The 72,089-nt window shown below is 36.6% G+C and overlaps 2 protein-coding genes across 2 annotated transcripts; one reads left to right on the top strand and one right to left on the bottom strand.

The window, feature by feature from the left end:
- Positions 1–11,986: 11,986 nt before the first annotated feature.
- LOC127101747 (uncharacterized) lies at positions 11,987–12,475 on the top strand. Its single transcript, XM_051039194.1, has one exon. The coding sequence runs from the start codon at positions 11,987–11,989 to the stop codon at positions 12,473–12,475; it is 489 nt and encodes a 162-aa protein (XP_050895151.1).
- A 14,333-nt stretch (positions 12,476–26,808) lies between these two features.
- Positions 26,809–27,793, bottom strand: LOC127101748 (uncharacterized). The gene is made up of 2 exons (XM_051039195.1): positions 27,573–27,793; positions 26,809–27,466 (listed from the first exon to the last, which is right to left on the bottom strand). The coding sequence occupies exons 1-2, from the start codon at positions 27,791–27,793 to the stop codon at positions 26,809–26,811; spliced, it is 879 nt and encodes a 292-aa protein (XP_050895152.1).
- Positions 27,794–72,089: the final 44,296 nt, after the last annotated feature.

Raw genomic sequence — 72,089 nt, forward strand, 5'->3', positions numbered from 1 at the left:
TGCTTCACCTAGGTCCTTCATAGAAAAGCATTTCCCCAACCAAGACTTTACTTGTTGCAGGGTAGGGACATCGTTTCCAATGAGTAATATGTCATCTACATATAATACTAGGAACACGATCATGCTCCCACTAACCTTCTTGTAGACACAAGGCTCATCTTCGTTCTTGATGAATCCATATTGTTTTACTGTTTCATCAAAACGAAGATTCCAGCTTCTGGAAGCTTGCTTCAATCCATAGATTAACCTTTGTAACTTACATATCTTTTGGGCTTCTTCTGGTCTGTCAAATCCTTCAGGTTGTGCCATGTACACATCCTCAAGAAGATTCCCATTAAGGAAAGCAGTTTTGACATCCATCTGCCATATTTCATAATCATGATATGCAGCGATAGCAAGTAAAATCCGAACAGATTTAAGCATTGCAACTGGTGAAAAGGTTTCATCATAGTCAACCCCATGAATTTGTTTATATCCTTTTGCAACCAGTCTTGCCTTATATGTATGTACCTTACCATCCATGTCAGTCTTCTTTTTGAAGACCCACTTGCATCCTATAGGGTTAACTCCTACAGGAGGCTCTACCAAGGTCCAAACTTGGTTTGTGTACATGGAATCCATTTCAGATTTCATGGCTTCTAGCCACTTCTCAGACTCGGGACCAGTTATGGCCTCTTTGTAGGTCACAGGCTCATCTTGATCCATGAGTAATACATCACCTTGATCAGTTATGAGATATCCATATCTCTCAGGTATGTGACGTATCCTGCTTGACCTACGCTGGTCTTGTTCTACTTGAGCAGGTTGCTCTTCCACAACTACTTGTGTTTCCTGCTCTAATTCCTCCATAGGTGTATCGATGCTTTGTGATTCTTGAATTTCTTCAAGCTCTACTTTCCTCCCACTGATTCCTTTTGAAATAAAATCCTTTTCTAGGAAAACTCTAGTTCGAGCGACAAACACTTTGCCCTTAGAATGATTGTAGAAGTAATACCCTCTTGTTTCTTTAGGATACCCCACAAATAAGCATTTTTCAGATTTGGGCTCAAGCTTAGTTGAAATTTGTCATTTCACATAAACTTCGCAACCCCAAATCTTCATGTAAGACATATGTGGTTTCTTACCACTCCATATCTCATATGGTGTCTTCTCAACCTTTTTGGATGGAACACGGTTAAGTGTGTAAGCTGCTGTCAATAGTGCATGTCCCTAAAAGGAGTTTGGAAGATCGGCGTGACTCATCATGGATCGGACCATGTCTAACAGGGTTCAATTTCTTCTCTCAGATACACCATTCCATTGGGGTGTTCCAGGAGGAGTAAGTTGGGATAGGATCCCACACGCTTTCAGATGGTCATCAAACTCTAGGCTTAAATACTCACCACCTCGATCTGATCGAAGAGTTTTAATATTCTTACCTAGTTGGTTTTGTACTTCATTCTTGAATTCCTTGAATTTTTCAAAGGACTCTGATTTGTGTTTCATTAAATACACATAACCATACTACTGAAATCATCAGTAAATATGATGAATTACTGAAAACCTCCTCTGGCTGGTATGTTCAGTGGTCCATATACATCAGTATGTATGAGGGCCAAAAAATCATCAGCTCTTTCACCTTTTCATGTGAATTGAGATTTTGTCATCTTCCAAGTACTTTGGGCAGTTTCTCTTCCAGTGTCCGGTCTTACCGCAATGGAAGCAGGTGTCTGCCTTTGCTATGCCTCCACTAGGCTTCAAAGCAGCAACAATGGGTTTGGGTTTGGCAACTACCTTGCCTTTCCCTCTATCACCCTGCTTGATGGGCCTTTTGTTCTGTCTCTTTCCATTTCCGATCATCAGAATGGACTTCCCTTTTGACTTCAGGTTCTGCTCAGCAGTTCTTAACATGCCTAGCAGTTCAGGAAGCAATCTGTCCATATCATTCATATTGAAATTTAGGACAAATTGACTGAATCCATCTGGCAACGATTGCAAGATCAAATCAGTCGCAAGTTCATTTCCAAGGGGAAAACCCAATCTCTCAAGATTTTCCACATACCTAATCATCTTGAGCACATGGGGACCTACAGGGGCTCCCTCAGCTAACTTGCCTTGAAAAAGGGCTTTTGAAACTTCAAACCTTTCATGCCTTGCTTGCTCTTGATAGAGCATCTTCAGGTGTTCGATCATATCGAACGCTGTCATGTTCTCATGTTGCTTTTGCAGCTCTGAGTTCATGACATCCAGCATGAGACAAGCAGTTTCATTGGCATCATCGACATGCTTCTTATAAGCATCTCTTTCTGCCTTAGGTGCAGAACTAGGAGGTTCCTCTTCAGGAACAGGTGTCTCCAAGACATACAGCTTTCTATTATGTTTGAGGATAATCCTCAAGTTTTGGTACCAATCCAGAAATTTGTCCCAGAAAATTTATCTTTGTCAAGGATTGATCGCAAAATGTTTGTTAGAGGTGTTTGTTGAGATTAATGAAAATATAAGTATCATTGACATATTTAATTAGGTCTTTAATTAAATATGCTCCCACTATTTTACTCAAAACAAATGACCCTCATCATTTGATTCGGAAAATCCCGTTGGAAGATTTTCTAGTGGGTCGAGATCCATATTTCACTTCGTTCTAAGTCCGCGTAGGCGGATTACACAAAACTAGGTTATTTAGGTAGGAGCTCCTTCCAATTTTATCTCATACAACTCTCGAAAATTTCAGTTGGGTGAATAACTCCTTATTCCAATCCATCATATGGATCATTCCCAACTCTTACTTCTAAACATATATAATATTATTATAATTAAGTTTGACCCATCGTTTTAGCAGTTGAATATTACAATTATCCCATCGCATCTTACTAATATAGAACATGCACCTCGCGTAGGCGAAACCTACATTATCCGATACCAGTCTTGATGAGTGCTAAAACTTGGAAAGCAAACATATATAATATTATTATAATTTGTTTAGTTAAGTTTGACCCATTGTCTTAGCAGTTGGATATTACAATTATCCCATCGCACCTTACTAATATAGAACATGCACCTCGCGTAGGTGAAACCTACATTATTCGAGACTAGTCTTGATGAGTGCTAAAACTTGGAAAGCATAAACTTAATATTTTAATTTGAGGGAATTTGCAATTATTCTGATCTCACCGGCTTATTTATCATATAAATCGTCTCTCACATGCATCAACATACATTCACATGCATCAACATACATATATAATGAAACACTTATGGCCCCTAGCGCAATTGTTCTCCCAAGCCAATGAGAGAACCTAAGCTAACCTAATAACGATCTAAGCTTCTCCAAGCAAGATCTTCAAGGTTGTCCTCCTTTAGCACTGACTTCTTTGCTTTCTTCATAACATTACATTACATAAAGAAACTCATTTTACATACGAGGGAGTGAGATGAGAAAAGAAGTTACATTGAGAGATTAAAAGAGAGGCACGACACGCAGGTCGTATTTTAAAACCCAAAACAAAATAAAGGAAAACTAAGGCCATAACTGATCACCACAAGACAATAATAATAAATACATTATTATTATTATTATTATTAATTTTTTAATTCTTTTAATTAATTAAAACCAAATTAAATCTCGACGACCGATCACACTACGCAGAGTTAGCCGAACGGGTGTATTCTGTCTTGCGTTAACCGGTTAACCAAATGCGTTAACCGGTTAACACTGTTGAAAAACTATTAGAAAATTGTATTCCGTCTTGCGTTAACCGGTTAACCAAATACGTTAACCGGTTAACACTGTTTGAAAATCTGTTAGAAAGCAGTATTCCGTCTTGCGTTAACCGGTTAACCAAATACGTTAACCGGTTAACACTATTTGAAAATCTGTTAGAAAGCAGTATTCCATCTTGCGTTAACCGGTTAACCAAATACGTTAACCGGTTAACACTGTTTGAAAATCTGTTAGAAAGCAGTATTCCGTCTTGCGTTAATCGGTTAACCAAATACGTTAACCGGTTAACACTGTTTGAAAATATGTTAGAAAGCACAACTCTTGTGCAGTCACAACCCCAATCGCATAACTCTTTGACAACACAACCCTTGTGCCGTCACTAACCCTAATGCACCAATTTCAGACCGTCAAACACATCTCGATTGTTGATTTAGTATGATTGATCAACACGTCATTGCTTCACCATACTAATGTCGGATCAAGAAGCAAACGACCATTGATCGCTCAAAGGAAAACAACCATTAAGTGTTTGAATGAATGAAACAGGAACAGTATATCATATATACCGTATTTTGCATCAGGATTACTTATATCATATATAAAACTTGATCGATCTCGATTTAATTACTCGTTTATTCTTTGATTCATTCTGTCTTTAATTGTATTATTACAGAAAAAAAACAGTTATCAGATTCATGGTTTTGTAAGTGGCTCTGATACCACTGAAGGAGAATGGTGATCCAAAACGCAGCGGAATTTAAAATTTCTCCTTTAATGATCCTTACGAATGGGCATGATCAGTGATAGAATCGTTACCTCTTGTGGCGATCATGAACGTTGAACGATGACAACGCCTCTACTCAGTCCACACGAACGGATTCCTTCAATCTCGGTGCTAGCTGCTATGAATGAAGACTTTGAGTGAGAGAGAGAGAAACGAAATTGCAAGAGTGACAATGCTTCTACCCAAGGGTTCTATTTATAGAACCACTTGCGTGGGCTGCAAGCTAAAAAGCCCACTCAAGTGTATATGGCCCATATCTTATAATATGCCAAAATCACTTGAGCTCGTGGTACCTTACCATATTTCGTATTCTACTTAAGTACACCGTACCTTACGATGTTCTATAATTCACTTAAGGGCACCGTACATTACGGTATTCCTTAATTACTCTATCTCTCATCAATCCGTCCTTTGTGTGTGACCCTATAGGTTTTCGTGGCATTGATAATTATATTAAATCACGTATTTAACATGATAAACAGTGAGCGGTATCTAGCAACATATCACTACTACCCAAGACACAAAAATGTCATGTGATCTGACACATCCTTCTGTGATAATAATTATGTGTATAATTACCCTTTTGCTCCTATGTCTATATTGAACACAAGGCATAGACCGTGTCATCCTTGTCCAGTTCAATATTGGGCCCATAGACATTTATCATGTTACGCAGGATGGGCAAATTCCATCTAGGTCACTCATGTCCCTTAGCATGCTTCGTGGAGTACCCATCAACTGTCTTTATGGTTATCCAGTTACGGACAATGTTTGATCAGCAATAAAGCACTCGACTCTACATCTAGGGTCCATAGTGGTTTTAGGTCGAAGAGTGGTATACACCATTATCACCATGAGAATAACTTATGATACTTTGCATAACTTTCTATGTAGTATTCTCATAGCGGGTCAATCCGGTATAAATATTACTCTTAATATTCATACCTATGTTTGAGACTTGATAACTCCTTATCCATGATCCATGAGATGTGATCATCAGTCTATAAACATAATAGTCTTCATGCTTTAATGTTATCCCACTTCACAATAAAGCTCGACTATGGATACTTTAAGAATAGTATCCTTATGTTTAATGTGATCTCATGATTAAGTCACACTTGATACATTAAATGGACTAGCTATTCTAGGGACTTTATTAAACAAACATAATAAAGAAAAAGCCTTTTATTATTAATAAATAATTCGATACAAGTACCAAAAGTATTGGCCTCTAGGGCTTACACCAACAAATATACAAGTATGATACATTCACAAAGTACTTGGTGATCTCTCCCAAAACAAACCCAATGAAAGAGGGGTAAGGAGGATGCCAAGATATGATCCCAATGCTAATGCTTATGATGAAATTGCATGAGGGATCTTAGGATCAAAATTGGGGTCTTACAGCAAACATACTCTCTTTTTGGTATATATCTTTTGATCTGCTAGGGACATAATGCAAAATGTAATGAATTCTAGTATGATGATTTATGATTAATGATAAATATGATATGTAGGAAATTATGGAGATAAAGTATAATGTCAATAACCATGAGCAACAACTCACTGGGGATAACATATACTGGAAAAAAACAAACTGGGGAAAATTCAAAGTGGTTGATCACTAAGTTCAGGCATGACCGGATGACACTGAGAATAACAAGAAATAAATAAACTGGAAATATTTAAAGTGATTGATCACTAGGTTCAGGCATGACTGGATGACACTAAGAAAAGAAAACTGGAAGTATTCAAAGTGATTGATCAACAGGTTCAAGCATGACCGGTTGACACTAAAAATAGCAAACTAGAAGTATTCAAAGTGATTGATCAACATGTTAAAGCATGACTGGTTGACACTAAAAATAGAAAAATGGAAGTATTGAAAGTGATTGATCAAAAGGTTCAAGCATGTTCGGTTGACACTAAAAAGTGCAAACTGGAAGTATTCAAAGTGATTAATCAACAAGTTCAAGCATGTCCGGTTGATACTTATAAATATCCTCATTGGAGTTTTTAAACAAGATAAAACATCCAATCCTCTGGAAATTCCTTATAATGAAGAGTTCAAACATAACCTTCAGGAACCATCAGGAAGAATACATGGTAATTAAACTCTTTTGTATGTGCCAAATCAAATTGGACTTTAGTCCGCAAGAAAAGGTATTACGACTAGTTTCTAACTGATTTAATGTCAGCAACAACTGGACTTTAATGCCAACAATAATTGGACTTTCAAAGTAGAATGCCAACAACAACTGGACTTCAAGGGGAATATTGGGGTTAACCAATTGGACTTTCATAAGGGACACCAATAACTAAGTGGGAAAAAAACATTGGTCATGTCCAAACTTTGAGGTACCAACAACAATTGGATTTTCATCTGGAGTGCCAGTGATATCTGAACTTTTTGGAGTTATAAGAATGACAACTAACAACGAGAATTTAGATTAAATGTCAATTGCACATGATTGAGCATGATGCAAATGATCATATGCAAATGCTGACTCTGGAGAGACAAATAGTTTTGTGGAGACTCAATAGGGAATACATCCTCAACACCAGTAACTCAAATAAGTATCACAAGATGGACACTAGAGAGATCCTCAAACTTGGGAGTTACACACAATCAAAGGATTTATCTAAGTGCGCTTGTCAGTTTAGACTTCAATGGGGATTTTTGTAATGACAGTGTAAAAGTGCTTATGCAATCTTGAGACTTATTGGGGAGACAAAAGATTTCCCTTTATATGTTTCCATATGTCAAAGAAAAATTATATTTTTCAAAGTTTTTCAAAACATTTTCTTTTCAACACCTTTTCATTTTCAAAAATCATTATTAACAAACAAATCATGTTTTGCATAACAAGGAAAGGTAAGAGAAGTGAAAATGAAAAAATTGATAGGCAAAGTTTGTTTTTATTCAAGAATGGTAGCTTACAAGTGATAAAAGTTCCATGGAGTGTTACATTTTGAAGATGGCAATATGAAAAGGTTTACATTGAATCCAATAACCACTACTATCCCTAATAACTAAGATTTTCTCAAAAAAATTCTTCTGACAAGAGCAACTGGATTGACCTTCAACTTTGATTCTTTAGTAATGGTAAACACCATTTGATATAGTCAAATTGCTTTTGTCTCTAATTTTTGCCTGGACTGCCCTTTCGGGCTTTCAATCCACCGAGATGCTCTTTTTTTCCTAAGCCTCCCTTTCGGGTTTCAACTTAGCTAGCTTCCATTTTTTTATTTTTACCCCTAACTTTTGCCTGGATCTCCTTCATATGTTATGATCCACCGGGATACCCATTTTTTCCTAAGTCGCCTTTTCAGGTTTTTGACTTAGTAGGTTTTATTTAGACATAATATTTTTTGACCGCATCAGAGTTCACAGAGTGTGCAAGCTCTTCACCATCCATAGTTATGAGAATCAAGGAACCTCCTGAGAATTCTTTCTTCACAACATATGGGCCTTCATAGTTGAGACTCTACTTTCCACACATATCCTTGTGTACTGGCAAGATCTTCTTGAGTACGAGATTTCCTTCTTTGAATTCATAAAGACATACTTTTTTTTGTCAAACACCCTCTTGATCTGCTTCTGGTACAATTGACCATGGCACATAACATTCATTCTCTTCTCATTAATGAGGTTCAATTGGTCATATCTATTATAGATCCATTCAGCTTCCACTAGCTTGGTCTCCATCAGGACTCTCAAAGGTGGTATCTCTACTTCAATTTGGAGAAGTGAATTCATCCCATACACTAGAGAGAAACGGGTTTCCCCTGTTGAAGTGAAAATTGAGGTTTTGTATCCATGCAAAGCAAGGGGTAACATTTCATACCAGTCTTTGTAAGTTTTCACCATCTTTTGCAGGATTTTCTTGATATTCTTACTTTCGGCTTCAACAGATCCATTCATCTGTGGACAATACAGAGAAGAGTTGTGATGTTCAATCTTGAAGGTCTCACACATCTCTTTCATTGTTTTAATGTTCAGGTTTTTCCCATTATACGTGATGATTCTGCTTGGAACTTCATAGTGACAAATAATTTGGTTCTTGATGAAGTGGGCAACCACTTGTTTCGTCACGTTGGCGTAGGAGGCAACTTCTACCCATTTGGGAATTAGTCAATTGCAACCAAGATGAAACGGTGACCATTGGAAGCTTTAGGCTCAATTGCCCTGATCATGTCAATGCCCCACATTAAGAAAGGCCAAGGTGATGATAAAAGATTCAACAGTGTCAGAGACACGTGCACCTTGTCAGCATAGATTTGACATTTGTGACATTTTCTGGCATAGTTGAAAGAATCAGAATCCATGGTCAATGATCAGTCACGATTTTCATTAGGTTTTCGTTACTGATCCGACAAGAAACCGAGGATTTTGAGATACTGTGCAAGTATTTTGGTACTTTTGAAGTCAATTTTAATTCCTGTATGATATTTTAGCATTTCCATTCATTGTCATGTTTACTTTATATTTTCGTGATTTTATACGTAGGATGTTTTTGTTTTTGTCCAACGGGTTCAGGTGGAAGAACTGAGGAACTCGGAGCAAGACAATGCGGAATTTCGGCTAGCGAAGGAATGAAAAATATTCAGTACATGAGGCCTGACACGGCCACCCGTGTCACCTAACACGGGCCGTGTCAAGCAGAAGGAGGATAGCAGAAGAAACACCAGCCTAACACGGCCCGTGTCAGACCTTTCCCCATCCGTGTCACTCCTCCATGGGCGTGTCAAGCTAAGCAGTGAGCTGACACGACCAGCCATGTCAGCTGACACGGGCCGTGTCAGCCCAGACCCATAATTTCCCTTTTTTCTAGGCTTTCTATATCGGGCTTTTGAGGATATTGGTGGCGTTATACACCTCTTGGTTGGAATTGTCACTATATAAGGGAACATTCTACCAAATAAAATAGCATCTTGGAACTAGGCAAACACCAGAATTGTCGAGCAATCAAGTATTACAGAGATCAAGGAATTCGGAGAGCGGGAGGTTTTCATGAGCGGAAACGATTGAATATCCAAGTCATCCAATTACTTGTAATGTGTAATTTTTATCTTGCATTCATTTTGAACAATATGAGTAGCTAAACCCCCCAATGCTAGGGGGTGTCCCTGATTTAGAATTGTAATGACTTTGAGTTTACATTTGCATTTATAATATTATTCTAACGGTAACCTTTTGATGTGTTTAATGCTTTCTCTTTCGGACCAATCGAGATTGTTCTACGGTTATCAATTAGGCTGGACCGCCATTGGTAAGGTTTTCATAAGGTTACTCTGCAGTAGATATCACCTAGGACTAGGGATACCCTATATGAATCAGAGCATTCTTGATATAATAAAGCTTAACTTCACCATAATTGCCTATGGACATAGAAATTAGGGTAGAATAATTAAAGGTTTTCTTACCAAGGACTTGGGAGAAAAAACCCTTAAGAACTGGTAGTAATTGATATTTGTTGATGCAATATTGACTCAGAGTTGTTACAGGGATAAATCATACACCTTCCCTGACATTGTTCCTCTTACCTTGCAAACCCTTATTTTTTATCATTATTTTCTTTTGCCTTTATTTTTATAATTTTGAATTTAAAAACCCCAATTATAATTTTTGTTTAATTGAACGATGAATTGAACTCAATATTAACGTGCAGTCCTTGAGATCGACATTCGGGGAATTTCCCTTTTATTACTATAATAGGCAAAATAGTACACTTGCTATTTTTCCGATCATGTTTTTGGCGCCATTGCCCGGGAGTGCCAAAATATAGAGTTTAATTTTAAAAATAAATTAAAATTGTGTTGCTTTGCAATAAAATTATTTTTCTGTCATTTATAATTTACTAATTTGTGTATGCGAGAAGAACCCGCAGTTGAATTTCTTTTTGACGCAGAAATCGAGAGGGCCCTTTACCGAAGACGCAGGAACGCAAGAGTGAATTCCAAAGAAGAGAGTACCTCTGATCACTCTGAATTCAAAGAACCAATGGCTGATAATCCTCTGATTCCACCTCCTCCACCTCCGGAAAGACTCCTAGGGGACTATGGAGGTGCAAACGCACCGGGTGGTCGACTGACCATTGTCAACCAACCGGTAAATGTGATGAATTTTCAACTACATCCTAGCACAATCAATCAATTGGAAAGAAAACCTTTCACTGGAAAGGTTAATGAAGATGCCAACAAAGACCTACAAAGATTTCTGACCATGAGCACCACTTTGAAAATTGATAGCCATACTGATGAAGCAAAAAAATTAAGAATGTTCCCGTTCACTTTAGCTGAAGATGCAAGAGAATGGTTCTACTCTCTCCCCGTCGGCAGTATCACATAATGGGAAGAGATGGAAACTGCATTCTTAAATGAGTACTTTCCAGCATCAGTATTCCTGAGGAAAAGGTATGAAATCCTTAATTTCAAACAAAAGGATGGTGAATCGTTGGGAGATGCCTACAAATGTTTCAAGAGGGTCTTAGTAGCGTGTCCAACTCATAACATGGATCATACTGAACAAATGCAGATGTTCGTTAACGGACTAAAAATAAAAACAAAATAGTTGATCGATACAGCAGCTGGTGGCTCAACAAATTTATCAACAACCACCGATATTAAAAAGATTATTGAAGCAATATCGGCTAATGAGCATCTAGAATTATACGATAGGTGTACTAGTCACCCGAAAGGGGTAATTGATCTAAAATTGGAAGCAAATAAAATTCTTCTGGAAGACACAGTTGTTGCCGAAGTAGAAAAGAAATTAAAAGCTATGAATATAGGTACTCAACAAATAGCTCAAGTCCAGCCAGCTCAGGCTAGAACTTGTGAAATATGTAATGGACCTCATCACACGGTTTATTACTTTACTACTCCCTAACAAATTGAAGAGATCAAATTCCTAAAGAAGAATAATCCCTACTCCAACACTTACAACTCAGGTTGGAAGAATTATCCTAATTTCTCCTGGAAGGATCAGATAGGGAATGTTCTGTAACATGGTACAGGTCAATATCAAACTCAGTATCAACAACAGCCACCTAAAAAGGCAGAATGGGAGATCTCCATTGAGAAATTAGCCGCCCATAACATGCAGTTTCAAGAAGAAACTAGAACCAATCAGAAAAACACCATTGCCTCCATAAAAAATCTTGAAGTCCAAATGGGTCAGATAGGACAATAGTTATCTTCAAATTCTCAAGCTCTGGGCACCCTACCCAATGGTACGATAACAAATCTATGGGAACATAACAATGTTTACGATGTCGTAACCAGAAGTTGGAAGTCAACGGAAGAAAACAGTATGGAGGAAGATGGATTGTTAGAAGTGGATTTAGAAATCAAGGAAACCAAGGACCAAGATGAAGAAGTAGTACTGCTACCTTTAAAGGATAAAGGAAAAGTTCCTAAACCAGTCATCAAACTTCCTTACCCTCCGAGATAGAAGAAGAAAGATCAACATGAAAAAAAAAATTGAGAGGTTCCTAGAAATGTTCAAAAAGCTTGAAATAAATATCCCTTTTTATGAGGCATTAGAACAAATGCCAATATATGCCAAGTTCATCAAAGACATCATCTCCAAAAAGCACTCCACTGATATAGACCCGATCATCCTGACTGAAACATGTAGTGCCATTCTTCAAGGTATGAAAACCCCAATGAAAAAGAAAGATAGGGGATCGATTACTATTCCATGCACTATTGGTGATAGAAAATTCAAGAAGGCTTTGATTGACTTAGGAGAAAGTGTGAGCTTGATGCCATTATCCATCTACAAGAAATTGGGCATTGGCACCGTTCAAGATACTCGGATGACACTTCAGTTTGTTGATCGCTCTGTTAGGCGACCATATGGGATTGTGGAAGACGTTCTGGTAAAGATTGACAAGTTTGTTTTCCCAGTTGACTTCGTCATTCTGGAAATGCCCGAAGATGAGGAGATTCCTCTCATATTGGGAAGATCATTCTTGGAGACATAACGATGCATGATAGACCTAGAGGAAGGAACAATGACCCTCAAAGTCTATGATGAAGAGCTAAAGATAGATGTGCGAAAGACAATGCAATACAAAGATGATATTGGCACAAGCCACACTGTAGAGATGATAGATCAGGTAATTGCTTAAGAAATTGAAAATAAAATGGCCCAATCATCGTTAGAACGTGTTTTGAATCTATCAATTTTTGAAAGTAATGAAGATGAGGGTAACTCTGAGGTGCTCGCTATGATGGAAAAGTAACCTGAATGGATTAGATCTAAACCACATCGGTGGGAAGATTTAAGACCACCTCCACCATCAGATATCACTCAAGAACCCAAAACAGGGGCAGATCTGAAACAGCTAATAGCAAATATGAAGTACGTATTTCTAGATACTGAGAAAAAATGCCTAGCTATTATTAACGCCAGTCTACAAAGTGTCCAAGAAGCAGAACTCATTCAAGTTCTAAAAAAATACAAGGGCGCAATCGGATGGGCAATCGAGGATTTGAAAGGTATAAGCCCGACAGTTTGCATGCACAAGATCTTAATGAAAGATGATCACAAGCCGATGGTGAAACCACAACAAAGACTTAACCCAGCCATGAAAGAAGTGGTACGCAATGAGGTTGTAAAATTTTTGGATGCATGATTAATTTACCCTATCTCCGACAGCTCATAGGTATGTCCAGTCCATGTGGTACCAAAAAAAGCGGGCACTACGGTGATTAAAAATGAGAAGAATGAGTTAATTCCAACCAGAACTGTTACAGGTTGGAGAATGTGCATCAACTACATGAGACTGAACATGGAAACACGAAAAGACCACTTTTTGTTACCATTCATTGATCAAATGTATGAAAGGTTAGCCGGTCATGACTACTATTATTTACTCGATGGGTACTCGGGATACAATCAGATTATGGTTGCCCCTGAAGATCAAGAGAAGACTGCCTTCACATGCCCCTATGGTGTTTTCGCTTACAAAAGAATGCCATTTGGTTTGTGCAACGCACCTGCCACTTTTCAAAGGTGTATGACATCAATCTTTGCTGACATGATCGAAAAGCATATGGAAGTATTTATGGATGACTTTTCAGTATTCGGTTCTTCATTTGATAAATATTTAACTAACTTGTCACTTGTGTTAGAAAGATGCCAGCAGACAAATTTGATCCTGAATTGGGAGAAGTTCCATTTCATGGTACATGAAGGGATAGTATTGGGACACAATATTTCCAATCAAGGCATCAAAGTGGACATAGCAAAAGTGGAGGTAATAGATAATTTACCACCATCAGTGAATGAAAAAGGCATATGAATCTTCTTGAGACATGCGGGGTTCTACCGCAAGTTCATAAGAGATTTCTCCAAGATCCCAAAACCACTAACTAGCCTACTGATGAAAGACATACCGTTTCTTTTTGACAAAGAATGCAGGGAAGCCTTCGAGACCCTGAAGAAGGAACTAGTGTCTACCCCCATAGTTATTGCCCCTGATTGGTCTCTCCCTTTTGAGATCATGTGCGATGCAAGTGATAATGTAGTAGGGGCAGTATTAGGGCAACGAAAGGAGAAGCTTCTGCATGTGATCTACTATGCAAGTCACGTATTAAACCCCGCTCAAATGAATTATTCAACCACCGAGAAAGAGCTCATTGTTGTTGTTTATGCTTTTGATAAGTTTCGGTCCAATTTTTTGGGGTCAAAGATAATTGTGTATACTGACCATGCAACTTTAAAATATCTTTTTGCCAAACAGGAATCAAAACCGAGGTTTCTAAGATGGATCCTACTGCTACAAGAGTCCGACCTGGAAATCAGATACAAAAAAGGGAGTGAAAACACGGTTGTAGATCACTTGTCTCGGATGACTCTGATACAAGAAACAGAATAAACACACCCCATCAGAGATGAGTTTATCGACGAACGTATCCTAGCCGTTACGAATATCCCTTGGTTCGCAGATTATGTGAATTTTATGGTAGGTTGACTAATACCTGATGATTTTGATTCTAACCAAAGGAAAAAGTTTTTGCATGATTGCAGGTTTTATGTGTGGGACGATCCGTTCTTGGACAAAAAGGGAATAGATGGGCTGGTGAGGAGATGTGTCCCGGAGGAAGAACAAAGGGACATCCTCAAAGCTTGTCACAACTCAGAACATGGAGGACACTTTAGCGGAGATAGAACCGCAACAAAAGTCCTCCAGTCTGGACTGTACTGACCTACACTGTTCAGAGATGTACAAGGCATGGTTAAAGAATGTGACATATGTCAGAGGACAGGTAATATATCAAAGAGAAATCAGATGCCTCAGAATGCCATGTTGGAGGTAGAACTGTTCGATGTGTGGGGAATAGACTTTATGGGACCCTTCCCACCGTCCTTTGGGAAGTAGTACATTCTGGTGAAAGTTGACTATGTGTCAAAATGGGTGGAAGCAGTAGCATTACCCACGAATGATGCTAAAGTGGTGATCAATTTCCTAAAGAATTATATCTTTGCTCGGTTTGGGGTACCAAGAGCCCTAATTAGTGACGAAGGTACCCACTTTCTGAACAAGCTGATGGAGAATATGTTAAGGAAATACAATGTAAAGCATAAAATCTCCACACCGTACCATCCTCAAACAAGTGGACAGGTTGAAGTATCGAATCGGCAGTTGAAGCAGATTCTGGAAAAGACAGTTAACGTGTCACAAAAGGATTGGCTGATCAAGCTAGAGGATGCGCTATGGGCATACCGAACAACGTTCAAAACCCCCAATAGGTATCCCCCCCGTACCAACTAGTCTACGGTAAAGCTTGTCATTTGTCGCTCGAACTCGAGCACAGGGAATTATGGGCTACCAAATTTCTCAACTATGATATTTCCAAAGAGGGGAAATCCATGATTCTTCAATTATAAGAGCTAGAAGAATTTAGAAATCAAGCGTATGAGAATGCCAAGATATACAAAGAACAAACCAAAACATGACACGATCGGCACATTCAGAAGAAAGAACTTCAGGAATGGCAACTGGTATTATTATTTAATTCTAGGTTGAAGTTGTTCCTGGGCAAACTAAGGTCGAGATGGTCGGGAGCCTTTATGATACAAAAGGTATTTCCGCATGGAGCCATTGAACTGAGAAACCCGATAAACGGGGACACGTTTACGGTAAATGGGCAGAGAGTCAAACCGTACCTACAAGACCAGGCGGGTGGTCTGATAGACAAAGTCCGTCTAAATTGAAAAGAGGAAGGATCATCGAGCCATGCGACGTTAAACGAGGCGCTGGCAACCCACGCAATTTTAATTTTAATTAGTGTGTGTATGTTTGTAGGTTTACACAGGAGCTCTACAAAGGAGGGGAAAATCACTTTAATAATTGTATAAGACATGACGAACAAAAGAACGCTACCGGAAGATAAACGGAAGGAAAGATCCAAAAAACAGTCAATTTTGCAGTCTGACACGGGTGTCCGTGTCAGGATCTTGGACAGACAAGTGGAAGAAGTAAAAACACTGGCCTGACACGACCACCCGTGTCAGCTGACACGAGACGTGTCAGGAGCACTGAAGGTTGAATGCTTTTTGGGCGTGGCAGTGGCCTGAAACGGCCACCCGTGTCAGATGACATAGGCCGTGTCAGGAGCACTGAAGGTTTTATTCTTTTTGGGACGTGGCAGTGGCCTGACACGGGCGGCCGTGTCAGCTGGCACGACCCGTGTCAGGAAGACGGAATATTTTTTTTTTAAAAATGTAATTTTTGTGGGACCTGCCATTTTAATTACCACTTAACCACGCCTCACCCACCTTTCTCCCTCCTCATTAATCAGATTCTAACCATAAATATCACTTTCTCTCTCATAAACTTCATCCTTCTCACTCTTTCTCTCTAAAACTCTTGCCAAACCTCTATTAAACCTCCCCCCTAAAAGCTTCCATAACTACCACTTTCATTACCTTATCGAAATAACACCCTTTACAACTATTACTCCATTCTTCACCCTCGTTCTAACCACGGTTTCAGAATCTTTTAACTCCATATATCAAAATTTTCATTTTTTTTGCAGGTCCAAAATGCCCTCGAGGAGAATTTTAACCGGAAAGCAACAAATAGCTGAAATGTCAAGGTCACGGAAGCGACCCAATAGAAACCTAAATCCGCACAACATTCTATTAGACAATTCAGAACAGGAAAAAAGGTATCAAGTCCACCAGAAACGAAAGCTCACACCTACCAGGTATATGTGCGAGCACACTTTGAACGCTTTAGGGCTAAAAATTAAAGTGGACAGGATGTTCCACGTATTAGGGATATTGGAGTTTATGAGCCTTGAAGCGCCGACATATGAGCGCATCACTCTCGAATTCTTAAGCACGCTGGAATTCCAACTCAAAAAGAGATGGATTGACACCACCAGGTACTATTTTGGGACTTTACTTTTCCGTCTGTTCAATAACTATCATGAATTGTCTGTGGAAGAATTGGCAAGGATACTCCGACTCCCGTTGTACGGACCGGGAGCGGCCCTAGATGGGTTTTCGCCAAAAGACCTCTGGATTGCCATCACGGGGAGGATAAATTACACCTCCAAGGGTGCTAAAGCCTCCGAAATCCAGAACCCATGCTTCCGCTATGCCCAGAAGGGTTTGGTTTACACCCTGTTCGGACGGGGTGATAACACAGATGTAAAAACTCAGCGAGAGTTATTTTTTATGTACTCGATGGCGCAAGACAAAACCATCAATGTAGCTTCCTTTGCATCTGATTATCTTGACAGGGTTGGTCGAGCGGACTCTAGAGGCATCTCCGTTAGAGGCATGATCACCCAAATTGCTGAACATTTTGGGTATCAGGCGGTTTTACTTGAAGACACTCCTGTTGTCGGTAAAACTAAAATTGACATGTCAACTCTGATACAACAAGGTATGACTATTGTTGCTCCCAGTTATTATTTTGTTCTCATTCATAAACGATTTATTATGGCTCTTCCGGATCCGGAAAGAGTTAGTATTACTGATTGTGCAAACTGGCTATATGTAAGTGCTGACTCCGACACTAAGGAAGGCCACGAAGCTGAGCACTTTGCTACAGGTGAGCAGTTTGCAGGTGACCATGTGGATGCAATAGAAGCAGAAGAGGAGGAACCTCTGGAACAATTTGTACCCCCACCTCCAGAGTCTGCCCAGCAGGATGCAGGATCCTATTCCTGATCCACCCACCAATGGACCTGGGTACAAACTGAGCTCGGCGACTTAAGGACTGAGCAAACACAACAGGGTATCAAGCAGGCGCGACAGGGGGCAATTTTGTATGAAATGAGCCTCATGATGCGGCAATTGATGCTACATTTTCCACACCCACCTCCTTAGTAGAGTATTGTGAGTTTCCTCCTTCTCCCTTGTTCACAAACATTGAGGCCAATGTTTGGTTCAAGTGTGGGGGAGAGCTTATGTTATTATTTTCAGTATTTTGTTACTTTTCTAATAATTTTATAATTTTACATTATTACGGTTTTATATTTGTTTTTTCTGTTTTAGGGTATAATATGCTGCAAGTGTTTCAGGTCTATGGTTTTATTGTGAAATTAGTAATGATCACGAGTTGGAGTGGTTGAAATGATCACTCCACTTACCATTGCTTGTTGTGAAGGATCTTCCCAGGAAGTCGACACTGCTAAAGAAGAAAGATCGGATGCAACGTATACAACTTAACCAACATAAGTGCCATGTGCATTCCGAAGTAAGGAAGAAGTTGCACCATACTAGAGGTACTGTGGATGTTGTCAAGCTTTACCTAACAGGGTGAGTCATAAAAAGCCAAACACATTGATCATCATGAGCGATATTCAGGTATGTCTTTATCACTCTAAATTTGCGTAGATTCTCTGGGATTGTCACTGCATATCTACACACACACTGAGGCACGTTGTTTGAATATAACCTTGAGCCTTTCTAGCCTTCTCGATAAGTCTATCCATTGTAAACCCCATTTGAGCCTGTATCCATTGTTTTTTAACCCCGTAAATGTACCCCGCGGCCAAAATACTTCCTTACCCTGTTCGGAGTCAAGTTGATATTATTAAGTTGTGTTGAAATTCTAAGTTTAGGGTAAGACCCCATAAGTTTCAAAAGCCAAGGTGAGTGTGAAAAAAAAAGCACTTGTTTCCCATTTTGTTTGGAATATCCACACCATAACCCAAGCCCTGTTACAACCCGATAGACCTCAAAAAGTGTGTGTTGGGTGTAGGCAATATGAAAGGAGAAACTATTCAAACTTATGAGTCGGTATTGCATATTCTGAGTTATGAGTGAAAACACGTTAACCCCGAGAGACTTGGTGAGAATGTGATATAAGATGACAGGTGAAACGGTACCTCGAAGTGGAAGTACGACGGAAAACTCACAAGGAAAAGCATGAACTATAAAAGGAAGAGTGAAGGCATTAACGAATGATCTCAGCAGTGTCACGAAAAAATAAAGAATCTTGGGGAGTGACACGCCGTGTCATCTGAAATATTACTTGAGGACAAACAATGAGCTAAGTTTGGGGTTGTGATCAATCACCATTTTCATTAGGTTTTCTTTACTGATCCGACAAGAAACCGAGGATTTTGAGACACTATGCAAGCATTTTGGTACTTTTAAAGTCAATTTTAATTCCCGTATGATATTTTAGCATTTCCATTCATTGTCATGTTTACTTTATATTTTCGTGATTTTATGCGTAGGATGTCTGTGTTTTTGTCCAACAGGTCCAGGTGGAAGAATCGAGGAACTCGGAGCGAGACAATGCGGAATTCCAGCAAGCGAAGGAATGAAAAATATTCAGTACATGAGGCCTGACATGGCCACCCGTGTCACCTAACACGGCCACTCGTGTCACCTGACATGGGTTGTGTCAGGCAGAAGGAGGATATCAGAAGAAATAGCAACCTAACACGGTCGGTCGTGTCAGTTGACACGGCCCGTGTCAGGCTTTTCCCCAGTCGTGTCACTCCTCCATGGGCGTGTCAAGCTAAGTAGTGAGCTGACACATCCACCCGTGTCAGCTGACATGGGCTGTGTCATCCTAGGCCCATAAGTTCTCTTTTTTTCGGGCTTTCTATCATCGGGCTTTTGAGGATATTGGTGGAGTTGTACACCTTTTGCTTGGAATTTTCGCTATATAAGGGAACCTTCTACCAAACAAAAAAGCATCTTGGAACGAGCCAAACACCAAAATTGTCAAGCAATCAAGTATTACAGAGATCAAGGAATTCGGAGAGCGGAAGGTTTTCATGAGCGGAAGCGATTAAAGATTCAAGTCATCCAATTATTTGTAATGTGTAATTTTTATCTTGCATTCGTTTTGAAAAATATGAGTAGCTAAACCCCCAAATGCTAGGGGGTGTCCCTGGTTTAGAATTGTAATAACTTTGAGTTTACATTTGCATTTATAATATTATTCTTACGGTAAACTTTTGATGTGTTTAATTCTTTCTCTTTTGGACCAATCGAGATTGTTCTATGGTTATCAATTAGGCTGGACCGCCATTGGTAAGGTTTTCATAAGGTTACTCTGCAGTAGATATCACTTAATACTAGGGATACCCTGTATGAATCAGAGCATTCTTGATATAATAAAGCTTAACTTCACCCTAATTGCCTATGGACATAGAAATTAGGGTAGAATGATTAAAGGTTTTCTCACCAAGGACTTGGGAGAAAATACCCTTGAGAACTGGTAGTAATTGATATTCGTTGATGCAGTAGTGACTCAGAGTTGTTACAGGGATAAATCATACACCTTCCCTGGCATTGTTCCTCTTACCTTGCAAACCCTTATTTTTCATCATTATTTTCTTTTGCCTTTATTTTTATAATTTTGAATTTAAAAACCCCAATTATAATTTTTGTTTAATTGAATGATGAATTGAACTCAATATTAACTTGCAGTCCTTGAGGTCGACATTCAGGGAATTTCCCCTTTATTACTAATAGGCAAAATAATACACTTGTAATTTTTTCGATCGGTCAACCAATAATAACCAGCTCTCAAGATCTTCCTAGACATGACATGTACATTGGCATGAGTTCCAAATGATGCTTCATGAATCTCTTTGATCAACATGTCTGCTTCGTATCTGTCTACGCATCTGAGCAGAACCATGTCATAGTTTCTTTTATATAGCACCTTGTTGCTAAGGAAGAATTTGGATGCCAACCTCCTCAAAGTCTTCTTATCTAGGGTTGTTGCATTCACTGGGTATTCTTGATTTTGCAAGTAGTTCTTGATATCATAGAACCATGGTTTCTCATTAGTTTCTTCTTCAACCAATAGACAATAGGCTAGCGCAGTTTTCTGCTCAATTATGATGAGTGGTGCCTCATTGAGAAATCTGACTTGGAACATAGAGGCTAACATAGCCAAAGCATCTGCTATCTGATTTTCTGCTATCGGAACACGATGAAGGTTGATTTCATCAAAGTACTTTATCAATTCTACAATGTGGGCACGATATGAAATTAACTTCTCATCACGAGATTCCTATTCGCCTTTGACTTGGTAGATCATAAAGGTTAAGTGTCCATATACTTCAAGGACCTTGATTCGGGTGTCAAAATTGCAGCTTCAATACCCAAGATACATGCTTCATACTTTACAAGGTTGTTGGTACATTCAAAACACAATCTTGCTATGAAAGAAGTATACCCACCATTGGGATTCATCAACTCAGCTCTATGCAATTGGAGAAATCATCAAACATCATCTTCCAACAGGAACCTAGCTCGGGACCTTCATCTAGGCTTGGAGTTTTCACAATCTTTCACCAACATAATGTCTTCATCTGGGAAATCAAACTTCAATGGCTCATAGTCTTCAACAGGATGATTAGCGAGGTAGTTAGACAAAACACTTCCTTTGATAGATTTCTGGGTTACGTACTGGATGTCGTATTCAGATAACAACATGTGCCAACAGGCAAGTCTTTTAGTCAAAGAAGGATTCACAAATATATAATTTATTGGATCCATTTTAGAGATCAACAAAGTAGTGTGACAGATCATATACTGCCTAAGACGTCTGCCAGCCCATGCTAAAGCATAACAAGTTTTCTCTAAAAGTGAATATCTGCTTTCACAGTCAGTAAACTTCTTGCTAAAGTAGTAAATGACATGTTCTTTCTTTCCAGTTTCATCATGTTGACCTAGTATGCAACCCATGGATCCTTCGAGCACAGTCAAATACATGAAGAGAGGCTTCTCTGGAATGGGTGGAATCAAGATAGGAGGTTCTTTCAAATAACCTTTAATCTTCTCAAAAGCTTGATGACAATCATAATTCCATTCAATTGCTTGATCCTTTCAGAGCAATTTGAATATAGACTCACATGTAGCAGTCATGTTGGAGATAAACCTGGAAATGCAGTTCAATCTTCCAAGAAAACCTCTAACTTGCTTTTTAGTTTGTGGATCTGGCATTTCTTGTATCGCTCTGACCGTGTCTGGGTCTACTTCAATTCCTCGTTGACTAACAAGGAAACCAAGTAACTTCCCCGATCGGACCCCAAATGTACACTTAGCTGGATTCAGACGCAATCTGAATTTTCTAAGGCGCTCAAATAGTTTCAACAAATGGTCCAAATGATCCTCCTCACTCTGTGATTTGGAAATCATATTGTCCACATAAACCTCAATCTCCTTATGCATCATGTCATGAAAGAGGGTGACCATCTCCCTTTGATAGGTTACCCATGCGTTCTTGAGACCAAAAGGCATAACCTTGTAGTAGTAAGTTCCCCATCGTGAGATGAACGTGGTCTTTTCCATGTCATTGGGATCCATCTTGATATGATTATAACTTGAAAACCATCCATGAAGTAGAAAATAGAAAACCTAACAGTGTTATCAACCAAGGTGTCAATATGCGGGAGAGGGAAATCGTCTTTCGAACTAGCTTTGTTCAAATCCCTATAGTCCACGCACATTTTGACCTTGCCATCCTTTTTAGGTACTGGCACAATGTTAGCTACCCATTGAGGGTACTTTGAAACTGTGAGGAAGCCAACATCAAAATGTCTTTTAATCTCTATTTGAATCTTCAAAGCCATGTCTGATCTTGTTCTTCAGAGTTTCTGTTTTACTGACGGATAATCTGGTCGGAGTTGTAATTTGTGAACAATAATGTCTTCGCTTCCTCGGTGCCAAGGTTGATTGTCTCTCCCTACTCTTGATGTGGTTGGAGATTTGTATACTCGTACTTAACCAATCCTACCAGTTCGTCAGGAACATCACAATCTTCCTCACCCTTTTCTTCAGCTTGGTAGATGGGTGAATCAAAGTTAGGAGTGAAAGTAGAGTCATTGGATTTAACAAGGTTTTCTTTTATTTTGCATGTTTAAATGATTTTCTTTTATTAAAAGTAAAAAAAAACAAAGGAATGCAAGAGGAAAATGATTTTTATTTTAATGGTTTTGAAAGATTGCCATTTTCCTTTAAAAGTGAAAGAGAAAGAGTAGTAAATGAACAAACAGGAATTTAACAAAATGCCTTAATTGATATAATCTTGAAAATGCAAAGGTGGCCCTACAGAATAGTCTAATAGCTTTGGGCATAGCTATGGAATTTTGAAAACAACAAAGAAAAACAACAAATTACTTTGACAAAGGAAACATCTCTGGGATTTCAATCGCCTTCCAATTGTTCAAAGCCACATCACACTGGTACACCAGGATGCTCAAGCCTTTATCTTCAAGATCTTCATCAATAGCATTGACTTGATATGTAGTGCTGACAAACACTTCTTGGATAGTTTTCGGACGTCCTTTGATGGAGGTTGATGCTCCCTTCTTAGAATTAGTTGGTTTGTAACCTAACCCATAATGGTCCAGCTTTATTTTGACGTCAATAACATCTCCCCAACCTCCGGGAATTCCTTCATCAATGTTTCATCTTGCTTTCTTCCATGATGCAAAAGATGGAATACCCTTCCCCTTTGGTTCTTCGACTTCCATAAGGATAACGCTGGCTATTTCAATAGCTTGGAAAGAAGTTTCCATAGCATCCTTATCAGCCTCAATGTAACTGAACGAAGAGAGGTGGCTTACCATAATATCTTCCTCACCGAACATAATCACCAACTTATCATCAATAACAAATTTCATTTTTTGGTGCAAGGTGGAAGTCACGGCCCCAGCGACATGAATCCACGACCTTCCAAGCAAACAACTATAATTTGGATTGATGTCCATAACCTGAAAAGTAATTTCAAACACATGTGGACCAATCAAGATTGGAAGCTCCACTTCCCCTATGACGGTCCTCCTCGATCCATCAAATGCCTTGACAATTAATGCGTTTGGCCTTATCTCAGCCCCTTGATATGCCAACTTAGCAAGCGTCCTCTTAGGTAAAACATTCAAAGAGGAGCCAGTGTCCACAAGGACTCTTGTTAGGGTATCTTCTTTATGTGCAAAGCACGGTTATGGTCTTGGCCATCCTTCATCAAATCTTCTCTACTGAAGCTGAGATGGTTGCATGCTGTAATGTTGGAAATGACCCCATCAAATTAATCAATAATAATGTCGTGAGTGACATGAGCCTGAGCTAACAATTTCTGCAAGGCACTCCTATAAGTTGGAGAACTCATGAGAAGAGACAAAATGGATATCTTTGAAGGAGTTTGATGCAGGTGATCAATAATCTTGTAATCACTCTTCTTGATAATCCTTAGAAATTCAGTATCTTCATCAGTTGGGATCACCCATTTGCCTTTGTCGGTAACAGTGGTGGTGGTTTGTTTCGGTGGAATTGGCGAAGCCACGTTGAACTGAGGGGTATAAATGCGACAACTACGGGTCATTCTACTTCCCACTGCTATATGATTGCTTGTAATCTTTAGACCTTCTTTCTCAGACCTTTGGTTAACCACAACCGTATCATACTTCCAAGGAACTGCTTTAGTATTCTCAAAAGGAAAAGACCTAGGCCTTTGGACAACCACTGGCTTAGGCATATTGAAGACTAGTTCAACTGATTCTGGAATGTTGAAAATTAGTAAAGTCTGGAATGTTGAATACATGCTCTGGCATGTTGAAGACTGGTGTTATAATACTTGACTCAGGTAGATTGAAGATGGGTTCAATCACTGCTACCTCATTCTTTTTCATACGACTGCTTACTTGCAACACACCTTGGTTAATCAATTATTGAATATCCTTTCGAACAATTTCACATCCTTTAGGACCAATAATACATCTTTCACAACTCTTGTGGCAATTCTTCAAAAAACCCGCCTCCACTAACGTTGCATGAAAATCTCTGAGCGGAGTCTTGATTTTGGCTGCATCAAGAATCAGACTTTTATCAGGCTCATCATCAATATGCTATCGAAATACCCATGAGTGGGCAAAGGATTATATTTGACATTTGAACCAGTATCCCCAAATAAAAGAATCTTTTTCTCAATCAATTCCCTCACAATATGCTTTAAGGTATAACAACATTCCAAATCATGCTCTGGGGCACCTTCATGGAACAAATAATATGCATTGGGATTGCGATATGATGGGAGAGGGTCTGGTGGAGGTCCCAAAGGTCTTGGAACAACTAACCCTTTCTTCAACAATGACAGATATAATTCAGTGTAAGACATAGGAATTTGAGGAATCAGAGGTTTTCCACCTTATCTTCTATTTTGAAATGGAGCATTTTGGCGCGGAGCTGGAGTCCTTTGTTGATAAGCTGGAGCGTTGGGCGCTTGTTGATAAGTTGGAGCGTTGGGTGTTGTTTGAAAGATTAGAACTACTTGAGTCGACTGATACACTAGGACTTGTTGATTGAAAGTTGGTGTAATAGCTGCTACATACGGATGTTGAGCAAACTGTGGTTATTGAACATACTTTTGTTGAGAAAAAGATTGTTGCTTTTTACAAGGCTAATTCTTTCTTCTACTACTCATCATTGCATTTGTTTCTCCTTCCTTTTTCTTATGGAAACTGCTAGAGAATTTCTTGGTATTGTTGTTGTTGTTGTTGGAATTACTAGCTACAATACTCATCTTTCCATTTTAAAGCCAAGTTCCACTTTGATACCCATGGCCACCAAGTCATGAAAACTTGCAGTCACGCTTCCCACCATCCTTTTAAAAAATTATGGTCGCACTGTGTCGACGAACCAATCTGCCAATTCTTTTTCAGTTAATGGAGGTTCCACTTGAGATGCAGCTCTCTCCACCTTTGTGCATATTCTTTAAAGGATTTAGGATCTTTTTGGGACATGCTCAACAATCGCCTTCTATCAGGAGCTAGATCCATGTTGTACTTGTATTGTTTGATGAAAGCATCATACGAATCTTTGAAACAACGGATGCACGTCTGGTCAAGGGTCAAGTACCATTTGGAAGAGGCACCTTTCAAACTGTCTTGGAAATAGTGGATCATGAGTTTGTCATTGTCCGCGTGAGTTACCATCTTTCTATAGTACATGATGAGATGACTTTTGGTACAAGTAGCTCCTTCGTATTGATCAAGCTTGGGTGTCTTGAATTTTGCGGGGATCACCAATCTAGATACAAGGCACATTTCTCTAGCAGGAGCACCAAAGACCTGATCACCTTCCATTGCTCTCATCCTTTTCTCAATAGTTTCAACATTTTCTCTCATCTTTTCATGTATTTCATCACCTTCTTCAAAAATATAAGGTATATCATACACTTGTTGATAATCATTGAAGTACGATTGAACTCGAGTTTGCATGGCAGTGGGTGCAAAAGTGGGAATCACTTGATTAACTTCAATAGTTAGTCAAACTATGTGCTGGGTGGACTGTCCTTGAGGAGGAGGCACAAAACCTTAAGGAAGACCAAAGGGAGTCCAAGTTTCTGGAGTAGTAACTGCTGGCTGAGGATTAATCACCGGATTGACGATCTCATAAACAATTGTGGGTTGAGTATCCATCTTTGCACGCATTACTTGCAACATCTCCATAATTTGACCTATATTCCCACGTAGATCTGTAAGTTGTTCATTGACTCTTTCCATCTCTTGCTCTTACTTGACCATTCTACGTCAGGCTTAAGCTCTGGTGTTGTACTGGTTGAGGGTCTCAGTGTGGAAACTGGAGAGGAGATAAAGGGAATGAGTTTTGAGGAAAAAAATGCTAGTGTAATGAAATATGCATGAATGCAATGAAAATGAAAATGTTAAAAGTTTCAAGGATCTTAAGAGATAATTATGAACATTAAAAGGAAAATAACAATGGCTAAAAGAAACTCATTTCATCAATCAAAGAGAGTTACAAAGTTTGAGTACACTTTCAAAATTTCTAAACAAAGCTACATAAAAGCTAAACAAAGTACTAATGAAATTCCCCTAGTAGCCTCAAGTTAAGCGTCTTAGTTTGTTCTTCCATCTCATCCTTCTCAAGCACAAGCTTGTCCATGATCAACTTCCATGAAGTATCTGACTGAACGCCATAGGAAAATAAATCCTCTTGAACCTTCCTCTTCTTGTTAGAGAGATATTCTTCATTCTTCATCTTCAACTTCCTTTTAAGTTCTTCATCCTCATTGTTGATGATTTGATACTTGTTCTTCCAAGCGTCCCTTTCTCGTTGTGTTTTAGTCAAAGAAATCTTCATCTTTTCTGCATTAGTCATGAAGATATAGGCAGGCTCTTGGCGAGGATAAGGAATTTTCAAGCTGATGGCCCTATCTTGCACCCATTTAAGATAAGGTTCTAAGGAGACACAATTTGTCTTCCCTAAAACTTTCTTTTCTAGCTTATGAACATGGCGCCAAGCATGCACAATCTTCTCTTTGAGCGCTTTGCAATCTTCACATTCCTTAAAGAACAAACCCTCCAAGTGAATATTCTTTGTCTTATCTCTCATTGGATAACCGAGTTTACGACGAGCTAGGATTGGGTTGTAACTGATGCCTCCTTTTGTACCAAGAAAAAGTACATTAGAAAATGCTCCACAACTATCAATGATACTAACTCCATCATAGCCACGACTATACCAAACAATATCTGAATGTGAGCGATATAATCTTCTGTGACCATAAAAGACCATCCTTAAGATCCCAAAACTCATGAGACCTAGGCAAGTGAGAAATAAACCACTTGTACAACATAGGCACGTAACATGTAATCATTCCTCCGCTATAAGAATTCCTTATATGAACAGAATGATAGGCATCGGCAAGCAAAGTAGGAACTAGATTTCCTATTAAGAAGATCTTGATGGCATCCATGGCAACGAAGTTATCAAAACTAGGAAAGAGGAACAATCCATAGACAAGTAGAGCAAAAACAGCCTCAAACGCATCCACGCTCCTCATTCTAGAAAAATACCAAGCTTTGTTCATTAGAAACTTAGCTGTCAAGCCAAACATTTTTCCTTTTCTGGTCATGTGATCCCTGATCTCTGGAATTTTCAAGTGAGTAGCTTTTGCAATGTCTTGATCTTTGGGATCTTCCTCCAAACCAGAAAATTTTGAAGGTTGTCCACTTACTTGGTGGCATTGGTAGCACAACTATCATCCACAACCAAGTTGGGAAAAATTTATAGTTGCTTTTCTATGGAGTTTTAAGATAGAACACAAAGATGTGTTACCTCTATTAGAAGATCAATACAATGAGAACTTTAATGAAAATGTTTTTAATTGGGATTTTATTTCCTCTACAACATACTAAAAGTCCTAGGGTGGCAAGTAAGATCATTTCCTTATTTGGCTATGTTGTTAAGGATTCATGGCTACTTCTAGTATTGTCCAAAGAATTCTTATTGGAACCTCAACAAAATTGTATCCATATTTAAAGTTATTTAGATGGATTTTATTGTGGTATTTCTGAGAAAATTATAAAATATTTCATTATTAGTATCCAATTGATATCACCCAACCATGCTTCATATCTTGGCTTATCTACTCAAAAGGAGATGTTATAAAATACTTGTAATTTTGAGTTTTTTCAGTTGAAAATGATGATTCCCATAAGGAGAGATATATAACTGGATGATAAAATCAAGTTGCATAATTGTGTCATACACCAATGTGGTGATGAACAATTAATTGTCAGAAGGGATTCCAAGTTATTAGATGTTGCCTCTATGTATCCTATTGTGAAGTATGATGGGAATATTCAAATCCTTCTAATTCATGGTCTCCTGGAAATTTTCAATATAAATTTATTTGTTGTTCATATAAAGTCATACTTTTGGGATTCATACAAACTTGTTCAAAAAAGGGACTTAGTCCTTGTTATGAGTGAGATTAACCATTGCACAATTGCTATACTATTGAATATGTTCCTTGATCTAAATATCATTTATGGTCCTTATTATTTTTCATGTGTCATAGGGGTCTTACACTACAAACAATGGGATTTAGGGGGTGGAGTGAAACCCGTTGTCTGAGAAAGATGTTAAGGTCTTCTATGATAAGGCAAAGGAGATTTTGATAAAACAAACCTCTTAAAAACTACATCCATTGATCTATTAGACATAACATTTTTATGCATGAGCCTTTAGACTCTTTGTAATAATCTAAGGCCTTTGGTGCTAGGAAATGATATGAAAGCATGTTGATTGTCAGATCATACTTTCTCATGTTTGACCACTTTACTTAAAGTGAATTTGAGAGCTTCCTTTCCCATACTAAAACCTCAAATTCTTAGTCCCACCAATGGAGAAACCAGATTCAATTCCACACATTCATGTTTCCATCCTTTCCAGCTGTACACCCAAACATATGTTGGCCTAAGTATTGATCTCCCTTTCATCGGGTTATTTAAGAAACTCACAGACACCACTTTCTTCACAAATACTCTGACCCACCTAAATATATCAAATAGGATATCCCTAACAAGGTCATGTCTGTATTTGAATCCTAGAAGCTCCTAATAATGAATCACGTGTTCCCAAAATGTATCCAAACACGTCTTACGACAAATAGGAAAAACATCATCAATAGGAAATAAGGGAATCATAAGGCGATATCTAAGAGTATTATAATACTCTATCTGTGACATATCTTGGTCTAGCCATTCAATAAGAATATAAAGGATAAAATCTCGAGCATGTGTTGCTTCCATACAAATAAAAATTTCTTTCAATCTTGTGGTGATATCAAACTTTACGTCCATGCCCTGAACATTTTTACTAAAAATAGCTCTCGCCAAAGCATGTTATGCTTTAGGATGGATGACGTGTTGCTAGTAAAACTGCTAAGGTAAAAATATGGAATCATGGTCGTAAGACTATCAAAAGATATATCAAAGTTCGAGTCTATGTCGTGTACCCCACTGTCTCTCAATATAAGATCTTGTAACTCCCAAGATTATTCCCAAGAAGCCACAAAGTCATATGAGGCAGTCTCGACTTCCGAGTATGAACCCAATCCCTAAACTCCAATTGGTAAAGAAGTCACTCTCCATTTAAGGTCACTAAATAAAGGACCTCCACCAACCACAATATCTTTATTCACCCTTTGACAATCTTTAATAAACCAAATAGCTTCGTTCTTCATTTGATTAGGTTGACATGTTCTGAGGCCAGCAAATAGTTTGGTGATACCTATGCAAGATTGAAGTAGAAGAATCTCACTCTGAGGATCTCTTAGTTGTGGCAGAAGATGCATTAAATCAATTAACTTAACATTTATCTTCATGAAAAATCTGTCAATAAAGCTTCCATCTCAACCAACATCCTCACCAAGAAACATCATCCTCTCAATGTTCGAAGGTAATAACACCTACGAAGTTTAATACCTTCGCACGAAGGACAAAAGATCACACTCTAGTGAGTATTCAATTCAAGACCAAATTCGGGACCTATCTCCTAAATAATGTCAAAAGCTATATCCATGTCCTCTGAATAGCCTATAATGGCCCCATCATCAAGATACTATGAATGAAGAAGAAGCATATAATTGTATTTAATCTAATGAATGAGTTGGTGTAGCACAAGAGCAAAAAAGAGTGGCCTTAACAGGACACCATTTTGCACTTCAATGGATGACATAATGTCTTCATCTCCAAGGTACAACCTCGTTGTATGGCCATGAAAAAACTCAATCCATAAAGAAAGAGATGGACATCCCACCCCCACCTCGCGCAGAAGGGCAAACCAATCTACCATGTTTAAAGCATTCGAGAAATCTACCATGTGAATAGCATAAGAACCATCTCCAATGTTTCTTGCTTAACACCATGTTGGTAGAGTGAAAAACGGCCTTATCACAACCTAATACCCCCCTCTATAAACTAGAAGTCGTTGAAATATTGTGGTACATCTTTACAGACCCCTTTCATAACATCCCTGTATACCAACCACCTCCCAATAGACCCCATAGAAATTCATCGTAATCATTCATTAGGCTTTAATAATAGTGTCAAAGGTGTAGAGGCAACAAACTCTGCTAAGCTCATCAGACATCTTCCTCTCATCCATAAGTTGACAACTAGAGTGATTGCATATAAATGATATCTTCCCACAACAAAACCTTAACCACACAATGCATCTAACATATGTTGAGCTTGCAAACCATCTCTACCATATGATGTCATTTTGGGAAATGATTTAATGCACATAAAGATGATATTAACTTCATTCTGTATAGGAGCTTTGGAAAGCAATGTGGTCGGCATGGAGGGAGGTGGTCTATACATGCGCTTAGCCTCCAAAACCTTCATTGTATATCCATTATAGGGAGCCACCCCTAATGTTTCTAACACTTTCATAGCAATTGTTAAGTGGACATCTATACCTTATGGAGGCACTGCTTGACATTAGAGATTATATTTTCATCTTTGTACCCAATATGAACTCCCTAGTGGCCCAAATTATCTTCCTAACACACTGCCAACTAAATTGGAAAGACCATCTGTGTGTCTCCACGTAGTTAAGAACTCTAACATGTGTTGTTGTTGCAAGATCACCTATAAAGTGTAGCAAAGAAGAAATAACAACTGGACCCAAGCACCTACAGATCCCGACTCGACAACCAACTTTTAAAGAGCCTCTCTAATGCTTGAGAGAAAGAAATTCGGTCCTTAAGAGTTATAATCTTTACGCTGAAGATATGTTTTGAAAAGACTCTCTCTAACAAACTTGCATCTAAAACAATCCCTTTGTTTGCATCCAGGTAATCAAATTATGTTGTAGATGTTTTACAATACCCAGAATGTGACTTCTAACCTCCCTTAATCCATAAGTAGCACGAACCAGGCCATCAAGATGGTGTCATACCCGAATCATGGCATGGATGCTCATACACATCCCACATAACATTACTCAAACACCCATAAAGAATCCTCCAATGCCATGAACAAATCCCGATCAATCTCAACTTCTTTCTATAATGAACTTTTCCGTTCGTCGCTACATATATGTATAGTCTTAAAATGAGACACCATTCGAGAAATACCATTGATCCCATCCTTGCCAATAGGGAAATAATGTAACTCTCAAAATGGAAAACAAAAGTCTCATATTTAAGTAGAAACCATTTGATAATGCAAAATTGTACTTCTCGTATCCCTTAATTAGTTTAAAAGGTGTCTAGTTGAGGAATTTTAACAAACACTTTGTGGACAGCAATGAAAGAGAATTTCATAAAGGTTGTGTTGATGTCTTGCTCAATATGTGATAATATTATAAAATAACACATTAACGAGAAATGCAGAGGAGAGTTCTTAGCAATTTAAAGTGTGGAACTACTGCACCAAAGCTACCATAGAGTGTGAAGTTATCAACGGTGAAGTATGAAGGCAGTGTGCACAGAGAATGATGCTGAAGAAATGTGAATGAAACCTCTTTCTTTGAAAATTGAAACATTAAAATTGGAATTTCAAATTTGTGGATGATAATTTTAATTTCTGACCAAAAAAAGATTGAATGCAAAGAAGTATTAGTCGTGTTTCATGATTCAATTGATAAATATTTTAATTTTAAATTATAAATATTTTGTTTATATTTTCCAAATCAAATCAAACTTTGTGAGAATTTACCTGGCACCCTAAATCTTAAACCTAACACCCATATACTTTTCAATATTGATAAAGTTATCCTTGTTTTTATTTACCCAATCTCAAATTTTTGTTTTAAAAAAAATTACTCTCAAAGAACCAATAAAAATAATAAAATCTGATAGTCTATTTTAAAAATCCAATATACCTTTTGCTGACCCAGGAGAAAAATTCACATTTTTATCGGACTTTTAAAATCTAGTATGAGTTTTTTCAATTTTTTAAAAAAACGACATGATTTCTTACAAAATTATTGAATACATCTTTTGCAAATGCAAATTGCCCAATTATTTTAAAAGATTTGCAGATTTCTCAGATAATTTAAAAATATGATACATCTGATTTTTATCCTATCTTTGAGAAATCAGTAGTTCATATTAGCATGCTCTCCTTATGCGTGTCTGAGGTGGATGCTTCTTCTACATATTTTACACAGTTTTTCACTACAGACTTTGTATGTTTTACTTATGTGTTTATTTGATCTTTTAAAAAATTTAATCGACTTATGGTATCTCTGGCATGAATAATTCATTATATATTTTAATTGACAAATATTTTCCTTATGGACCGAAGTGTTATCATGGGACAATCTATTAGAAGACAAATTGATATTATTGTTGTTACTATTCGTTCTGATATAGCAAATAGGCAAAGAAGGAGGAGAGGTAAATTGATTATGGGTTATGAGAAAGAGAAAAATAATAGTAACGAGAATTCCTCTCAAGTCATTTGTAGTAGAATAGTGAAATATCCATTTATGTTGAGATTTGTATCAAGTGGTATTGATTAGAATATAACCGTTAGATGTGGTATTCACAATCATGAATTAGCTAAGGATGTAGTTGGTCATGACATATAAGGCCATTTAAAATTGAAGAAAGATAATTTGTGAATGAAATGACAAATTATAACATTTCATAATTGTCACTTTGAAAGATAGAGATATTAATAATCCGACGAGTACAACACATATGTATAATGAAAGATCTACATACCAGTCTACCATCAGAGTTCCATTCACAGAATGAAACATATGTTGTAACAAATTTATGATGATATACACATGTGCTGGACTATAAACATGGAGGAATCAAATGTTATTCATGATATATTCTAGACACATTCAAATTTTATGAAGTTGTTGAATATGTTTTATTTGATGTTGATATTTGGTTGTACATACAAAATAAATAGGTGGCTACCCCTACTTGATATCCAGTGACGGAACTGAGGGGGGACGTGGGAAGGCCACGGCCACCCCTCAACTTTTTATTTTTTTTTAATTCATATATATTAAATTACTAAAACATCCTTATTTTAAATTAAAATTAATTTTTATTTTTTCTTTTTCATTCAAAGTTAGGTTAAAATACAGATAAGGTAAAAAATTCCTACCTTTCCTTTCTTTCTCATATGGGTTTGCTACCGACACCGGAATCGGAACAAATTAAAGTGATCGGCATCTAACAGTTAAAAAACTTTATTCATTCTTCTTTTATAAAAAGTAACAAATTAAAGTGATTGCTTGATTTGTGCTTTTGAAATTTTTAGGGTTCTTCTTTCTTGATGTGTTAAAATAATCTATATGAGGTTTATTAAGCCAATTCATAACACTGTAATTTACAAATATAGTTATACACTGTAATAAGATTTATTTAATCATTGTTGCTGCTAATTTCTAATAGTGAAGTTACTGATATTTAAAAACGGATTAAAGTTGATTAATTAAGTTTATTAATTTTTTTCTCTTTTAATTTTTATGTTCTCTAAATTGATTTTTGGATCTGATATGATATTATAGGAAGAGTAAAGATGAATAATAGGAAAATTGATTCTTTTTTCAAAAGGAAAGCATGTGAAATTGAAAGAGAAGAGAGAGATGAAGAAATTATAATCCCGACATCCGAATCTGAAACAGTTCTTGAGAATCCAACAATTGAAGAGCATCATGGTTTTGAAAATTCTTTGGAACGCGATCTTGAAAAGCGTCCTCCGATTTGGCAATGTCCACCAAATCAAGTGGATTCAATACGAAGAGCTTATCTAAAATGGGGTCCATATCAAATTCATTTAGAAAACTATCCTTTGTTCGATAACGAGGATCATCCGAGAAGGTTTCAACATACTTGGTTTAGCATATTTCCATCATGGTTAGAATATTCACCATCTGAAGATGCCGCATATTGCTTACCATGTTACCTTTTTAGAAAAAAACTAAGTGGACGTCCCGGATCACTTGTCTTTATTTCTATGGGTTTTAGAAATTGGAAGAAAGTTAGGAATGGAAAACATTGTTCCTTTCTTAAACACATAGGGAAGGATCCTTGCTCACCACACAACAATGCAATGAAAGCTTGTCAAGACTTGTTGAATCAAGATGGTCATATTAGAAATGTTATTCAAGTGCAAAGTTCAAGTCAAAGAATGAATAATCGGTTACGACTCAAGACTTCAATTGACACTGTTCATTGGTTAACACTACAAGCTTGTGCTTTTAGGGGTCACGACGAAAGTAGCAAATCAAGAAATCAAGGTAACTTTCTTGAGTTATTGAAACTTTTAGCATCCTACAATGATGAAGTTGCAAAAGTTGTGTTGGAAAATGCTCCACAAAATTGCAAGTATACTTCACATCAAATTCAAAAAGAGCTCTTGCAAATTCTTTCTAGTAGGGTGAAAAAGAGTATTCATGAGGAAATTAGTGATTCCAAATTTTGTATCGTTGTTGATGAAGCTCGTGATGAGTCAAAAAAGGAACAAATGGCTCTTGTATTAAAATTTGTTGATAAAGTTGGTTTAATACAAGAGAGATTTTTTGATGTGGCACATGTTAAAGACACCACATCTTTAACTCTTAAGGAAGCAATATGTGATATACTTTCTCGACATAACCTTGATGTTTCTAACATTCGTGGCCAAGGGTATGATAGTGCTAGCAATATGAGAGGAAAATGGAATGGTTTACAAGCCCTCTTTATGAAGGATTGTCCTTATGCATACTATGTTCATTGTTTTGCTCATCGATTGCAACTTGCATTAGTTACATCATCAAAAGAAGTCAAACCTGTTCATAAATTTTTTGAGAAGCTGATCTTTGTTGTGAATGTTGTTTGTTCTTCTACAAAGCGTCATGATGAGTTACAAGCTGCCCAATTATAGGAAATTGCTTATTTGTTAGATATTGATGAGATTGTAACTGGTAAAGGTGCAAATCAAGTTGGTACATTGAAACGAGTTGGAGATACTCGTTGGGGATCACATTACGATTCAATTTCTAGCTTGATAAACATGTATGAAGCAACTTGTTTAGTTTTAATTTTTTTTGCAAAAGATAGAGAGAGTTATGCTACACGTGGGGATGCAGATAGTTGTTACAATTATTTGAAGGCATTTGATTTTATATTTATTTTGCACTTGATGAAAGAAATCATGGGAATAACAGATATGTTTTGTCAAACCTTACAAAAAAAAATCAAGATGTAGTTAATGCTATGAACTTGGTTCGTTCAACAAAACATCTTATTCAAGGTTTGAGAGAAAATGGTTGGGATATATTGTTTACTAAAGTGGTATCTTTTTGTGAAAAGCGTGATATTTAGATTCCTGATCTTAATGATGTTCATTCAACAACAAGATTTGGACGCTCCCGTCTTGAAGAGAATCAAGTCACAATTCAACATTACTTTAAAGTTGAAATCTTTTTCACTACCATTGACAAACAGTTACAAGAGTTGAATAGCAGATTCAGTGAACAGGCAATTGATTTGTTAACTCTTTCTTGTTCTTTATCTCCTAAGGATGGATATAAAGCTTTTAACATTGATACTATTTGTTCTTTAGTTGAAAAATATTATCCTATGGATTTTAGTGATCAAGAGAAGAATAATTTGCAATTTCAACTCCAACATTTTCTATTTGTTGCTCGTCAAGCATCAAACTTGAATAACTTATCAACTATTCAAGAACTATGTTCATGTTTGATTGCATCTGGACAGACTGAAACTTACTTCTTGATTGATAGACTACTTCGTCTTATCATGACTCTTCCCATTTCTACGGCCACAACAGAGAGGTCTTTTTCAGCAATGAAAATTATTAAGACTAAGTTGAGAAACAAGATGGATGATGGGTTTCTTGGAGATAGCATGACAGTATATATTGAAAGGGAGATTAGTGCAAGCATTAGTTCGGAGTCAATTATTGACGATTTCAAGTCACTCGGAACGCGTAAAGCATTACTTTAAGGTAGTTTTAAGTCATGTAATTTAAATTTTTAGTAATTAACTTTGTATTTATTTTAACTTTAATGTTTTATTTAAAATACTATTTACATTTTATTTATAATCTTTATTTTACGTTAGCGGTCATCCTAAATTTTTTTATCTGACTCCGCCACTGATTGATATCGTTGACATTATATCAAAAAATAGATATATGCTCCCACTACCAAGCAATTTAAAATATATGGTACCCAGACTTTATGACCGGTCATTTTAGTAAATCCGGTCAAACTTTATGAGTTATCCAAAAAAATTCGGTACTTAAAACTCAAGAAATGGCCAATAAATAGAACTTTTTTTTAAAATTTAGTATTAGGGATATTATGAAGAAAGTTAAATCTAAAGAAAGTTAATTTTATTAGCTTAGGGATATTATGTAAAAAATGGCCAATTTGTTGTTAAATCTGAAGAAAGTTAATTTTATTAGCTTAGGGATATTATTATAAAACTTTAAACAATGTGGAAGTGTGAGGTTTACCCTTTAGGATGCCAGGTAAAACTCTCAAATTTGGTGTTTACGTCTTTCTTCCTTCTTCTTTTATCATTCATCTAGCATTCAAACTCACACTATTCACTATATCATAGATCTCTCTTCACTACACTTCAACTCTCCTATTAAAATAAATTTTAGAATAAGTTATGAATACAAAGTGTGATTAATAATTTAATAGTTATAATCTTTACCGTGACCAATATATAAATTAAATCTTTTTATTTTAATAAAGTTGAAATTATTTTTTTCTATAAAAACCACTTTTTGGCACCGTAGAATCAAAACACATTTTTATTAGTTTAAAGTTTTCTTTTATATTTCTTATTAGTCCCTCCATTCTTTTTGAAGTTTTTTTTTCATCCAAGTACGTAGACGTCAAGGTAAAAAAAATGCTCTTAACCAATTCTTGATGGTGACTATTATTTGTAGTATTTAAGGTGTGGGATGAGAAGTTTTTTTTTAAATATATAATTTTTTAAAAAAAATTCCAAAAATATCTCCTTTTTCAAAAAAATTATAAAAATGAATATTTTTTCCCTAATTTGCACTTGGGCGCCACCCTAGTTGGCGCCTACCCTTAAGGGTAGGGCAAGTCGCCACTAGGAGTGGCGCCTACCCATAAATATTTTTTAATTTTTTTTTAATTTTTTTAATTTATTAATTTATATTTATTATAAATTATATTAATTTATATTAATACATATATATAAATAATATTATTTACAATATATATATATATATATATATATATATATATATATATTAATTTATATATATATTAATTTAATTTATAAGTAATTAATATTATTTATAAATTTTTGGAAAAAAATTTAATTTATATACGTGTAAATAAATAATATTTTGTATATATTTGTAAAATACACAATATATATATATATATATATATATATATATATATATATATATATATATATATATATATATATATATATATATATATATATTAATACCACAATTAGTATACAGCAGAAGCAGGATCGAATATGAGTAAGAAATATGAAAATGGTAGAGAAAGTATAGAGAAGTAGTAGAGAATTTTATTTCAAACTTATTTGAAAACTTGATTACAAAAGAAACTTAAATCCCCTTATATAGGGAAACAAAGGCTTACTATTTAAGCCGGTAACCTTTACCTACAATAGTAGGTAAACTAAAAACAAAAAACTTTTACAAAAGAAAACTAAGTGCATGCATTTATGCCTAAAGACAAGAGATTCTTATTCCTTTAAGATAAGATAAGATTCCTTCTTATCTTTTGCTTTGCCAACTTTTGCTTTTGACAAGATTCTTATTCCATTAACCTTGTCTTTTGCTTTTGACAAGATTCTTATTCCATTAACCTTGTCTTTTGCTTTTGTTTATTGATTCTTTTTTCATTATTGCTTTGAAATGGCAAACAAGATAGTATTATTTCTTATCTTTTGCCTTTGATTATTGATTTTTATTTTTTGCTTTCTCTTTTGCTTTCTGGGCCATGGATTGAATCATTGCATCCCAGAAATCTTCTGCAGTTGGGTCCTCTGCTTGGGCTTCTCCTGCCAAACAGTCAAAGCTGTGGGAATCAATTGATCCCATGGAAGAGCTGGTCTTCATAGATGAATCCTCATCTCTTGATGCTTTTGCTGGAAAAGTGGAGAAGAATTGATTCTTCATATGGTCCAAAGTTCTAACCATGATTTCATCTTCAGATTCATTTGGATATTTTCTCTGGAAGAAGTTCTTCAGATTTCCCATAGACATTTGTTGGGAGCTTTCCTCTTTGACCTTATTACTTTGGTCTTCAGCTATAGCTGTTCGAATTAAATTTCCTATTTTCTGGATTTCTTCGGAACTCATTTTGTTCCACCATTTATAGAAGAAATTTCTTTCTAAAATGGGTATGTTGAATTTATCCTGAGATATGGTGATTGACCATCTCCATATCCATGGAATCTGAAATTTGGTAAAGAACCAAAATGGACATTGTCCGGTGATTAAATGATCAGATAAAATATTTGCAATGAGTGGGCTATTGTCACACCAGGGATTGTATAAATCAAGCAATTCTTTGGGTAGTATTTCGAAAGACGGACCAAATTTAGTCCACCATTCATAAAACCAATTTGGTATAGGTCTATTAATCATCTCTGGATTAATAGAGAAAAACCAAGAATGCTTATTCTTGGGATTCTGATAATAAAAGGCTTGAGTAAAAGCCTGGACATAGTCCCAGTAATTGAAGTAAATATACTTTCCTTCTGCAACTCTTATTGCTTTTTCACCATTTGGGTTAAGACCCCATTCTCTTGGTAACAGGATTTTATTAATGTGACATTTACTGAAGTTTATAAAACTTTCAGGATTATTATTTTGATAATGGTGAGTAAATGTTACCGATTCGGTAATGGCTAGAAGAATTTCTAGGTAAGGCCTAGATTTCCCATGTAGGCCTGGATATCCTCTTGATTCGAGGTATCTAGTTTTGATAGACCATCCATCATTTGGATTGATTTTTATATCCTCTTCATCAATATACATGATTTTTTCAGTTACTGGATTTTCAAAATAATCCAATTGCTCTTGAGGTGGGTTATTAACCGCAATTTCTTTGTAAGATGTACTTTTATTAGATGAGGAGGAAGGAATATCTTCCTTTTTAGATGAAGATGCAGGTAATTGTTGCATTTTTCTACCTTTATAAATTGTAGTCCAATCCCCTATTAGAGGAACGTTTGATTCTGGCTGGGGTAACATATTGTTACTCCCCCTTCCACCACGGCCATAACCGCGGCCTCTTCCCCTATACGGGGTCATCATTTTTTCCCTGCAAAAATTCACGAGTTAAATAGTCAGCAAGTGAATTATTTTCACCTTTAATGTGTTGAATGTCAAATTCAAACATAGATAATTGAGATTGCCAGCTAGCAAAAATTTGCTTAGCAACAAGATTTTTAACATCTTTTTCAATAATTGATTTAGCTGAGCTACAATCAATTTTTAATAAAAAATTCTTATTAAGAAGATCATCTTGAAATTTTGAAATGCATTTTATAATAGAGAGCATTTCTTTTTTGATAGTAGAATATTTTGATTGGGCAGGATTCCATTTTCCAGAAGTAAATCTAACTAAAACTTCTTTTGATGTATCAGGTATTATTTGTTTAAGGATTCCTCCATAGCCTAAGTCGGAAGCATCTGTTTCAACAATTTTGAAATATTTAGGATTAGCAAGGGATAAACAAGGCAAACATTTAACTTTGTTTTTAATTCTTTGGACTGCCTGAGAATGTTTATCAGTCCAAGGGCCAGGATTCTTTTTAAGCCTAGCATGTAATATGGCAGTATCTTTTGCAAGATTTTCATAATAATCTGCTATATAATTGAGACTACCAAGAAACCTTTGTAATTGTTTTTTATCTGTAATAATATTGGGGAATTTAGAAGCAAATTCAATACTTCTTTGTATAGGAATTATAGTTCCTTGGTCAATTTCATGACCTAAAAATCTAACTTTTGTTTGAAAAAGTTTCATCTTAGGAGCAGATATAACTAATCCATTATGTTTAACTAATCCTTTGAATATTTTTAAATGTTTAATATGTTGATCTATAGTTTTAGAAAAAACTAAGACATCATCAATATAAACAATTATAAATTCAGTATAAGGATTAAAAATATCATTCATAATATTTTGAAATTCAGAAGGGGCATTTTTAAGCCCAAAAGGAAGGACATTCCATTCATAATGTCCAAAAGGAACAGTAAAGGCTGTTTTATACTTATCAGATTCATTAATCTGAATTTGCCAATAACCAGATTTCATATCAAATTTAGAGAAGATTAAAGCATTGTTTAATCTATCTAAAAGATCTTTTTTATTAGGAATAGGATATCTAATCCATTTTAAAACTTTATTAAGAGGTTTGTAATTTATAACAAGCCTAGGGACCCCTCGTTCCCTTTCGGCAACATTATTAACATAAAAAGCTGTGCAGCTCCAAGGAGATTTGGATTTTCTTATTAAATTTTTCTCTAAAAGAGATTCTATCTCCTTTTTGCATAAATCCAAATACTCATGATTCATTTGAGCAGGCCTAGCTTTGGTGGGAATCTGACTTTCATTAAAGTCATCAAGATAAGGTAAAGAAATAACATGTTTCTTTCTATCCCAAAAGGCATTAGGTAAATCATTGCAGATTTCATCTCTAAACTGTTGATCAATTAATTTAATTTGATTTTGAACTTCAGGTTTCTTAAGTTGAGAAGTAATATTTAATAAATCTACTTCTTCTTTAAGAAAACAAATTTGTTTTTCTTTTTTAAGAAGAATATCTTTAACTTCATTAATCATCCTAGTATGAGGATCAGTAATAAATTCAAAAGTAATTCTTTTGTTATTGATAATGGAGGTAATTCCCTTTTGATCAACATTAATTAGAGGCATAATTTTATGCAGAAAAGGAGTTCCTAATATGATTCTATGAGTTAAATTTTTTACAAGAATAAAATGAGTAGGTAAACAAATATCTTTGTTACAAATATAAGTGTTAATACCTCAGGATTGGCATTAATTTTAGAAAACAAATAATGTAATCACCTCTGTTGTTTTAATATGTTGGGTTGAAGAAATTCAACATCTGGACCAACATGTCATGTACGATGTCACGACGTCAGGTCTGTGACATCGCACATGTGTAGGAAACTGAATTAATTAATTCAGTATATGTTCTGGGATCAACAAGGATATCTGGTGAATATCCTAACTCCCAGGTGGAGGTCTTGAAGACTAAATCAGAAGATATATAGGCTCAAAATATGGAGATATATATGGAGAGAGTTTAGGAACTTGAAGACCTTGTTTGTAGCAGAATTTTTCTGCTGAAGTTGCAACAGCAAGAACAAGTCTGCTGCAATTTTCTGAAGGCCCAAATCCAGTTGGGTGATTAGGTTATAAATAGCTGATTGTAATCTAGTATTTGTAAGCCTCTTAGAATGAATTTTTAGGGGTGTGTGTAAGGTAAACCTCCCAATCTGTGGGAAGGTTACCATGTGTTTCTCAGTGGTAAACCTGAGAGTGTTTGTTACTCAAAGCCTGTAGGCAAGAGTAATTATGTTCTTGAATGAAGCTGTGAAGCAAGTTCAAGGTGTTTGCACATTACATTGTATTTGTAGTGATAGGAATGGAAACTGGAGGTTTCTATCTAGGAGTTCCTAGGTATAGATTGCATTGGGTAGGGATTAAGTGATGAGTTGTAAACGGGGGAGTTTAACTCTGAATTGATACTACTAATAGTGGATCTTCTTCCTGGCTTGGTAGCCCCCAGATGTAGGTCATGTTGGACTGAACTGGGTTAACAATTTCCTGTGTTTGTTTTCCTTCTGTATGATATAATCATGTCTGCCATAACTAAGCATGTATTCCAGTCTGTTCATCAAGATAATAGCAGACCTGATACATAGCCTTCTGTTGGAATGTCAATCAGAATGTTTTGACATTCATCAACAACAGCACATACTGTTTAATAAGCTGATGAATTCAGTTCAGTATGTAGTGAAGTCTGGAGTTCAAAAGCACACCAGACCTGGCCAAAAAGGATCTTTGTGAAACTGTCAAACTGGATGCCTTGACAGTTCTTCCTGTAAGCTGATACTGAAGTAGAGACTGGTTGGTCTTTTACAGTACAGCAAATTTAGCACAGTCTGTTTTCAGAAACCAAGCAGACTTAGCATATGGTTCTGGACTTGGATGTCAAACGGAATGTTGTGACATTCACTCCTGACTGCATATGCTAAATTGTTGGATGGTTAGTTTTTCTGTTTCAGGATTTTTCTCAGGCTATTCTTCAGGAATCCACCAGCTGATCTAAAATCTAGGAAACTAACAACTAAGCTTCGATTAATGAACCTGGCAAATAATCTATTTGTTAGCTCCTTAATAAGTGGAGATTAGTTTAACTTGTTACAACCTTTAATTTAGGAAATACAAGTACATGACCAACAAACTGGAACAATGTAACAGATATTGTTCAAAACAGGATTGAGACATCGTGCTGATATCTGTGTAGGAAAACAACAGAAGTGAAGGTTATGGTGCACATAACTAAGGGTTCCTCTTTTCTAGGATGACATAGAAGGAGAGGTCGTGACACTGTGAAAAGGTGCAAATTAATACAGAGTGTAATAACTGTCTTGCTGTAATAGGTACAATGTTAGATCAGATGTCGTGACTTGAAGTAGAACATCTGAATACTGACTACGCCAGAATTTCAATTGGTATCAGAGCAGGCATCCTGTTCTGTCTCTGGATGAGATCCATGGGTGATACTTTCTGGTAGCTGGCAAGGAGTTATGTTAGTACTGATGCTGGAACCTGTGTAAGGTTCTGTAATTCCCTGAATGGTCCCTTGAAGTAGGTGGATGGACTGTTCATGACAGGAATGGAGTGTACCTGTCTCTGGAGGTTGGCTATTGGCCTGTGTGTGGGACAGCTGTGCCAGTACTAAATCACATTCAAACCTGGTATGGTCTTGGAGGCCAATCTGGTGAAGTGTGTGTTCATAGGTTGAGTTGTATTATGATTTCCGCTGCATAATACATGGCAAAACTCAAACTCTGATGTAGCTTCCCTTCATGTGGATGAAAGGCTGCTGTGTTCAAGATCTCATCATAATCTACCGAAGATGTCAAAGATACTTGAGTCTCCTCAAGTCCACTCATCATGACGTTCTCACTTCAGGATGGTAAGAGTCCCTCAATCACTGATTCTCTTACTCTCTTGAGTAGTGTATATGAAGACCTTGAAGACCTTCAAGGAAGGGTTGTTCCAAGGAGGTGGAACCAATGTTCTATGTGATGTTAGAACATGTTGTTCAACAAGTATGCAGCTACTGGTTGAAGAGCAGATGTTTTTAGGGTTCAAACAAAGAGATAATTTTGTTTGGAACCTACTCCTGACCTGGAAGAGGAGACATCTGTGTGTGCCAAGTTGACAAGAGCAGGGTCAACTGGTTGTGTGCTCAAGAAGGTCATCCCTGGAAGTTGAGCTAGTTGAGATGTGACATTGTACAATCTCCTGCTGTTAGGCATCTTCCTGCAGTTTGATCAGGATTGGATAGTTGTTCCCTGAAGTACTATGGTGTGTTGGAAGACAAGTCTCCTGGATGTTAGCAGTCAATAATGGGGTAACCTGATTGTGATATCATTTAAGGGGGCTGGAACCATGAATCTTGTTATTCAAACACCACGTTCAGAAGTGGCAGTTCTTACTAGGAGTGAGAATATGAAGATTCATAGGTTGGTTGAGGTAATATGCTCTGGCAATGCATATCTACCATTGACTGGTGTTGTTTGTCTCACTAGTACTTATGGTCAGCTGAAGTCTGATTGGTCTGATTGGAGGAGTTAGTTGCCACTGGTAGGGATAGTGTATGTCATGTTGAGACATATGTGTACAATGCATGGATATTGGTGTGGAGTATCCATGATTGTTAAGTTGAGGGGGAGTCTTGGTTAACCTCCTCAAGTCTGGTCAGCCAAGGGTCTGGTTGGCTGTTGACCTGTGGCACATGGGTTCTGGTGGTTGTGTGTCACATTTGCAAGGAAGAATTCATCTCTCTCATTCCTAAGAGTGAATTTAATCTGGGAAGACTTTCAAAATTGTCTAGGTGCTTGCAAGCAGAAGATGTTGACACAAGAAGAGTATTTTCAAAGTATTCTTATGGTGGAAGTATCTGAAGGGATGATTGGGAAAGGATTTAAGATCAATGTCTACTTGTGCCAAGTGCAAGTGTTTAATTGATTATCCTTGGAGCTCAAGATAACTGATGTTCTTAAAGATGTTGGAACATCACTTCTTCAAGACCCTGTGCAGAATCACAGGAAGGACAGTACATTGGCTTATGATCTATCTCTTTGGTGGCAGCAAAAGCATATGATCTCTGAAAAGGTTTCCTGGCAAGAAACATGTTCAGCCTTGGTATGTACAAGAAGAAGAAGACATCATAGTCTTGATGGTGGTTACTTGGATCAGTTTATTTCTGATCTAGGTAAGGAAGTGCATTAGCTTATGCACACTGTGAAGTCAAGAACAAGTGGCAGCAGTCTTGACATCATGGAAACAGCCTTGCCTTAGGATGTGGAATCCTTGGTAAAGCTGAAGGGTTAGTGTCTAATTGGTCCTTCTGAAGACTCATACATCAGAGTGTCTGATGTCTTTGGAGAAGAAGCAGGGATTCATCAAGGTGTGAGCTTGGATGACTTAACTGCAAACTTGCAGGATGGAGGTTGTTTACTCAAACTTGGTTCCACAATCAAGTCTATGAGAACATTGAACTCTTGTTCTGTGAAGGGAGGAAGTTCTTTCAAGTGGCAGAAGAAGGAGCTGAATTCAACAACTGGATGTCAAAACACAATGTTGTGACATTTGGTTCAACATCAGATTCTTAGTTGATGAAGTGGCACATCAACTTAAGATAGAAGGGTCTGCAGGGTTGTAGATTGGACACTTCAAAAGGCTTGAAGTTCAAATTTCACCTGGAAGGTCAGAATATCTTTGGGAGAAGTCTGATACACGTGGAGAGGTCAAAAAGCAGCATTTGACCTGTTCATATGAGAATTCATGAAGGAGGTAATCAACCAGTGGCATTTGGTCTATCTCAGAAGTGAGTTCGAAGAATCAAGGTAATCAACATAAGGCAGCTGATTAGTCTTGAGGAAAGTCTGAGACAAATTACTTTTGAACAGAAAAGTATTAAGTTGAAGACAAAAGGAGGTGTTCTCTATTCATCTCTTGGAGCTTGTGGTAGAAGTTCTGAGCTATCTATGGAAGACTGTCTCTGGTAGTGGGATGAGAGTGTATATATCCCAATGTATGTCTGGGTTCCTCTGGCCCAAGCTGAGGACTCAGTAATATCTGAAGTCTATCAGATAGTGCTCCGTGTGATGCTGTGAAGGAAGTCCCAGCTGATGTTAAAACATCTTGTGAAGTGATCTTCTGTTCTGGTTAGAAGAGAAATTGACACAGAGTGTGGATGTGTTCAGCCAAGAGGGTTGGACAGAGGGTGCGCCCTTGAAGACATGAAGATGCGTCTTATGTTTTCCTTTCATCAAGTGGTCTGGAATCTCCTTGAATCAGGAAGTATGTGAAGGTCCAACCTTGGGGTGTTGGATATGATCATGTGTGACCTCCAAGAGAGTAGGTTGCCCATGACAGGGGGAGTTGTGCCTTTGTGCTGCAAGCAATCACCAAGCTTGTGGTCTATGTGCTCTCAGATGACTAGATAGTTATCAGGATACTGTGATGTATGTCAAGGCTGAGTGAGCAGAAGAATGTCTGACCGGATGTCATGACATTACCCTGGACATTGCTGTCAATTCCTTCTGAATCTTAAAGTCATTAGGAATTATGAGGGTGATGTGGCTAAGTCTGATAAACCAGAATAAGCCTGATGGCTACAGCTGTGTGGTACAGGGGGAGTAACCATCAACAGAGTGTGAAAAGTTGGCTGTAGCAGTGCTAGGTGTCAAGTCTCTACTGGAGGTATGACAGAGGTCTTGTTGAATACTGGCTGAATGCAGGAATGTTAAGACATCGAGTGCAACGTGTCTGACTGCATATATGGAATGGTCTCCATGCACTGGAATGGCTGTTTTGGAAAAGAAACAGTCAAGAGCTATAAAAGGTATTCAAAGATAGTCTGAGATTTTGTTGGTGAGTCTCTGACTGTTTCTCAGCAAAAATAAATGCATCTTGACCAAGCATTTATTTCTACCGGAAATTCCTAGGCACAGGCTAGACTATTTAAAGGATGCAAGAGCCCCCCCTTCTCCCCACAACAGATACACTCCAATCTCAGAATCATGGGGTATGTTAAGGTCTGGGCAAGCTGCGCCTGGATCTGGTTTTGTGAAGGGTGCCTTTACAAATGTTTCGCTAAAAAGGGGGAGAGAAAGAAACGTCCTGGGGTCGAGAAGCAAACAGATCACTGTGGTAACAAACAGAAAGTTGGGGTTGGGGTTAGACACAAAATTCACCAACTGAATTACCACTTGTGTCTTGTGATCTGAGTTAAGAGAACAGTTGTGCCCTGTGATCTGAGTTACATTGTCTATGTACTCAGCATTACATACTCTTCAGGAAGCTCTCCTGTTGAAGGGAAGGGTTCTGGAACAACTGAGCCTTGTTTCTCTACTTCCTCATGTACACCAACATTGGTGTTCATGGTGGGGGAGATAATAACAGAGGATTATTTGTTTTAGCTAAAATTTGCCAAAGGGGGAGATTGTTAATACCTCAGGATTGGCATTAATTTTAGAAAACAAATAATGTAATCACCTCTGTTGTTTTAATATGTTGGGTTGAAGAAATTCAACATCTGGACCAACATGTCATGTACGATGTCACGACGTCAGGTCTGTGACATCGCACATGTGTAGGAAACTGAATTAATTAATTCAGTATATGTTCTGGGATCAGCAAGGATATCTGATGAATATCCTAACTCCCAGGTGGAGGTCTTGAAGACTAAATCAGAAGATATATAGGCTCAAAATATGGAGATATATATGGAGAGAGTTTAGGAACTTGAAGACCTTGTTTGTAGCAGAATTTTTCTGCTGAAGTTGCAACAGCAAGAACAAGTCTGCTGCAATTTTCTGAAGGCCCAAATCCAGTTGGGTGATTAGGTTATAAATAGCTGATTGTAATCTAGTATTTGTAAGCCTCTTAGAATGAATTTTTAGGGGTGTGTGTAAGGTAAACCTCCCAATCTGTGGGAAGGTTACCATGTGTTTCTCAGTGGTAAACCTGAGAGTGTTTGTTACTCAAAGCCTGTAGGCAAGAGTAATTATGTTCTTGAATGAAGCTGTGAAGCAAGTTCAAGGTGTTTGCACATTACATTGTATTTGTAGTGATAGGAATGGAAACTGGAGGTTTCTATCTAGGAGTTCCTAGGTATAGATTGCATTGGGTAGGGATTAAGTGATGAGTTGTAAACGGGGGAGTTTAACTCTGAATTGATACTACTAATAGTGGATCTTCTTCCTGGCTTGGTAGCCCCCAGATGTAGGTCATGTTGGACTGAACTGGGTTAACAATTTCCTGTGTTTGTTTTCCTTCTGTATGATATAATCATGTCTGCCATAACTAAGCATGTATTCCAGTCTGTTCATCAAGATAATAGCAGACCTGATACATAGCCTTCTGTTGGAATGTCAATCAGAATGTTTTGACATTCATCAACAACAGCACATACTGTTTAATAAGCTGATGAATTCAGTTCAGTATGTAGTGAAGTCTGGAGTTCAAAAGCACACCAGACCTGGCCAAAAAGGATCTTTGTGAAACTGTCAAACTGGATGCCTTGACAGTTCTTCCTGTAAGCTGATACTGAAGTAGAGACTGGTTGGTCTTTTACAGTACAACAAATTTAGCACAGTCTGTTTTCAGAAACCAAGCAGACTTAGCATATGGTTCTGGACTTGGATGTCAAACGGAATGTTGTGACATTCACTCCTGACTGCATATGCTAAATTGTTGGATGGTTAGTTTTTCTGTTTCAGGATTTTTCTCAGGCTATTCTTCAGGAATCCACCAGCTGATCTAAAATCTAGGAAACTAACAACTAAGCTTCGATTAATGAACCTGGCAAATAATCTATTTGTTAGCTCCTTAATAAGTGGAGATTAGTTTAACTTGTTACAACCTTTAATTTAGGAAATACAAGTACATGACCAACAAACTGGAACAATGTAACAGATATTGTTCAAAACAGGATTGAGACATCGTGCTGATATCTGTGTAGGAAAACAACAGAAGTGAAGGTTATGGTGCACATAACTAAGGGTTCCTCTTTTCTAGGATGACATAGAAGGAGAGGTCGTGACACTGTGAAAAGGTGCAAATTAGTACAGAGTGTAATAACTGTCTTGCTGTAATAGGTATAATGTTAGATCAGATGTCGTGACTTGAAGTAGAACATCTGAATACTGACTACGCCAGAATTTCAATAAGCATTAGACAACTTATAATTGACCGTGAGTTTATCTCCTCCAGCTTGGGTAAGAGATTGTGTGGTTTTATCAAAGTATTTAGTGGGAATAATCCCTTCTTGAAGGCAATTTAAATCAGCGCCACTATCAATAAGGGCAACTTCATTTTCTATTATGAAATTTCTATTAATAACTAAAGTTATTCTAACAAACCATTTTTGAGAGGTCACTCTATCAATGAGAGAAAGGAATTCATCACTAGGTGAAGGATTACTAGTTGAAGATATCTCTTCAACCTTGGAATTACTAGATTCTAACAAAGTGAGTCTTTGAGATAAACCATAGTTTTCTCTTTTAATCTGAGATATCTCATTCTTTAAGAGGTTTATTTCTCTATTTAAATCCATAATAGAAACAGGAGTTTCACGAACGTTAGACTGTCGAAATCTAGACAAAACCTCACTTAATTGGTAAGGTGCTTCTGTAATAACAGGAAAATCTTTTTTAGAGTTTTCTCGTATTAAGACCTCAAGCATTTTTCTTTTTATTTCTTTATTAGAAATAGATTCTATAGCTTTTATAGCTTCGTCTTGTTCTGAGGTTAAAACATTTAACCCATTCATATCAACAATTGATTTCCAGTAATCTAATTGATTACATTGACAATCATTATTGTCAGAATATTCAGAAGAGTATTCAGTAGAGGATTCATAAATCATATTAATATCCTCTTCTGAAGAATAATTTTCAGAATCAGAATTGAGAAGTAGAACCTTTTCTAATTGAGAACGCAATTGTTCATCTTCTATCTCATTAAGAGCTTTTTTAGTCCAACATTGGTTGGCATAGTGACCATGTTTGCCACATTTATGACACGTTATGTCAAGTTTTTTGGCTTTTCTTTTACCTTTAGGGTCAAAAGATTTTTCTTTAGGTCTACTTTTATTGTAGTGACCCCTTTTCTTATTCTTATAAGAATTTTTATAAGAATTTTTTGACTTATCCTTATAAGGTTTATTGCGGAAAATTTTTCCTTTTTTCTTATTATTATTATCTGGAGATTTTCCAAGATCAAAAGCAAATTGTTCGCAAAATTCGCCAAGTTGGTGTTTCTCCGAAAGCTTTTGCTTTTTAAGTTGATTTCTAAGCTTTATGTCATTACATAAAGTTAATCCTTCATTAACACAAGTGCTAATTATATGACCATAAGTAAGGTCAGAATAATTTATATTTATCCCATCATTTTTTTGTCTTAAAGATTGTCTAACCTTTTCAGAAAAGAAATGGGGTAATCCGTCAATAAATTTTGCTTTCCAATGCAAAGAATTGGGATTGTTTAATTGATAAACTCTTGAGAGGAAAGTATCCTTATACCATCTAAAGTGGGTAAGAGAAGGGCACCTAAGGTTTTGGAGAGGTGTCTGGATTTTTTCTCCAATAGGGACATTGGTTCCTACAAAATGCTGTAAGATGGAGAGACACAAAGTATACACTGCATCTTCTTCTCCCGTGGTAGTCGTAGCCAAAGTAGTGCTTCTACTGGTTTCTGGCTCGACCTTAATGATTTTCTTATGATTAAGAATTTCTAATTTCTGAGATTCGGTGAGATAATGATCCCACCAGCCTCTAAGTTGGCCAACAAATCCTGTGGTTATAAAGGTTGCTATAGAACTATCTGAATTTCCATGTTGCTTACAAACAGTAGAATACATGATCATCCTATGGATTATATCTATAATCTGTTTGTCATTAAGACCGTCAACATTCCATTCATAAATGGCTTTTCCTGAATAAGAATTCTGGAATGGTTCAGATTCCTCAAAGAGCAAATCTTGCGGTGAGGGGCGCTTGTAATAATACTTTTCTATAGGCCTAGGAGCATAAACAGGGTTTATATTATTAGTATTATTAATGTCAAGGTTACTAATGTCTAAATTAGCAAACATATCAGATAATTTATCAATATGATTTTCGTTATTATCCTCAGAATAATCTTCATGGGACATAACTGTGATCTTAAGACCTTTTAACTTTTGTTCTAAAATACGAACAAATTCTTGACCTTCGGTTTCCATTTTAAATCCCTCTATGGAAACAGGAGGTTGAACTATAGGAACATCCGAAATAGTGGATGTGGACATCTGGTCCTTAGGTTTATTTATGAGGTCAATAATGATATCTTGACGTGCTATTTGTTTTTCTAAAAGATTTTTTTATGGATAATAGATCTTTTTCCATAGAGATAAATTGTTCTCCTAAGCAAACAAGATAAGCATTGGTATAATTTTGAGACCTGATGACGGAATTTAATTCCTTAAGAGTAACTTGATTTTGTTCAACTCTTTGTAACTGAAGGTTAAGATAAGGGGTAGCTTCAGTATTTTGATTCAAACTTATTGTTTGTTCAGGGGGAAAAGGAGCTTCCATTCTTTCTCCTCTAATATTTTCCCAAGGTCTTTGTAAAACAAGGATTTCTTCTTGTTTTTTACTTATGAAATAGTTAACAAACCATTTCACAAAAGGAATGAAATCCTGCGCAAGGTTCATTTGAGTGTAGTACTCATCTTTAAATTGAGCTAATTCGGGTTTTGAAATTTTTTTAAAAAACCATTCTCTGAATTGAGTATATCTCTCATGTTGAAACTCATCATTGATGAGTTGTCTCATCTTGCTACCAGGGGAGTAATCTAACATTATAACTGGAAATCCATGTCTGACGGAGTAGGTGATTCTACTCTTGGAGTATTAGGTTTTTGATAAATTCCTTGGGGAATTCTATTTTCGCTAAGTCTTATATTCTCAACGACCTCTATTTCTTCTCTTGTTTGAGAAGTAGAAGGTCTAGGTAATTGGCTAGAAGCTGTGAAAAATTCACTAACTGAGTGTCTAGCAGATAGAGATCTGGGTATTCTAATTATTCTTTTAGGAGTGAAGTTTATTTCTAGATCTCCTTCAGTAGTTTGAATTATTTGATCTATATCCCTATTAAGGATAGGTTCAGGATCTATTTCTTGGGGAAGAGACCATGTCTCTGGGAAGTTTATTTCATCCCATTTTATCAATCTATTGGTTGCAACATTGGAGGTTAACAAATTGGTTTGAACCAAAGTAGTAGTTCCAGGGAACGCTAATTGTTTTGCTTTGGGATTAAGTGTAGTAAGAACCTTATAGTAGATTCTATAGCATATTGCTATGATTTCACTTCCAGGTTTGAAATTGTAACCATCAGTATGAACAGTTAACTGAATAGCATCTAATAAATTCTTATCAGATAAAGATAGAGTTAAATTTGGTGAGACATCAAAGTAAACTGGTCCATGACACAGACTTGTCTCTACCATAGCGGCTAAAGATTGTTTGAAATCCTTACATCTACCATCTATAACATAAGCCATTATGCTAGAATTTAAACCTAGTAGTGTTAATGGTTTTAAAGCAATTTGAACCAATCCGATATGGATAAAATTATAATTTTTAAAAGGTTTCAAATCTTTTTTAGTTAACAGTTTGATTGTCTGTTTTTCTTTAGAAATTTGAATTGTTTGCTCTAAAGTTTTAACAGCAAAACGAGCAAAAACATCTATCTTACCAAATCTATAAATTTGATTAGGAGGAACGGAGGGTATAACCCATCTGTTGAGTTTATCCAGATTTTTTGGATATTCTACAAGTTCTTCATTTTTTATCAAATTGTTTTGATGATTATCATCATCATCAGAATCCATCAAAGAAACAGGCTAAGAAGGTTGTGATCGGTTGATACACAAAGCTAAATCTAAATAGATAACTTGGACTCATAACATAATATTAACTGAAACAACAACCTATTAAAAGTCATCTAGGCAAACAACGAATTGTTTAACTATCAACCCAAAGGGATAGAAGGATTTCTCCCAAATCAAAGATGTGAAAATGTTTTTAGCAAAAATTTTCTTTTTTAGAATCATCAACAACTCCCTTCCCTGGGAAAAAGATGCATTTAACAGAAAACACTAAAAACATTTTTTGTTTTAAAAACACCTTTAAAAGATTGTTTGGTTATCTGTTAATAAAAGGTAATGAGAAAAAGTTACATACTTAGTTTTATCTAAGCGTAATCAACCTATCACAACATAAATTTAGCCACAAATTGTCATTATAAATTGTATAATAAAAAACTTACCACAGATTTGGCAACCAATGTTGGACTAAAAAAGCTCTTAATGAGATAGAAGATGAACAATTGCGTTCTCAATTAGAAAAGGTTCTACTTCTCAATTCTGATTCTGAAAATTATTCTTCAGAAGAGGATATTAATATGATTTATTAATCCTCTACTGAATACTCTTCTGAATATTCTGACAATAATGATTGTCAATGTAATCAATTAGATTACTGGAAATCAATTGTTGATATGAATGGGTTAAATGTTTTAACCTCAGAACAAGACGAAGCTATAAAAGCTATAGAATCTATTTCTAATAAAGAAATAAAAAGAAAAATGCTTGAGGTCTTAATACGAGAAAACTCTAAAAAAGATTTTCCTGTTATTACAGAAGCACCTTACCAATTAAGTGAGGTTTTGTCTAGATTTCGACAGTCTAACGTTCGTGAAACTCCTGTTTCTATTATGGATTTAAATAGAGAAATAAACCTCTTAAAGAATGAGATATCTCAGATTAAAAGAGAAAACTATGGTTTATCTCAAAGACTCACTTTGTTAGAATCTAGTAATTCCAAGGTTGAAGAGATATCTTCAACTAGTAATCCTTCACCTAGTGATGAATTCCTTTCTCTCATTGATAGAGTGACCTCTCAAAAATGGTTTGTTAGAATAACTTTAGTTATTAATAGAAATTTCATATTAGAAAATGAAGTTGCCCTTATTGATAGTGGCGCTGATTTAAATTGCCTTCAAGAAGGAATTATTCCCACTAAATACTTTGATAAAACCACACAATCTCTTACCCAAGCTGGAGGAGATAAACTCACGGTCAATTATAAGTTGTCTAATGCTTATATTTGTAACAAAGATATTTGTTTACCTACTCATTTTATTCTTGTAAAAAATTTAACTCATAGAATCATATTAGGAACTCCTTTTCTGCATAAAATTATGCCTCTAATTAATGTTGATCAAAAGGGAATTACCTCCATTATCAATAACAAAAGAATTACTTTTGAATTTATTACTGATCCTCATACTAGGATGATTAATGAAGTTAAAGATATTCTTCTTAAAAAAGAAAAACAAATTTGTTTTCTTAAAGAAGAAGTAGATTTATTAAATATTACTTCTCAACTTAAGAAACCTGAAGTTCAAAATCAAATTAAATTAATTGATCAACAGTTTAGAGATGAAATCTGCAATGATTTACCTAATGCCTTTTGGGATAGAAAGAAACATGTTATTTCTTTACCTTATCTTGATGACTTTAATGAAAGTCAGATTCCCACCAAAGCTAGGCCTGCTCAAATGAATCATGAGTATTTGGATTTATGCAAAAAGGAGATAGAATCTCTTTTAGAGAAAAATTTAATAAGAAAATCCAAATCTCCTTGGAGTTGCACAGCTTTTTATGTTAATAATGCTGCCGAAAGGGAACGAGGGGTCCCTAGGCTTGTTATAAATTACAAACCTCTTAATAAAGTGTTAAAATGGATTAGATATCCTATTCCTAATAAAAAAGATCTTTTAGATAGATTAAACAATGCTTTAATCTTCTCTAAATTTGATATGAAATCTGGTTATTGGCAAATTCAGATTAATGAATCTGATAAGTATAAAACAGCCTTTACTGTTCCTTTTGGACATTATGAATGGAATGTCCTTCCTTTTGGGCTTAAAAATGCCCCTTCTGAATTTCAAAATATTATGAATGATATTTTTAATCCTTATACTGAATTTATAATTGTTTATATTGATGATGTCTTAGTTTTTTCTAAAACTATAGATCAACATATTAAACATTTAAAAATATTCAAAGGATTAGTTAAACATAATGGATTAGTTATATCTGCTCCTAAGATGAAACTTTTTCAAACAAAAGTTAGATTTTTAGGTCATGAAATTGACCAAGGAACTATAATTCCTATACAAAGAAGTATTGAATTTGCTTCTAAATTCCCCAATATCATTACAGATAAAAAACAATTACAAAGGTTTCTTGGTAGTCTCAATTATATAGCAGATTATTATGAAAATCTTGCAAAAGATACTGCCATATTACATGCTAGGCTTAAAAAGAATCCTGGCCCTTGGACTGATAAACATTCTCAGGCAGTCCAAAGAATTAAAAACAAAGTTAAATGTTTGCCTTGTTTATCCCTTGCTAATCCTAAATATTTCAAAATTGTTGAAACAGATGCTTCCGACTTAGGCTATGGAGGAATCCTTAAACAAATAATACCTGATACATCAAAAGAAGTTTTAGTTAGATTTACTTCTAGAAAATGGAATCCTGCCCAATCAAAATATTCTACTATCAAAAAAGAAATGCTCTCTATTATAAAATGCATTTCAAAATTTCAAGATGATCTTCTTAATAAGAAATTTTTATTAAAAATTGATTGTAGCTCAGCTAAATCAATTATTGAAAAAGATGTTAAAAATCTTGTTGCTAAGCAAATTTTTGCTAGCTGGCAATCTCAATTATCTATGTTTGAATTTGACATTCAACACATTAAAGGTGAAAATAATTCACTTGCTGATTATTTAACTCGTGAATTTTTGCAGGGAAAAAATGATGACCCCGTATAGGGGAAGAGGCCGCGGTTATGGCCGTGGTGGAAGGGGGAGTAACAATATGTTACCCCAGCCAGAATCAAACGTTCCTCTAATAGGGGATTGGACTACAGTTTATAAAGGTAGAAAAATGCAACAATTACCTGCATCTTCATCTAAAGAGGAAGATATTCCTTCCTCCTCATCTAATAAAAGTACATCTTACAAAGAAATTGCGGTTAATAACCCACCTCAAGAGCAATTGGATTATTTTGAAAATCCAGTAACTGAAAAAATCATGTATATTGATGAAGAGGATATAAAAATCAATCCAAATGATGGATGGTCTATCAAAACTAGATACCTCGAATCAAGAGGATATCCAGGCCTACATAGGAAATCTAGGCCTTACCTAGAAATTCTTCTAGCCATTACCGAATCGGTAACATTTACTCACCATTATCAAAATAATAATCCTGAAAGTTTTATAAACTTCAGTAAATGTCACATTAATAAAATCCTGTTACCAAGAGAATGGGGTCTTAACCCAAATGGTGAAAAAGCAATAAGAGTTGCAGAAGGAAAGTATATTTACTTCAATTACTGGGACTATGTCCAGGCTTTTACTCAAGCCTTTTATTACCAGAATCCCAAGAATAAGCATTCTTGGTTTTTCTCTATTAATCCAGAGATGATTAATAGACCTATACCAAATTGGTTTTATGAATGGTGGACTAAATTTGGTCCGTCTTTGGAAATACTACCCAAAGAATTGCTTGATTTATACAATCCCTGGTGTGACAATAGCCCACTCATTGCAAATATTTTATCTGATCATTTAATCACCGGACAATGTCCATTTTGGTTCTTTACCAAATTTCAGATTCCATGGATATGGAGATGGTCAATCACCATATCTCAGGATAAATTCAACATACCCATTTTAGAAAGAAATTTCTTCTATAAATGGTGGAACAAAATGAGTTCCGAAGAAATCCAGAAAATAGGAAATTTAATTCGAACAGCTATAGCTGAAGACCAAAGTAATAAGGTCAAAGAGCAAAGCTCCCAACAAATGTCTATGGGAAATCTGAAGAACTTCTTCCAGAGAAAATATCCAAATGAATCTGAAGATGAAATCATGGTTAGAACTTTGGACCATATGAAGAATCAATTCTTCTCCACTTTTCCAGCAAAAGCATCAAGAGATGAGGATTCATCTATGAAGACCAGCTCTTCCATGGGATCAATTGATTCCCACAGCTTTGACTGTTTGGCAGGAGAAGCCCAAGCAGAGGACCCAACTGCAGAAGATTTCTGGGATGCAATGATTCAATCCATGGCCCAGAAAGCAAAAGAGAAAGCAAAAAATAAAAATCAATAATCAAAGGCAAAAGATAAGAAATAATACTATCTTGTTTGCCATTTCAAAGCAATAATGAAAAAAAGAATCAATAAACAAAAGCAAAAGACAAGGTTAATGGAATAAGAATCTTGTCAAAAGCAAAAGTTGGCAAAGCAAAAGATAAGAAGGAATCTTATCTTATCTTAAAGGAATAAGAATCTCTTGTCTTTAGGCATAAATGCATGCACTTAGTTTTCTTTTGTAAAAGTTTTTTGTTTTTAGTTTACCTACTATTGTAGGTAAAGGTTACCGGCTTAAATAGTAAGCCTTTGTTTCCCTATATAAGGGGATTTAAGTTTCTTTTGTAATCAAGTTTTGAAAGAAGTTTAAAATAAAATTCTCTACTACTTCTCTATACTTTCTCTACCATTTTCATATTTCTTACTCATATTCGATCCTGCTTCTGCTGTATACTAATTGTGGTATCAGGGCCTGGTTGCCAAATCTGTGGTAAGTTTTTTATTATACAATTTATAATGACAATTTGTGGCTAAATTTATGTTGTGATAGGTTGATTACGCTTAGATAAAACTAAGTATGTAACTTTTTCTCATTACCTTTTATTAACAGATAACCAAACAATCTTTTAAAGGTGTTTTTAAAACAAAAAATGTTTTTAGTGTTTTCTGTTAAATGCATCTTTTTCCCAGGGAAGGGAGTTGTTGATGATTCTAAAAAAGAAAATTTTTGCTAAAAACATTTTCACATCTTTGATTTGGGAGAAATCCTTCTATCCCTTTGGGTTGATAGTTAAACAATTCGTTGTTTGCCTAGATGACTTTTAATAGGTTGTTGTTTCAGTTAATATTATGTTATGAGTCCAAGTTATCTATTTAGATTTAGCTTTGTGTATCAACCGATCACAACCTTCTTAGCCTGTTTCTTTGATGGATTCTGATGATGATGATAATCATCAAAACAATTTGATAAAAAATGAAGAACTTGTAGAATATCCAAAAAATCTGGATAAACTCAACAGATGGGTTATACCCTCCGTTCCTCCTAATCAAATTTATAGATTTGGTAAGATAGATGTTTTTGCTCGTTTTGCTGTTAAAACTTTAGAGCAAACAATTCAAATTTCTAAAGAAAAACAGACAATCAAACTGTTAACTAAAAAAGATTTGAAACCTTTTAAAAATTATAATTTTATCCATATCGGATTGGTTCAAATTGCTTTAAAACCATTAACACTACTAGGTTTAAATTCTAGCATAATGGCTTATGTTAAAGATGGTAGATGTAAGGATTTCAAACAATCTTTAGCCGCTATGGTAGAGACAAGTCTGTGTCATGGACCAGTTTACTTTGATGTCTCACCAAATTTAACTCTATCTTTATCTGATAAGAATTTATTAGATGCTATTCAGTTAACTGTTCATACTGATGGTTACAATTTCAAACCTGGAAGTGAAATCATAGCAATATGCTATAGAATCTACTATAAGGTTCTTACTACACTTAATCCCAAAGCAAAACAATTAGCGTTCCCTGGAACTACTACTTTGGTTCAAACCAATTTGTTAACCTCCAATGTTGCAACCAATAGATTGATAAAATGGGATGAAATAAACTTCCCAGAGACATGGTCTCTTCCCCAAGAAATAGATCCTGAACCTATCCTTAATAGGGATATAGATCAAATAATTCAAACTACTGAAGGAGATCTAGAAATAAACTTCACTCCTAAAAGAATAATTAGAATACCCAGATCTCTATCTGCTAGACACTCAGTTAGTGAATTTTTCACAGCTTCTAGCCAATTACCTAGACCTTCTACTTCTCAAACAAGAGAAGAAATAGAGGTCGTTGAGAATATAAGACTTAGCGAAAATAGAATTCCCCAAGGAATTTATCAAAAACCTAATACTCCAAGAGTAGAATCACCTACTCCGTCAGACATGGATTTCCAGTTATAATGTTAGATTACTCCCCTGGTAGCAAGATGAGACAACTCATCAATGATGAGTTTCAACATGAGAGATATACTCAATTCAGAGAATGGTTTTTTAAAAAAATTTCAAAACCCGAATTAGCTCAATTTAAAGATGAGTACTACACTCAAATGAACCTTGCGCAGGATTTCATTCCTTTTGTGAAATGGTTTGTTAACTATTTCATAAGTAAAAAACAAGAAGAAATCCTTGTTTTACAAAGACCTTGGGAAAATATTAGAGGAGAAAGAATGGAAGCTCCTTTTCCCCCTGAACAAACAATAAGTTTGAATCAAAATACTGAAGCTACCCCTTATCTTAACCTTCAGTTACAAAGAGTTGAACAAAATCAAGTTACTCTTAAGGAATTAAATTCCGTCATCAGGTCTCAAAATTATACCAATGCTTATCTTGTTTGCTTAGGAGAACAATTTATCTCTATGGAAAAAGATCTATTATCCATAAAAAATCTTTTAGAAAAACAAATAGCACGTCAAGATATCATTATTGACCTCATAAATAAACCTAAGGACCAGATGTCCACATCCACTATTTCGGATGTTCCTATAGTTCAACCTCCTGTTTCCATAGAGGGATTTAAAATGGAAATCGAAGGTCAAGAATTTGTTCGTATTTTAGAACAAAAGTTAAAAGGTCTTAAGATCACAGTTATGTCCCATGAAGATTATTCTGAGGATAATAACGAAAATCATATTGATAAATTATCTGATATGTTTGCTAATTTAGACATTAGTAACCTTGACATTAATAATACTAATAATATAAACCCTGTTTATGCTCCTAGGCCTATAGAAAAGTATTATTACAAGCGCCCCTCACCGCAAGATTTGCTCTTTGAGGAATCTGAACCATTCCAGAATTCTTATTCAGGAAAAGCCATTTATGAATGGAATGTTGACGGTCTTAATGACAAACAGATTATAGATACAATCCATAGGATGATCATGTATTCTACTGTTTGTAAGCAACATGGAAATTCAGATAGTTCTATAGCAACCTTTATAACCACAGGATTTGTTGGCCAACTTAGAGGCTGGTGGGATCATTATCTCACCGAATCTCAGAAATTAGAAATTCTTAATCATAAGAAAATCATTAAGGTCGAGCCAGAAACCAGTAGAAGCACTACTTTGGCTACGACTACCACGGGAGAAGAAGATGCAGTGTATACTTTGTGTCTCTCCATCTTACAGCATTTTGTAGGAACCAATGTCCCTATTGGAGAAAAAATCCAGACACTTCTCCAAAACCTTAGGTGCCCTTCTCTTACCCACTTTAGATGGTATAAGGATACTTTCCTTTCAAGAGTTTATCAATTAAACAATCCCAATTCTTTGCATTGGAAAGCAAAATTTATTGACGGATTACCCCATTTCTTTTCTGAAAAGGTTAGACAATCTTTAAGACAAAAAAATGATGGGATAAATATAAATTATTCTGACCTTACTTATGGTCATATAATTAGTGTAACACCCCGATAATAATATGGTAATTATTTAAATTAAGTTAATAATATATTTATTAATTTAATTAGATAATTGGATTATTATTATTATTACTTTGGAATTATTGAATTATTATTATTATTATTGGAATAATAATTATTTGAAAATATATATAAGCTGGAATAAGTAAAAAGAGTTCATTTTTGGGAAATAAGGTTTTCACGTGAAACTCAGAGAAGCGGCTGAAAGAGGCAGAGCAAGAGGAAGAACCAGAGAGCAAAGGTTGGAGAAGAGAAGAGCTTGGAGCTCAAAGATTTGCCGGATTAATCAGGTAAGGGGGGTTTATCGTCGTTTAATGGGGATTATGGGTTAGCATGTAATGGGTAGTGATAAACCGTCGAGTTGACCCTAATTGGGATTGTTGAATGCTGAAACTGTGATGGATATGTTGTGTAAAAACTGAAATTTGACCTATAATTGAGTGTGTTGTAATTTCCCTAACGTATAGCTTTTTACGGAATTGGAATCGGAGGTCCGGAAGTCCTCCAACGGCGGAAAATGCGGAGAATTCTGCATTCTGCTTTGTGTTAGCGCAGGAACTGCTGTTTTGTCTGCGTTAACCGGTTAACCCAGGGTGTTAACCGGTTAACACTGTTACGAATTGAGAATTAGTGCTGTTTTGCCTGCGTTAACCGGTTAACCCAGGGCGTTAACCGGTTAACGCTGATAAGTTTTGGGCAGTAAGCGTGTTTTGCCTGCGTTAACCGGTTAACCCAGGGCGTTAACCGGTTAACACTGTTGCAGTATGGAAAATTGTTAATTTAAATGTTGTGTGCCTAATTGGTGGTTGCCTATATCAGTGTGTGATATGGTAGGGATTATTTCCCGCTGTTTTGAGCAGTATAGGTATTAGTAGAGTGTGCCAATACTGTGTTTAATTATTTGAGATGATACGATGTTTTGACAAAGGTGTTGATGATGTATGATGATATGCATAATGTTGTGAATGTATATATTATGCATGTAATTGTAAATGGGCTGTTATATGGCTTAGAGTGTGAGCATGTGTCCATTGTGGATTGTTGTTGATGTTGCATTGCTAGATGATTAGCGTGCATAGCATAGCCTTGGGGCTGTAGCTAATTCCCATGGTGAGGAATTAGTGAGTGAATCATTGTGGATTTGTTGTTGATGTTTGCATGCTAGATGATTAGTGTGCATAGCATAGCCTTTGGGGTTGTAGCTAATTCCCATGGTGAGGAATTAGTGAGTGAGTCACTAGGTCTCAAATGAGTGGGACTAGTGAGCTTAGTAGCCGTATCTGGAATTGATCGGTGAGCTTGAACTATATGTTCAAGAATAGTCGGTACCGCATGTGTGGAGTCTCATTGCATAACGTATGTATGGCGTATAATATGAATGGATGTATTCCAATATTATACGTGTGGTTGTGTTGACATTGAGTATGAGTATGATTGAGTTGATATTGCCGTTGCGGAATGTGTAATCCGATTTGGGTGATGAAATGTGTTATTTACTTAACATGACATGATAATTTATAATGCTTATTATATCGATTGAGGAACTCACCCTTACAACTATTTTTCAGGTAACGAGCAATGAGTTGAGTAGAAGCTAATGCTTGGAGTCTAGTGTAGTCTCCTTAGTGGGTCGTGCTCTGATAGATGTAACATCGGGATGGGATGTTTTAACTTGTTTTAAATGTTTTATTGTTGGTTATGAACCATTTTACATGTAATGTTTTACATGATTGATGAGATTTCTATCCGCTGCGTTTTATGCAAATGCTTATGTTTTGAATCGATAAAGAGCATGACCGTTATATTGGTGAATGGTGTACAGTGTTTGTGTGTGACACCCTTAACTGCATAATTACTCTGAGTTTTATATGTTGTTTTAATTAAATATTGGGGTATTTTAGAAGGGTGTTACATTAGTGGTATCAGAGCATAGTCGGTCGAGTCGAGTCGTAATTATTCTGTTTCCCCTGTACGGGATAGGTGTTGTGTAACCCTATCAGTACTTATTGTTTTAGCTTGTTGGGTTTTCAGAATAGAGATGGCTGGAAGAGGTAGAGATGATCTTGCGATTGCTGAGGCTTTGGGTATGCTAGCTGGAGTACTTGGAGGGAATCCGAATGTGGTGGGAATGGGAGCTGCTCGTCAACTGAGTGAGTTCCAGAAGAATAATCCTCCAATGTTCAAAGGAGCATACGATCCAGATGGCGCTCAGAAGTGGTTGAAGGAGATCGAGAGAATCTTCCGAGTGACTGAGTGTGCCGATAACCAGAAGGTCAGGTTCGGTACGCATATGCTGTCAGAAGAAGCTGATGATTGGTGGGTTGCTACCGCACTGAGTTGGAAACTGCTGGGAATGCTGAAATCACTTGGGCTGTGTTCAAAGAGAGATTCCTGAGGAAGTACTTTCCAGAAGATGTTAGAGGAAAGAAGGAGATAGAGTTCTTAGAGTTGAAGCAGGGTAACAAGTCTGTTACGGAGTATGCTGCTAAGTTCACAGAGTTGTCGAAGTATTACACTCCCTATAATGAGGCTGCTGGAGAATTTTCGAAATGTGTGAAGTTTGAGAACGGGTTGCGTCCCGAGATCAAGCAGGCTATTGGATATCAGCGGATCAGAGTGTTTTCTGACTTGGTTGACTGTTGCAGGATTTTTGAACAGGATTCCAAAGCCAGAGCGGAGAGCTATCAGCAAAGGATTGATAGGAAGGGCAAGAATCAGAATGATCGTGGAAAACCGTATGCAGCTGGCAAAGGTTTTCAGAGACAGAGTGGGATGAAGAGGCCTAGTGGGGGAGACTCTAGTGCCCCTGCTAAGTGTTATAGATGTGGTCGGGCTGGACATCGTGTCCATGAGTGTACCAGTGCTGAGATGAAGTGTTTCAAATGTGGCAAAGGTGGTCATTTGGCTGCAGAGTGCCGGTTGAAGACCGTAACTTGTTTCAACTGTGGAGAGGTGGGTCATATCAGTCCACAGTGTCCTAAGCCGAAGAAGGAGAATCAGTCAGGAGGCAAGGTCTTTGCCTTATCGGGTTCTGAGACTTCTGCAGATGATCGTTTGATCAGAGGTACGTGTTATATAAATGGTTTTCCTCTTGTAGCTATTATTGACACCGGTGCTACTCATTCCTTTATATCTTTGGATTGTGCTGTGAAACTTAAGTTAGAGATATCTGAGATGTATGGTAGTATGGTGATTTATACTCCTGCAAAGGGTTCAGTGACTACTACTTCAGTTTGCTTGAGTTGTCCTTTGAGTATTTTTGGTAGAGATTTTGGGATAGACCTTGTGTGTCTTCCACTAGTGCAGATTGACGTTATCTTGGGTATGAATTGGTTGGTGTTTAACCGGGTTTCCATCAACTATTTTGATAAGACTGTAATATTTCCTGAGGTTGAGGTAGGAGAGAGTGTGGTTCTATCAGCGAGGCAGGTGAATGAGGCAGTAGCGGATGGGGCAGAGTTGTTTATGCTGTTAGCGACTTTAGAGGCTAAAGATAAACTGGTAATTTGTGATCTAGCCGTGGTGTGTGATTTTCCTGATGTGTTTCCGGGAGAAGTGAATGAATTACCGCCAAAGCGTGAAGTTGAGTTCTCGATTGATTTGGTACCTGGTACTAGACCGATATCGATGGCTCCGTATCGTATGTCTGCTGTTGAGTTAGCTGAATTGAAGAGTCAGCTGGAAGATCTGTTGGATAAGAAGTTTATTCGTCCGAGTGTGTCACCGTGGGGTGCACCAGTGTTATTGGTTAAGAAGAAAGAAGGTACTATGAGGTTGTGTGTGGACTACAGGCAACTGAATAAAGTGACGATCAAGAATCGGTATCCTTTACCGAGGATTGATGATTTGATGGACCAGTTGGTTGGTGCGAGTGTGTTCAGCAAAATAGATTTGAGATCGGGATATCATCAGATACGTGTGAAAGCTGAGGATATTCAGAAGACTGCTTTAGGAACGAGGTATGGACATTATGAGTATTCTGTAATGCCTTTTGGTGTGACTAATGCGCCTGGAGTATTTATGGAGTATATGAATAGGATTTTCCATCCGTACCTAGACAAGTTTGTTGTGGTGTTTATTGATGACATTTTGGTGTATTCGAAATCTGAAGAAGAGCATGCTGAGCATTTGAGAGTGGTTTTAGAAGTTCTACGAGAAAAGAAGTTATTTGCTAAACTATCCAAGTGTGAATTTTGGTTAGAAGAGGTTAGTTTTCTTGGTCATGTGATCTCAAGAGGTGGTGTTGCTGTTGATCCTTCTAAGATAGAAGCGGTGTCTAAGTGGGAAGCTCCGAAGTCTGTTGCTGAGATTCGCAGTTTCCTGGGATTGGCTGGTTACTATAGGAAATTCATTGAGGGATTTTCTAAGTTGGCGTTACCGTTGACGATGTTGACTAGAAAGGGGCAAGCATTTGTTTGGGACTCAAAATGTGAAGAAGGTTTCCAAGAGTTAAAGAGAAGGTTGACTACTGCTCCTATTCTGATATTACCGAGTTCGTCGGAATCATTTGAGGTTTACTGTGATGCTTCATTGTTGGGTTTGGGTGGTGTGTTGATGCAGAATAAGCAGGTTATAGCTTATGCTTCGAGACAACTGAGGATTCATGAAAGGAACTATCCGACACATGATTTAGAGTTGGCAGCTGTGGTATTTGTTCTGAAATTATGGAGGCATTACTTGTATGGGTCAAGATTTGAAGTTTTTAGTGACCATAAAAGTTTAAAGTATTTGTTTGATCAGAAGGAGCTGAATATGAGACAGAGGAGATGGTTAGAATTTCTGAAGGATTATGACTTTGGTTTGAATTACCATCCGGGTAAAGCAAACGTAGTGGCTGATGCATTGAGTCGGAAATCATTGCATATGTCTATGTTAATGGTTAGAGAATGGGATTTAATTGAACAGTTTAGAGACTTGAGTTTGGTGTGTGAGAGTACTCACAATAGTGTTAAATTGGGAATGTTGAAATTAACGAGTGGTATTCTGGATGAGATTAGAGAGGGTCAGAAATCCGATGTGCTTTTGGTTGATAAGTTGACTCTAGTGAATCAAGGTCAAGGTGGTGAATTCAGAGTTGATGAGAATGGTGTTTTGAAATTTGGTAATCGGGTGTGTATTCCGGATGTTACCGAACTTAAGAAGAGTATTCTGGAGGAAGGACATCGTAGTGGCCTGAGTATTCATCCTGGAGCTACGAAGATGTATCATGATTTGAAAAAGTTATTTTGGTGGCCGGGAATGAAAAGAGAAATTGCGAGTTTTGTTTATTCCTGTTTGACTTGTCAGAAGTCAAAGATTGAGCATCAGAAGCCGTCTGGGCTAATGCAACCGTTGGCTATTCCAGAGTGGAAGTGGGATAGTATCAGTATGGATTTTGTTTCTGGTTTACCGAGGACAAGTAAGAATTGTGAAGCTATTTGGGTGATTGTTGACAGATTGACAAAGTCGGCTCATTTCATTCCGATCAGAATGGATTATCCGTTAGAGAGATTAGCCGAGTTGTATATTGAGAAGATTGTAAGTTTGCATGGTATTCCGTCGAGTATTGTTTCAGACAGAGATCCTAGATTTACATCGAAGTTCTGGGAAGGTTTGCAGAGGGCTTTGGGAACTAAGCTGAGATTGAGTTCTGCATATCATCCGCAGACTGATGGTCAGACTGAGAGGACGATTCAGTCACTGGAGGATCTTTTGAGGGCTTGTGTTTTGGAAAAGGGAGGTGCTTGGGATTGTTATTTGCCTTTGATTGAGTTTACCTACAACAATAGTTTTCATTCGAGCATTGGTATGACACCGTTTGAAGCTTTGTATGGTAGGAGATGTTGGACACCTTTATGTTGGTATGAGTCCGGTGAGAGTGCTGTGGTTGGACCGGAGATTGTTCAACAAACTACGGAAAAGATTAAGATGATTCAGGAGAAGATGAGAATTGCTCAGAGTCGTCAGAAGAGTTGTCATGACAAGAGGAGGAAGTCACTTGAATTTCAAGAGGGAGATCATGTGTTTCTTCGTGTTACTCCGATAACTGGGGTTGGTCGAGCTTTGAAGTCGAAAAAGTTGACACCTCGATTTATTGGTCCTTATCAGATTTTGGAGAGGATAGGGGAGGTAGCCTATCGTATCGCTTTACCGCCGTCGCTTGCGAATTTGCATGAAGTTTTTCATGTGTCTCAGTTGAGGAGGTACATTCATGATCCGTCGCATGTAGTCCAAATAGATGATGTACAGGTGAGAGATAACCTGACTGTTGAAACATCACCTATGAGGATTGAGGATCGAGAGTTGAAGCAGTTGCGGGGTAAAGAGATTGCCTTGGTGAAGGTAGCTTGGGGAGGACCAACAGGTGGCAATGTGACTTGGGAACTGGAGAGTAAGATGAAGGAGTCTTACCCAGAGTTGTTCGCTTGAGGTATGTTTTCGAGGACGAAAACTCTTTTAGTGGGGGAGAGTTGTAACACCCCGATAATAATATGGTAATTATTTAAATTAAGTTAATAATATATTTATTAATTTAATTAGATAATTGGATTATTATTATTATTATTACTTTGGAATTATTGAATTATTATTATTATTGGAATAATAATTATTTGAAAATATATATAAGCTGGAATAAGTAAAAAGAGTTCATTTTTGGGAAATAAGGTTTTCACGTGAAACTCAGAGAAGCGGCTGAAAGAGGCAGAGCAAGAGGAAGAACCAGAGAGCAAAGGTTGGAGAAGAGAAGAGCTTGGAGCTCAAAGATTTGCCGGATTAATCAGGTAAGGGGGGTTTATTGTCGTTTAATGGGGATTATGGGTTAGCATGTAATGGGTAGTGATAAACCGTCGAATTGACCCTAATTGGGATTGTTGAATGCTGAAACTGTGATGGATATGTTGTGTAAAAACTGAAATTTGACCTATAATTGAGTGTGTTGTAATTTCCCTAACGTATAGCTTTTTACGGAATTGGAATCGGAGGTCCGGAAGTCCTCCAACGGCGGAAAATGCGGAGAATTCTGCATTCTGCTTTGTGTTAGCGCAGGAACTGCTGTTTTGTCTGTGTTAACCGGTTAACCCAGGGTGTTAACCGGTTAACACTGTTACGAATTGAGAATTAGTGCTGTTTTGCCTGCGTTAACCGGTTAACCCAGGGCGTTAACCGGTTAACGCTGATAAGTTTTGGGCAGTAAGTGTGTTTTGCCTGCGTTAACCGGTTAACCCAGGGCGTTAACCGGTTAACACTGTTGCAGTATGGAAAATTGTTAATTTAAATGTTGTGTGCCTAATTGGTGGTTGCCTATATCAGTGTGTGATATGGTAGGGATTATTTCCCGCTGTTTTGAGCAGTATAGGTATTAGTAGAGTGTGCCAATACTGTGTTCAATTATTTGAGATGATACGATGTTTTGACAAAGGTGTTGATGATGTATGATGATATGCATAATGTTGTGAATGTATATATTATGCATGTAATTGTAAATGGGCTGTTATATGGCTTAGAGTGTGAGCATGTGTCCATTGTGGATTGTTGTTGATGTTGCATTGCTAGATGATTAGCGTGCATAGCATAGCCTTGGGGCTGTAGCTAATTCCCATGGTGAGGAATTAGTGAGTGAATCATTGTGGATTTGTTGTTGATGTTTGCATGCTAGATGATTAGTGTGCATAGCATAGCCTTTGGGGCTGTAGCTAATTCCCATGGTGAGGAATTAGTGAGTGAGTCACTAGGTCTCAAATGAGTGGGACTAGTGAGCTTAGTAGCCGTATCTGGAATTGATCGGTGAGCTTGAACTATATGTTCAAGAATAGTCGGTACCGCATGTGTGGAGTCTCATTGCATAACGTATGTATGGCGTATAATATGAATGGATGTATTCCAATATTATACGTGTGGTTGTGTTGACATTGAGTATGAGTATGATTGAGTTGATATTGCCGTTGCGGAATGTGTAATCTGATTTGGGTGATGAAATGTGTTATTTACTTAACATGACATGATAATTTATAATGCTTATTATATCGATTGAGGAACTCACCCTTACAACTATTTTTCAGGTAACGAGCAATGAGTTGAGTAGAAGCTAATGCTTGGAGTCTAGTGTAGTCTCCTTAGTGGGTCGTGCTCTGATAGATGTAACATCGGGATGGGATGTTTTAACTTGTTTTAAATGTTTTATTGTTGGTTATGAACCATTTTACATGTAATGTTTTACATGATTGATGAGATTTCTATCCGCTGCGTTTTATGCAAATGCTTATGTTTTGAATCGATAAAGAGCATGACCGTTATATTGGTGAATGGTGTACAGTGTTTGTGTGTGACACCCTTAACTGCATAATTACTCTGAGTTTTATATGTTGTTTTAATTAAATATTGGGGTATTTTAGAAGGGTGTTACAATTAGCACTTGTGTTAATGAAGGATTAACTTTATGTAATGACATAAAGCTTAGAAATCAACTTAAAAAGCAAAAGCTTTCGGAGAAACACCAACTTGGAGAATTTTGCGAACAATTTGCTTTTGATCTTGGAAAATCTCCAGATAATAATAATAAGAAAAAAGGAAAATTTTTCCGTAATAAACCTTATAAGGATAAGTCAAAAAGTTCTTATAAAAATTCTTATAAGAATAAGAAAAGGGGTCACTACAATAAAAGTAGACCTAAAGAAAAATCTTTTGACCCTAAAGGTAAAAGAAAAGCCAAAAAACTTGACATAACGTGTCATAAATGTGGCAAACATGGTCACTATGCCAACCAATGTTGGACTAAAAAAGCTCTTAATGAGATAAAAGATGAACAATTGCGTTCTCAATTAGAAAAGGTTCTACTTCTCAATTCTGATTCTGAAAATTATTCTTCAGAAGAGGATATTATTTATATATATATATATATATATATATATATATATATATATATATATATATATATATATATATAATATATATATATATATATATATATATATATATATATATATATATATATATATATATATATATATATATATATATATATATATATATATATATATATATATATATATATATAATATATATATATATTATATATATATAATATTATATATAATATATATATATATATATATTATATATATATATATATATATATATATATATATATAATATATATATATATATATATATATATATATATATATATATATATATATATATATATATATATATATATATATATGTTGATTTATATTATATATATGTTGATTTAATTTATAAGTAATTAATATTATTTTCCTAGATCTTTTTAGGGTTAAGTACATTGGTGTACAACCTAGATCTAATTAGGGTTAAGTACATCGGTGTACAACCTAGATATTTTCCTATAAATAAAGTGTTATTTCCTTGCATTTTTTTCACCACTATTTCCTATCACTTTCTCTAACAAGTTGAGTTCATGGCATCCCCCAGACCGTCGTCATGGCAGCGAACATCATCAAGGCGCCCGGATCCTGAACCAGTAATCTTAAAAAGGGATGGGCATGTTATTTTCTCGCCTGTGAAACCCCCAATGGAGATGAAATTTTGGAACATCCGTTCGTTGGACCAACTAAAAAGGTCCTTGATGTCTTGGTTAGAGGGAGATTACGAACCTGGTGAAGTCATCAGAAGGATTCAGAGGCTTAGAAGAAGTATCTCATTTGAAACTGGAGAAACGATATGTTCGTGGGTTGAAGTTGAAAGCGACATTGATTGCATCCAAATGATGCATGGATCAGACGACATAGTGTTGACTGTTGTAATTTCCTAGATATTAATGGTTGTTTGTGTTGTTGTTGTATTTGTTATTGTTTTAGTACTTGTTCTTGTTTTAGTACCTGTTTTAGTAATTGGTGTTGTAATGTTAGATGTTTGTGTTTGTTGTTCCAGTGTCATCTTCTATTTGGAATGAAAAGTAAACTTTATTGATAAGTAGCATTGGTACACATAGTTATGAGTATGAAAACTATGTTGTGGAACTAGATCCACGATATGGACATTTGTTCTTATTATGCCCTAGTTGTCTACATATGCTACACTTCCTCTGCATTTTCTCTGTGACGTCCATTTCAGTTCTTATGCGCCTGCTATTTGGGCGACCACTTTTATTCCGCCGCATCGATTCGTTGTGCCAAACAATTTCCCCGTCATACTCTGGCCAATATGCCTCCAATGCTACCACCGGAAAGGGATTGTCGTATACATTTAGCAATGTTGCAACTTTGTAGATGGGAGACACTAGCGATAATGCATCGAAGTGGCTGTGTGAACACGCTGCAATGACATGGGAACAAGGCATACGATAGGCCTGAAATTGACCACAGTCGCACCAACAGTCTGGTAGTAGAACCCTATACTCTTGTCTGGGAAGCCCCTGGTTGTGGTCAATTGTTTCCTTGACACTAAAAGTGTGGCCATGGCGGTTGAATTCCGTAACCCGATGGCTGCTGGCTTTGGTAGATTCCTGCCTCATAAACTTCATGCAGGCATCACTATATACTTGACTCGTCTGTAACACTTCATGCCAGCGCTTGCCTCTTGTTACGAACAACGTAGCCATCCGAAAATAGGTCGCACTCACCAAAGCGGTTACCGGGAGGTTACGTATGCCCTTATAGACGTCGTTCATTGATTCCACAAGATTTGTTGTCATGTGGCCCCACCTCACCCCATCGTCGTATGACCTAGTCCACTTTGCTCTGTCGATATTATCGATCCACCTCCCTGCATCAAAATTTGCCAACACTATTTCCCGGCGGTAGTATTGGAATCCAGGTCGGTTTAATGCATAACCCGCGTTTATCAAATTTTGCTTCAAGAAATTATCTTTGAACTCCCGCATAAAATTTTGAGCAATATGCCTGATGCAGTAGACATGCGTAGACAGGGGTCATGCCAACCATTTGCTGGATTATTGTATGCACTGTCGATAGAAGCGTGCCTGTCAGAAATCACACAGATGCCAGCTTGTGGAGTCACGTGCGTTCGGAGATTCTTAAGGAAGAAACTCCAAGCAGCAGCCGTTTCTCCTTCAACCAATGCAAAGGCTATTGGGAAAATATTTGAATTTCCATCTTGTGCGACCGCCATCAGTAACGATCCTTTGTATTTCCCATACAGCCAAGTTCCATCGACTTGAATAAGTGGCTTGCAGAATGTGAAACCGATGATGCAGGGACGGAATGCCCAGAAAAGTCTATGGAATATTCCATTACCTTCTAGACGAGTTTCGTCAAGGGATTGTGCCGGCAAGGTCTCCATTATAGAAACTGTCCCAGGTGAATATAAATGTAGTGCA

This window comes from Lathyrus oleraceus, chromosome 7 (genome assembly GCF_024323335.1).
Source record: "Lathyrus oleraceus cultivar Zhongwan6 chromosome 7, CAAS_Psat_ZW6_1.0, whole genome shotgun sequence".
Lineage (NCBI taxonomy): Eukaryota > Viridiplantae > Streptophyta > Magnoliopsida > Fabales > Fabaceae > Lathyrus > Lathyrus oleraceus.

What these genes read in the sequence shown, in the direction of transcription:
- LOC127101747 (XM_051039194.1), top strand. Translation starts at nt 11,987, where the DNA reads ATGTTCAAAAAGCTTGAAATAAATATCCCTTTTTATGAGGCATTAGAA.
- LOC127101748 (XM_051039195.1), bottom strand. Translation starts at nt 27,793, where the DNA reads ATGAGGAGCGTGGATGCGTTTGAGGCTGTTTTTGCTCTACTTGTCTAT. An exon ending in GTGCCTATGTTGTACAAGTG is followed by an intron (nt 27,467 to 27,572) that starts GTTTATTTCTCA and finishes TGTTTGGTATAG; the next exon opens with TCGTGGCTATGATGGAGTTA.